Below are 62500 nucleotides of genomic sequence, written 5' to 3'. Positions count from 1 at the left end.
GTGTGTGTGTCAGTGGGTGTGTGTGGGTGGCGTAGGCGTGGCGCGTGTCAGTGGCGTGGGTCGATTCTATCAGGATCAGGAATGACGTGTGGAGGGATGGGGAGGCAGAAGGTGAGCTTAGAGAAAAGTGAAAGAAACAGGAATAAACGAGGATAAACAGTAACAATTCATGCTACAACAAGAACAGGAGTAATAATGACAATAATTACTACCACTGATACTGGTACTATTGCTGCTACTGCCATTACTATTACTACTGCTACTACTACTACTATTACTACTACTACTGCTGCTGCTGTTGTTGCTGCTGCTGCTGCTGTTGCTGGTGGTACTACTGCTAATACTGGGAAGGAACACTATTGATGTATATATAAAACTAGCAAGAGTGTTATAATCATCATCATCATCATCATTAGCATCAATAATAATAACAAGAGCAATAATAATGACAACAAAACATCAATAATAACAATACTAATAGTGGCAAAAACATCATCAACAGCAACAACAACAACAACAACAACAACAACAACAACAACAACAACAACAACAACAACAACAACAACAACAACAACAACAACAACATCATCATCATCAACAACAACAACAACAACAACAACAACAACAACAACAACAACAACAACAACAACAATACAATAAAAATTACAGATAAAAAATTTCCTTTCTCATTTTTCCTTCAATGATAATTATTTGTGTATTTCAACCTTTATTTCTTTTTTTTTTCCTTCGCTGGAAGAGTTCGTAAGAGTATTTCGTGGAAGTGTGAAGGAGGAGGAGGAGGAGGAGGAGGAGGAGGAGAAGAAGGAGGAGGGCAAGTGTTTTTTCATCCTCCCTCCTTATTTTTCAGTCTATCCCAGTAAACGCAAGACTAGGGAAAGAAAAACGAGATATGCAGGAGTAGAAGGTGGTGGTGGTGGTGGTGTTGTTGTTGGTGGTGGTGGTGGAGGTAGTGGTAGATAGGGAGGGGAAGACAGACTGGCGGCGGCTGGTGCATGAACGGAAACGTGTGGGTGGAGGGAGAGAGGGAGGGAAGGAGGGAGGGATAAAGAGGGAGAAAGACGGAAAGAAAGGGATGGAGAGAGTGGGCGGCATGGTAGGGTGGTGAAAGGATGGAGTAATATGGGGAACTGTAGAGTGCGTGTGCGTGGGCGTGGGCGTGAACTGAGGAGGACGAGAAGAGCGTGGTGAGATAGGTAAGAGGGAAGACTAAGGAGAGGTGGAACGTTGAGTTATTTAGGATAACGAGGAAGAGGAGGAGGAAGAAGATGAAGGATAGGGCGGAGAGGTGGCACTCGAAAATATGAGGCGTGGGTGGCGCGTGAGGTGGCACTGAGCGGGGCGGCGGGGCGGAGTGGGGCGTCGGGGTGAGGCGGGGCAGGACCGGGCGGGACGTGGCGGGAGCTGGGCGCGAGCTAGATAGGGTGGGAGGCTGTGGGGTGGAGCAGCTCTTGTTACACGGAGGCTCATGTCAGTTCCGCCCACACACACACACACACACACACACACACACACACACACACACACACACACACACACACACACACACACACAGACAGACACCTGCTCCACTTACATTCAAAGGAAGCAGCAAAGAGCAGCTATGTGTCACTTTAGCCTTGCTCTGTCCGTCACTCCAGCACAAACACTCTGAAAGCAATAACAATGGTCAACAAACGACAATTCAGCATTGTACGTATATAACTACCAGCCTGAGAGAGAGAGAGAGAGAGAGAGAGAGAGAGAGAGAGAGAGAGAGAGAATGTGAATTACTGATAACCGTGGCTAGATCAGAGTACCGGCTAAGTAACCCACCCACTCACCACACACACACACACACACACACACACACACACACACACACACACACACTCACTCACGCACGCACGCACACACTCGCTATCCCGGACAAACTGAGGACGACTGGAACGAAATGAACGAATCCCTCAAGTCTTGCATAGGAACATTTTTAAAGATCCCGAGGAATTATCATAAATTTCGTGCTTTATTGCCTTACAGGACCCCAAAAGGCCGTTAAAGATGAGACAATAGACAGAATAAGAGAAGGAGGAGAAGGAAGAGGAGGAGGAGGAATTGATATAGCCAGAATTGAATAAGGGAAAATACAGAAGTTGGAATTTGCTTTATAATCTTTCTCGTCCATGTGTGTGTGTGTGTGTGTGTGTGTGTGTGTGTGTGTGTGTGTGTGTGTGCTCGCGCGACGGAAGGGGATGAGTAGGGTCGGAGAGGTAGCTACAATGTCCACCTCAGTACTAGGAAGGGTTCAGGAGGGAGGAAGAGAGAGAGAGGGGGCTGGAGATGAGTGAGGGGAAGGGCAGTAGCAATGGTCGAGGTGGAGAGTGGCAAGGGGTGTAAAGGAAGGAAGGTAAGGGTGGCCAAGGATCAGAGGGGAGGTGGGGGAGGGAGGGTGGACTTGGTGAATGTGGGAAGGGGTGGATGGTTTTAGGGGGGAGGGGGAAGGGTGACCACAGCACCCAACCCTCAGAGATGCCTCTCATCGATCCATGGACCATAGCACGCGGTCGAACCTTCACCTGAACCACACTTGCCCTCTCTCTCTCTCTCTCTCTCTCTCTCTCTCTCTCTCTCTCTCTCTCTCTCTCTCTCTCCCCACACGCTGACACTCACAGCAAGTTCACTCAGTCCAGTTTTACTACAATGAACACGCGCGCGCAGACACATACATACGTAAGCAAACACACACACACACACACACACACACACACACACACACACACAGCGCCTCTGCCTCGGGTATTACGCACTACTGTTAGAGAAGGCTGGGAATCTGTGCGTACGTGAACCTTACGGGATAAATATGAAGCGTGTCACCTCGTCATAACCTTTACTCTTGATGGAGGGGAGGTGCAGCCCGCAGTGTGTTGCCTCCCCCTCCGCCTCCTGTCCTATCACCGCCACCACCACCATCACCACGACCACCACCAGCACCATCATCACACCACCCCTTTCATCCATCTAGGCGGCAGGTGTGTGTGTGTGTGTGTGTGTGTGTGTGTGTGATGGAGGGAACTTTGTGGAGGGGTCTCTCTCTCTCTCTCTCTCTCTCTCTCTCTCTCTCTCTCTCTCTCTCTCTCTCTCTCTCTCTCTCTCTCTCTCTCTCTCTCTCTCTCTCTCTCTCTCTCTTTCCACCTGTGACACCAAGCGATACTTATTCATATCTTATTATGTAGCCACTTCTTTTTTCTTTTATTTTCGTATTTTTCTAGTAATGAGGAGAGCAACTCAACCTACGGGCGGCCGAGGCACCGTCCTGCACCAGAGCGGGAGGTAGCGCTGCTGTTTTATGACCACGACTGTTTTGCTTGAGTTGTTATTCTTGTTGGCGTTTTGTTAATGTTTTTGGATGTGACTTTACCGCTACTATTGTTGTTACTGTTTTTGTTGCCAAGAAGGTTGCGTAAAGACAGATGAGGATGAGATGCAATGTGTTGGTGGGTCGCAATCACTAACAAGGAGTGTCATGAACAAGCTGTGAGTTCAAGATGATGCAATGGAAAGAAACAGATGGAGAAGGATAACTCGAGCGGCTGACCCTGCAATACAATGGGACTAACACCTTCAGTACTGAGACACAATTTTACCTTGAGTTTTGGGTATAATTAGACGATTTTATTGACATTACGAAGGGTCTATGGAGGTCAGAAGATTAATATCCACAGTCTTCACTATAGTTTAATCCCCCAAAATAAGTTTCTGAAGCTGTATGAAATCGCCAAATAGTAAGCAAAATGAATATGAAAACGCGTCCTGCTACTGTAGGGGTTAAGGTCGCATGAAGAAGATTCAGTTTGCTTCTGTCTTATCTTGTCTGTGTTAAGCTCGGTAATGTTTAGTCTGCTGTCCTTCTCTCTGATTCACCTCCCGTGTGTGTATATGTGTGTATGTGTGTGTGTGTGTGTGTGTGTGTGTGTGTGTGTGTGTGTGTGTGTGTGTGTGTGTGTGTGTGTGCGTGTGTTTGGAGTATCCTTGATAACCCAACGTTTCAACCGTCAGAATAAACACGTCGCCAGCTTTTCCTCCTCCTCCTCCTCCTCATCTTCTTCCTCTTCCTCCTCCTCCTCCTCTCTCTCATCTCGTCAGAACCATCACCCCTCCCATCCCTCCCACCCCACATCCACTCACCGACATTTATACCTATTCTGACATCCACCCAAGTGTCCCTCCCCTTTCCTCCTTTCCTCCCCCCACCACACCCACCCGCCCACATTCTTCCCCTCTCCCTGCCGCCCCTCACGCCCTCTCCGCCTCTTCTTCCTTAGACCCTCAACGCAGAGCCCTCTACTTCACAAACATGTTACTCTCCTCCTCATTATAGTTATTCATATGACCTCCAAGAAGACCCGGCTCTCCTACTCTTCTACTCTCCATCTCTCCCACTCTGGCCGGCCTCGTGCACGCTCCACCTTCACGCAGAGAGACGACTCCCCTCTCTCGCCACGCCCTCTCCTTTCTTTAGCATGGAGCAACCCACTCCTCCTCATCATCATTTTACTCCTCCTTCACCTCCTGAGTGTTCCAGCCTCTCTCCATTACATTTCTCTCACATTTCCTTCCTCCTCCTCCTCCTCCTCCTCCTCCTCCTCCTCCTCCTCCTCCACAATTTCTTTTCCTTCACTACTGCTGAATTTTATTTCAGTGAGTGAACTAATCTAATTTTCGCTTTTTAAAGTGTGTGTGTGTGTGTGTGTGTGTGTGTGTGTGTGTGTGTGTGTGTGTGTGTGTGTGTGTGTGTGTGTAATGTTAATTCGACTTAATCCACAAAGCTAAAATCCACCGTCACAAGTCATCTTTTTTTTTTTTCTCTCTCTCTTTTTTTTTTGGCACAGACACAACCAAAACGTTTTCCAGTCCATTAAAAGCGCAAAGCCAGTCACACTATAATAGCGTCACCCTTCCTCGTGGGGGCCGCTGCTGTCCGCGTGGTGGCACTGAGAGACAGGAGGGCGAGGGTGTCAGGGCGGGTGAGGGGCGGCAGGTGTAGTGTGGTTATAAACGAAAGAACAATGACGTAACAGGGAGCATATTACTGTGTGGAATAGATGAGTGTGAAAGGACGCACAGTGATACAGTTGCCAGGTAGCGAGGCTGGCGTATCTGTGGTGGGTGTGCTATCATGCGGTGCTTAACGTGGTGGCGGGGATGGCAGGGGAGGGGACAGCAAGGTACAGGGCTGATGCACGAGGACCCATGATGACGTGCAGTACAGCAGGACACAATACGAATATACATAGGTAAGGTAAACCCAGACCCACTACACGAAAGTTGCTGTGAATAGAGATACAAGCTTTTCTCAAATACCTTTCCTTTTTTTTCTAACCCTACTCGTCTTCCTCTCGCGTTATGTAGGGAGAAGAGGGCCGGTGTGAGGGAAGGCTCAAGTGTTCCTCTATACACACCTGCCTGGTGGTGGCCGCTGAGGGCCGCGTGAGGGGCTCCTCGTGGCTGGAGGGATCCTCGTCCACCAAGACTCTGGTTCTCATTCAGACCAGACATACAAACGCTCCGGAATGTCAAGTGTGCTCGGAAGTGGAATAAATTAAAATAGCGTGTCATTTGATCTATTTTTCCTTGCTTTCACCTGCTCCACGTGTCGCATCGCCCACTCCCTCCTCTCTCGCTCCTATCACCCCTTCATCTCGACCGCTCAGCTTCAGCAGCCCCACAGCGCCACACACTCCGCCCCCGACACTACCCCCGTCCTCCCAGACCCCCAGACAAAGGTGTAGTCGGCACTCAGAGTTCGTGGAGTGGAATGATTAGCTACGCCAGTCGGCACCACTTCCGACGACATCCAGCGCCAACAATACCGACCTCATCTCATCCTAAGGGACGCAACAAACACTTCAAGATGACTGCAACACACACACACAGACACACACACACACACACACACACACACACACACACACACACACACACAATACAAATATAAACATGTCATTCGTCTGTGTCGAGAGAGAGAGAGAGAGAGAGAGAGAGAGAGAGAGAGAGAGAGAGAGAGAGAGAGAGAGAGAGAGCACCCCTTCACCCACGCAACTAAGTGGTGCGGGTGGGAGGGCGGATGGGCGGGCGGGCAGCCAGGCACCAGCACACTGTGGCGGTAGTGGTGGCGGTGCGACCTACCACCTCCACCAGTCCCCAACACCTTGCCGCGGAGGGTGGACGGAGGCCCCGCTCCCTCGCTCCCGACCGCTGGGTGCTGCTGCTGCAACCACTACTCGCTCGCTCAACCGCGCCTCTCATTCAGTGAAGACTCAACCGTTGCTCACAGTGTTACTTCCGAGACGTGACTGATTGGCTGCCACACGTGCGAATGGCGAGCGTGGCTTGAAGTGTCAGCTATGGAGCGCAGGGATAAACGTTCCTAAAATGAACTCACGGATTGATGAGCTTTACTAGTGTGTAACTTTAAGAGTTGTGGAGCAACGTGGTGGTGTGTCACTTATTCGCTGCTCCGAGGACGCCACTTGAGACTTTGTACACAGTCAGCAATAGCGAGAACTGCTGCTGGCCATCTCTACCTCCCTTCTTTGCACAGAGTGGTAAGTACAGTGAGACAAGTTTTGACCGTCCCTTCCCTTCCCGCCTCCCTTTCACTCTCTTCCTCGTACACAACAAGATCGCTCTTGTTCCGACTCACGCCTAGACTGATGCAAACATAGGATTATCTGGTGCTGTGACTCGAACTTATCCTTGAGGTGAAATGGGTAAAATTTACATACTTTTGATAAAAACATTCTTTACCCTTCACTTACATCCACGTCCCTTCGTGTGTCTGTTAGTTTACGTCACCTGATGCCACAATTAAAGGTCATTAAGTTTAGTAGAGCAAAAGGTGAGATATTAATGAATTGAGGCCTGACTAACACAGCATGCAGGGCCCAGCCACCTGTCGAGTCGCGCACTGATCTCCCTCCCACCTGTCTCGCTACAATCTCTCTTCAAGACACATCACCAACACTTTAAACTCTCTCTCTCTCTCTCTCTCTCTCTCTCTCTCTCTCTCTCTCTCTCTCTCTCTCTCTCTCTTGAACTCACTGTAACATCGCAATCACGTAAGGGTCAACATATCTGATGCTGTTTGTGCTTCCATTTCCATCATGTCCTCTATTCCTTCAAATCAGTAACAGTATTTTGCCTGGAGTGCCTATTGCAATTTCTTCGCACGCAGCTTGCATTTCTTCTGTATCATTCATGTGTAAGAAGTGTAAATCAATCACACACGCACAGTAAAGGAGGTGCAAACGTTCCTAGCCACGACACAGACGCGCCTGCCACCCGAACACCTCGCAAGCCCTCCCATGCATGCACTGGTAGGGGGAAGTAGAGTAGCGTGCCAAGAGAGAGAGAGAGAACCAAGATCTTTGAAACATTTTGTAATGCTACGTAGACAGTGAAGCGTTGCCACACACACACACACACACACACACACACACACACACGATGGCACAGAAGCTTCAAAGACAATTAACATCCTCGGTTTAGCGCTAGGAAATAGTAATTGGTGTTATTGTTGGTAGTAGCGTAAAAAATAGTGGTAATAGCGTTGGTTTTCGTGCTTGTTTGTTATGGTGATGGTGATGGTGGAGATAGTAGTAGTAGTAGTAGTAGTAGTAGTAGTAGTAGTAGTAATATGAAACATAACTTTGGCCATGATACGAGAAAGAAAAGAACAACCCATGCACAAACACACACACACACACACACACACACACACACACACACACACACACACACTACTTTTTTTTAGTAGGAAAACTATCATGAAAAGAAGAAAAACACAATCAAGAAACACGATAAGATAAACTTTTAGGAAAAAATCGGATTAAGAGAGAGAGAGAGAGAGAGAGAGAGAGAGAGAGAGAGAGAGAGCTGGCTATAGTTGACATAACGCCTGTATAAACCAAACTCGCATCTACCTTCCTTATCCCACCCTCCCACACACTCTTACACTCTCCCACTCCCTCCCACCACTATACCGCTCCTACGCAGATCGAGAGTATAGTGGGAGGAGTCTCAAGCAAGGAGGAGAGGAGCAAGAGGCGCAGGAGGTGGAGAAAGAGGAGGAGGAGGAGTAAAGAGGGATAAGTTGAGGGGAATGCCAGGCTGTGTTACTGCAGACACCCTCTCCTCCTTGCTCCTTTCCTGCGGCGCCAGCAAAGATGATGCGTGAGAGGAGCAGGTGAAGTGGTTGGGTCTTTGTATGTGTGTGTGTGTGTGTGTGTGTGTGTGTGTGTGTGTGTGTGTGCATGCGTGCGTGCGTGTGTGTGTGTGTGTGTGTATGGTAATGTTCTCTAGCTCTCCGTCAGCTGTCAATCTTAATACTAGAAAGATTGGGAAGAAATTACATGTTTGAGAGAGAGAGAGAGAGAGAGAGAGAGAGAGAGAGAGAGAGAGAGAGAGAGAGAGAATAAATCATGAGCTTCACAGACCATTTCGTTCAGCCATCAAAACTAGGAGACCATAAAAGATTAATAAAGAACACTAAGTAATATTGCACGCCCTCACAGAGCCTTGAGTGCGTGGAAACGAGGCTACGGGGAGGGAGGAGGGAGAAGGTGACGACGTAGGAAGGTGAGAGCTGCGCGGGGAGGAGAGGAGAGAGGGAGAGGAGAGAAGGGCGGCGGGGGGAAATGCAAGGTCTGACAAGGACGAGAAAGCTGGCCGCGAGGGGTGACGGGAAACACTTCTTCCAGGAGGGTAGGAACGGTGGCCCTGGGCTGAGGCTGCGCGGGTGTCGGCGAGGACGGTGACAGGAGCAGCACGCGCTTTAAAGGACTAGGCCAGCGCGCTGTTTAAGATTTCGTGGTTTAGGAAACGTCATGAGTGTGTTGCTCCTCTACTCTCCTCCTTTTTCAACCCATTCAGTACTGGAATGCATTTTTATCATGATTTAGACGACTTTATTTACGTATAGAAGGGTCTATGGAGGTCAGAAGATTTATGGCCAGAATCTTCACTATTTTAATCCTCACGTAAGTTGCTGAAGTTGTATAAAATCACCAAATAGTAAGCAAAATTAATATGAATGCTCCTCTCACTGCCGTCTAATGATCATAAAGGACTTAACATTTAGATACCGATTATTAACACTCGTCTCGTGGTGTGAAGGCGTACAATTAGCGTGGTGACAAATGCGACGTGGCCAGCGCCGCCTCGTGTGGCTGAGGCACGACCCGCGGCTGTAACTGGTCCCGCATGACAGAAACGCAGGCAAAAACATTCAGTACAGCCCACAAAGGGACCAAAGGGCGGGAAAGAGACGGCAAACATCAATTTTCCGCTGCCCACACTTTTATCTAAGCTCCTCCTCCTCCTTTTTTTCCTCGAGTCCTCCCACACCCCAAGCCTAGATTTCCCCGCACCACCACCACTCTATCAGACCTCTCAGGCACTCGCTCATAAACACCTGAACTGTCCACCCTCTCCTCCTCCTCCTCCTCCTCCTCCTCCTCCTCCTCCTCCTCCTCCTCCTGCCTTCCCCCCCAATACCTTCATCCCCTCTATCCGCCCGCTCCTCTTTTACCTCCCTACCTCCCTCCGCCCCTCCTTACCTCCCTTATCCCCTCTCCCTGTCTCTCTCCTTTCCTCCGTCCCTCCCTGCCACCTTCCCTCATTCCCCACCAGCGTGGTCTATCACTGGGGGTTTCCAGCGGATGTGAGGTGCCCTACCCAACCCCGCCTGCCTCATCTGCTTCCACCGCCACCTGTTCTCACACACACCCTCACGCTTGCTCAACACCACCCACACCTACACGCCCTCACCAAGCCGTGGACACCAACCTGCGCAACTTCGCTACACCTATGACTAAACACGCGCCTATACACCTACGCTTCCACCCACACCACGCGCCACACAGCCATTCACACCCACGTCACTCACTAAGGCACAATAACGCCCACACCACTCGCGACGTCATCCCAGCTAAGTAGGGTGGTGTATATGGAGCTGAGGACTTTATTAACCCTGCGAACTTTCCCTCCACGCATGTTTGACGACAACTATGGTTATGAATGACGGCAAGTGTAGGAGGCTCCGACGCTCCCGCCCCAGCGCCCCCTCCCGCCCCCTCAAACACAACGTGATGAATGAAGATGGATGGGGAGCCGCGGCGTAGGGAGCGAGAGGGGTGGAGCGGAGTGGCGAGGCTAGGCTAGGGATGCGACACCCACCTGCCGCAGCGACTCTAGGAAACACCAGCACGCCCTAACCTTCCCTGACGCCACCCCAACAAATATAAATTCCTCCTGAGCCTTTCCCCTTCCCTCCTTCCAGGACGTGATTGTGGGGTCCCGGAGAGGAAGGGAAAGATAATGAAAGCGGGGAAGGATGGATTAGGGTTGGCTGGTCAAAAGAGGAGGAAGAGGAGGAGCTGGTGGTGGTGTAAGAGGTGAAGGAAGAGGAGGGGGAGGAGTGAGCAGTCGTAGAAGAGAAAGCAATGCGGAGATGACGTAAGAATTCAGAATGTGTTAATTGTAATGGTAAAAAGTAGCTGCAAGTTTATGAGTGGTAGATTAATAGTGTACTGCACTAAATGGGTGCAATAGCTTTTCTCTTTTCCTTCGTTGTAGATCACTCACTGGACACATGAACGCAAGTCGCTATTCCTTCAAATCATCGCCTTCCACTTATGATCGGAGTATTAACCCCTTCAGTACCATAACGCATTTCCATATTCACTCTGCTTACTATCTGGTGATTTTAAACAGCCTCAGAAGCTCATGTGGGCGGTTAAAATAGTGAAGACTCTGGCCATTAATCTTGTGACCTCCATAGACCCTTCCTAATGTCAATGAAATGATCTAATCGTAAGCAAATCTGAACGTAAAAATGTGTCGCAGTATTGAAGGGGTTTACGATGAAAGTAAACAAATACAATAAACACAAATATACAAGAAAAAACACAATAGAAATAAAAAATAAAGCTAAAAATGAAAGAGTTATTAATTTGTGTGTGTGTTTAAATGTTGATAAATGGCGAGACGTAAATTTCTTAACGAAAGAAAAGGAGAGAGAATGAAAACGTCAAGTAGAGGAAAATTATGGGAGTTTTAATATGATTTTAAATGATAATGAATTCGTATTAAGAAAAAAAATGTGTCTGGGAGGCTACGTAGTATTTACCCATGAATATAGATTTGTCATAGCCAAAAGTCAAGTAATCCCATGCAGTCATCTTCACAGTAAGTTGCATTTTTTCCTCATCCTTTTCTTTGCTCCGCTAAGCTTCATATTTTTAAACATTTCGTTGTGAACTTATTCCTTACACTCAAACTGTCACCATGAAAGTTGTTTAAAGTCTTCAAGTGTGTTTTCATAATTCTAGTGATATAGTTAAACAAGAATTCTGTATAATAAATCAGAAAAAGTACTCGTAAAAAGACAACCAACCATCTTTGTGGCCTTTTAACACAGTCGTGATGGGAGAGCGAAGTATTTAAGTACAAGGCGCCGAAACTTGACAACTAAGGAAGCGGGAGTGAGTGCAGCATGAAGACTATCTGTACGTAACATTCTCTAAGCAGAACTAGGTAAAGCGAGACTCCCTCAATAAGAACAATACTGAGACGCATCTTTACCTTGATTTTTAGGTATGATTAGACAATTTTATTTACACTAGAAAGGCTGTATGGAGGTCAAAAAATTAATGGCCAGTCTTTACTATTCGAATCCCAGCATATTTCTGAAGCTGTGTAAAATCACCAAATAGTAAAACAGAATGAATATGAAAACGCGTCCTGCAACTGAAGAGAATAATTATCGAGTCCGAAGTAGCTTACACAACACGACGAGGCTGCAGGAGATAGACCAGAGAGAGACAATGGGTAGTGCCGTATCAGTGGGTTCAGTAGGTGGGTGGCGGGGACACGCTATCGCTGGTGGGAGGCAAGTGTCGAGGGGTGGAAGGGAGAGACGGTGGGAGGGAGTGAGGAAGGGCGGAAATACGTTGATAACAACCCACTTGATTGGTGACACATTGTTGGAGTGTCGTTTTCGTCATCACTCCACCCTCCTACACCTGATACAAGCTCCCTTCTCCTCCAGTCCTCCCTTCCTCCCTCTTCTTTCCTTCCTCCTCGTCCTCCTCCTCATCCACGTTGCTCACTCCTCTCCTACAATCACTTATTGGGTCTCTCTCTCTCTCTCTCTCTCTCTCTCTCTCTCTCTCTCTCTCTCTCTCTCTCTCTCTCTCTCTCGCCTGTTATATTATGCAAGGCTATAACATCACCACCACTAACACCAAAACCACCAATAACAACAATAATAACAATAAGTAAAACATCGCATTTCATCATCAGCTTTCACACACACACACACACACACACACACACACACACACACACACACACACACACACACACATACACACACCGCGTAGTGTAGCGGTTAGCACGCTCGACTCACAATCGAGAGGGCCGGGTTCGAGTCCCGGTAAGCGGCGAGGCAAATGGGCAAGCCTCTTAATGTGTGGCCCCTGTTCACCTAGCAGTAAATAGGTACGGGATGTAACTCGAGGGGTTGTGGCCTCGCTTTCCCGGTGTGTGTTGTGTGTGATGTGGTCTCAGTCCTACCCGAAGATTGGTCTATGAGTTCTGAGCTCGCTCCGTAATAGGGAAGACTGGCTGGATGACCAGCAGGCGACCGAGGAGGAGGTGAATTACACACACACACACACACACACACACACACACACACACACACACACACACACACACGTGCTGCTCTGTGTGCCTTCACGTGGCGGGCAGCTCACTATCCTCACTTAGCTACGGAAAAGTCTCGGGCGTCGCCACACCGCTGTTGGCAACTTTGTATTAGCAGTGAAAGGAATACGACTCATTACACACACACATGCACACACACACACACACACACACACACACACACACACACATTTCCCAGTTTTGTAATACATGGTTTTACATCATTACTCTTTTCGTTATGTGCACTGGAGAGAGAGAATATGACGGCATCTGGTCACAAGAATGGGGAAGGAAACGAGGCAAAAGAGAAAGATTGTGTTGCTCCTTTTTATTTCCTGAGTGAGTGGCAAGGAGCGCGGGACACTGCCCACTAACATAGAGCAGTCCCAGTCATCGAACTGGAGGGAATAGAACGAGATGTATTGGTGATAATCATTGCGTCGTTTTCACACGTGTGAAAGTGTGAAGGTTAGGCGCCCCTGATACAGCTCGCTAGAATACTGAATGAACAAGACGGTCCAGCACGTTTACGGGAGTAAGTGTACAATACGGATGCTACTTCCAAACCTGCGTGTGTGTGTGTGTGTGTGTGTGTGTGTGTGTGCAGAGCAGGAACGACTTGACTGCAGGTGTGCTAATGGTGGTCTGCGGCGGCTGGTGATTGTGTCGTAGAAACGGTCTCGCTCTTGTCTCCGGATGTCATATATTGCACTTTAGACTTGTTTATTGATTGCATTACTTGTTCATAATCAGTTTAAAAAAATTTCCTGGCTTAAAACAACGTCCCTTTTTTTCAGATACAGTGACGTAGTGAAGATGAGGACCAGCGACGTAATCAACGAGGCGGCGGCGACAGCCGGGGTGGGCACGGGTCTTCTGTCTCTCAGTGGCGCCGTGACAGCCAACTCCGGCAAAGGCTCAACTTTACCTGAAGTTTCACCAGGTCTTACTTTTGACCTGTCAACTTACACGAGGATCGTGCAACAAATGGCTTCCAAAATATATCCCTATGATCCGGCCGCCGTGGTGGCGTCTCTGGCCGCTCTAGGCCCTACCTCTCATCTGCCTCTGGCTCTCACAGCCCCGCACGCACTCTCCCTTACCACAAAGAACTTGGATAGTGAAAAGGCCAGCAAGATAACTGAGTGCCTGCTACCCGGTAGTGGGCTCAAGATGGGATGGCAGCCTGAAAAATCTGATAAAAAAGTGAAAGAAGAGGATGGAGAATCTGCTCTTGACTTGAGAACTCAAGGTTTAAAATCCTTGTATTCCTCCTACAGACGAGCCTCCCTGGATGATATCAAACCCAAAGTCGTGGAAGACATCTGGGTCGAGAATGACATTCAACTAAGTTGGACAGACTCACGCGTGGCTGCTTACAACCCAGCTCAAAAACTGTTCATGTGTGTGGACTGTGAGTGCGTAGGATTCCTGTCCCGTGTAGCAGAGCACTGGCTGGGCGCCCACGCTAACCTGCGCGTGTTTTCCTGCCCCCGATGTCCGTACACATCTGCGTGGTCTCGCTGCGTGAAGATGCATCTCACGCGGCAGCACAACGAACAGTTTGCTGACACCAACATGTGGAAAGAAAATTCAACACTTATGGAGGTCACTCGGCTGATGCAAGAACTGCGAAACAAGGTGGAGAACAGAATCGATTCCAGCAACACTTTGGCAGATAAACGATTTTATTGTCCACATTGTCCCTACGCCACTGACAGACGTGACCTATACACACGTCACGAGAATATCCACAAGGATGACAAGCCTTTCCACTGTTACCTTTGTTTCAAACAGTTTAACAGAGCAGACCACGTGAAAAAACACTTCGTCCGCATGCACCCAGAGTCTGAGTACGATATTTCCAAGATTCGTAAGCAGCCAGGCAGTGGGCGGAGTGCTGCTCGCTCACCACCTTCTCCATTAGTGACACTGTCCCAAGAAGCCTCTGCACCACCACCACTGCCACCGCCACGGGTCGTCACACCAGTTCCTTCTCCTCCCACTGCTCCTTCTCCAGCGCCTTCCCCACAACCCATGACTCCTGAAGCACCTGTAGCAGATATGGGGCCAATAAGTGCTCCCTCAACCCCCGAAGACTGCAGTCCAGCCTCTCCAGGGGCTATGATAAACCTGGGTGTGGGACTGAGCATGATATCCGGCATGGATAGCCCAGAACCTGGCCGTGGAAGGAGGCGTGGAGACCGGGCGTACACGTGTCCTTACTGCCATTGGGCCGGTAGTGACAACTGGTGTCTCAAGCGACACATGAATACTCACATCAAACCTTTTGCATGTGTGATGTGTGACTACAAGGCGGCAAGGGCAGAGCGGCTCTCTACACACGTCTGGAAGGTGCACAACAAGAGAATCTGCAACAAGTGCAACTTCCTGGCCGAGACACAAGAGCGTCTGTTGGAACACACCAGAGAGGAACAGTAAGTCGATGAATTTTCATTTCAATTATATATATATATATATATATATATATATATATATATATATATATATATATATATATATATATATATATATATATATATATATATATATATATATATATATAATGTACAGTACAAGGTAATTTAGCTGTGTAAAATATGTATCCTGTTTTCTCTGACAAACATTAATCTGCTTTTTTGTTCCATCTTCAGCCACAACAACCCGTATTCACGCCGCTACATTTGCTCCTCCTGTGTGCTGACCTTCGACACCCGGCCCGCCCTGGAGACTCACCAGCACCTCTGCCACCCCTGCCTTACTACCTCAGACACGTCCGCTGGTTCTCCCATCCCACCAGTGCAGGATGTTGCTCATGACTTATCCATTCGCAGTGAAAATCGTTCACCACGACAGGCCTCGTCCCCTCTGGTATGTCCCGTGGATGGTTGTGGCCACATGGTGGGCTGCAGCAGCTCACTGGCAGATCACATAAGGGAGGATCACGGAGGTGCTGGTGGCTCCAGCTGTCCCCACTGTGGGTATCAGCTCACCCACGATGAGTTATCTAGGGACCATTGGCTTACTCATCACAATGAAGTGTGTGCTGCTTGTGTCCACGTCTTCACTGCCGTGTACGGACCACAATTGTGGAAAAAAGTCCACGTCCGCCCCAGCTCAGTCGAGAGTCCTCTAGATGCAATTGTCACGGGACTCAATCGCAAGCGTACTGCCAACGACGGCTCACCCATTGATTCATCACTGGAAGGCCCGCTCTCCATCGTGACGTCACTCTCCACTCTCCACAGAGACTCACCATCTCCAGGGTCTGACACACAGGACACAGATAGTGAAAGATTCTGTAAACGCTCAAGAAAACAACGGTGCCCCAAGAAAGTCATCACAGTGGCAGAAGACTCAAGCAATGGTTCTCTCAACACGACGCGTAAGCAAAACTCCATGAGGTTGCGACGCAGGGCAGTGCTCAACAGACCAGGCTTTGTGAGCCGTCAGTGTCATAAATGCCCTCGCCGGCCAGTCTTTGCCTCCCGTGCTCGCCTTCAGCTGCACGTGAAGTGGAGTCACGGCAGACGCAGTGCTGGGCGACGGAATCCTCCGACAGAAAGCACTTCATCCGCCACAGTCTCGGTCCACTAGGGGGAAGATTGCCGTCTTAACATAACGGGTAACCAACGATGTGTGTGCTCTTCACTTATTACATTTTCTACACATTAGGCTCTCGGAACCCATTGCTCATGAAAAAATTGTGCCCAGGACCAGCGGGTTGTGCAGCCGTGATGCCAGGCTGGTTGTTGGACACAATGGCCGTAAAAAGGGATCTCATTTCCCATACTCTTCAAAATGAGATAATCTCAACATTATGTATCAGTGTATGATAAATTATTGAATTTCCCCTACTTATGTATATTCTTGTACAGCAACAAACTTAGATGTGCACCGACCTTCGGCTATTTAGAGTTCTCGAGTACAATATTACCTCACAGGAAACTGATATCTTAATAGCCTCAAGTCAGTAATGCAGAGATTGTCAGGGACGTGAGTATTGATTATTCTCAATATGCAAAAGAAAAATCCAAAAGTTAGTCTGATGTGAGAGCAAAAGACTGATGGTGTCAAAAGTTGCAGATTTAGTTGTACAATTATTATTGCATTTGATCGATATAAATTCTTTGGTTGTGACATACACAAGTGACTCCTCTGGTTGTGTCAGTTAACACAACCATTTCTTGTAATGTGGTAAGTAATACCAATCCTTCACCTTGGCCTCAACACCTCCCACCAACTTCCCAAACTTTATAATATCAGTCTAAGCTAAGCACATAATACAAGGTGTTAAGACACAGCTCTTATAACTGTAACTTGATGCCTCCTGCCAAATGAGGAGTTAAGACTAAGACTATTTGCCTTCCACCTGTGCGGCACACTGCTGCTGCTGCCGGGGAGTCCAGGCTCCAGAGCCCAAAGCCTTGCCATGAGGCAGTTGGATGGGACTCTGGGTGCAACCATTTAGTATACACAAGCATCCCTCTCTGTAGAGCTGGGAGAGATATTTTAGCATTTAGGTACACTATAATAGAAGCTCAAAATCCCTTTTTTTGTCTATTTCATCTTTAGGCATTTGAAAACAAATAAACCATAAATGCATAAGGTATCTGTTAACAAATGGATTAAGATAAAACTTCTTGCCTTTCACCTTTCCTCTCTCTAATGCTGTGCTTATAGCCCATTCAAAGCCAAAGATTTTATTGATTTATTCTAGCATTGTGATTTCTCCCTTATTATGCTACAACTTATGGAATAGTTTCTGTGATTACTGTTGTGAATGGAATGTCTGTTACTTTGCATCACTAAGTCATGTTTGATTAGGATCTTTGTCTAATCTGTTCAGCCTCAGTGACACTAGGCCAATGATCCACTGCATTTCATTACTGTTGTTGTTGTTATTACCATTATTATTATTATTATTATTATTATTATTATTATTATTATTATTATTATTATTATTATTATTATTATCATTATTACTACTACTACTACTACTACTACTACTACTACTACTACTACTACTACTACTACAATATGTTTTGTTACGCCTTGGCCTTCTAGTCAGATTGTTGCCAAAGTTTACCCATTTACAGTTTCAATGAGATGTTCATAACCCAGCCATACTATAATAAAATACTGACCAAACATCTCTGGTGCTAACATTAAACTTTTTTAGAAGTCCTTTACCTAATAAAGTCTATATGCAATTTTCAAAGAGTAAGGAAAACCCTCATCTCAGAGAACATTTTATATGTTGTTCAGTTTTTTTCCTTTTAAGATATGAGGAATAAACAATTTGATTACAAAGGACCAGATGCCCTCGTGTTGTTTCTGATCTTGTGATTCCTTTGCTAAAAAATTTGCTCAATCTCCTTCCACACTATACAAGTAAACAGTTACTGTTGTAGAGATATTGTAGTGCAGGCTGTAGGCACATCACACATTGTTACTTGTTTGTGCCACAGTAATGGCATACTTGTGGCTACTGGCAAGACTTATAATAGCAAGCAACAATGGGCAGAGATGGAGGGTTTACCTTGACTTTTCTTAAGCTTTATGGGTAAAGAGGGAAAGCATGGAGGCTCTGGGATAGCTTTCAAGGCATAGAGCAAGATACTTGTCTGCATCGAGAGTATCACATTGTTTCATTCTAAGTACATAACATGTTGGGTCTCTGGTAACTCAGTGGAGGAAAAATGTGCTCAACAGGTATTGTGCCTAAAGCCATTTTGTTATAAAACCTTGTACATACATTCTTGTGATCTTGCAAGCAATAGTATTTAAACACAGCTCAGGACTGTAGTTGTGAATGAATTACCTAAGGGATGTTAAATGAGGATGATGCTTAAACATACTTGCTTGTACTTAAATTATATTCTTGTACTACTAAGCATAGCTTTGGTATCAGCCTGAGCTGACACAAACATGTATGAAGCCTCATCCTCAGTCAAACTGGGGATATTAAGCACACTGTAGCTTTTTAAACTTTTGAAAACTTCAGTGGTGCAAAAATAGTACCTGGTAATATATTATAGGAAATAGAAATATGGCAGAATTCAGAGGGAAACGTGAATATTTTTCATTACCTTAGACATACGTATATACACCACAATTCAGGTGTAAACTAAAGATGTGCATCTTTCATTTAAATAGAAAACATTATTTAAGAAAAGGAGCTGCAGCTCATCTCCCACAGTACTACATACTGGTATATTCATCCTTTCCCTTAACATGAAGGACGGCCAAAGATGAGTTATTCCATTTACACTTAATTATGCAGGTTTTTGATATCAAAATGCTTGAAAAAGAATGTGACCACTGATGTTAATTCCACCTTTGAAATAAAATCTACTGCTGCCTTTCATCTAAAAATTATTTGCAGAATCATAAAAGTAATAATGACAGTGTGAATATTTTTGTCTTTGAATGCACATCTTGACATGTTGACTGCATGGAGAAAGGGAAGAATCAAATATAAATAGTGTATGTATATAAGGGATTATATGTCTTGGTTGATGATCCATGCAGCAAAACAGTCAAAGAATAAGCATAATGTAGGCCACTGTAGGTACAATGCAACTTTTTTTTCTTTAACTCTGGAGTAACCAGTAACTCAATGGCAAATTATTTCAAGATCACCATGATCTTTGAGATATATTCCTGTTATACAAAGCTTTATTCAGTAATATGGAAAGTCAATTACCATTGAAGCTTTCTAGTTGAAATGCCACCTACAGAATTAAGTGTAGACTGAGCATGAGCTTGGTACCACACCATGGCTGGATAAAGCTTACAAGTACACCTTACATAATTCTGTTTCTGTGTTAACATGTTTACACCAACCATTCCCTTAATGCCTTCAATTACCTCTTACTATTATGTACTTTTCATACCAATAAAATGAATTACAAAAAGTTATTCCTTCACTGGCCCATATACTCACACACACACACACACAGTGGGGAGGAGAATCTACCTCTGTACTGTGCACACCCAGCTGACATCAATGAATGAATAGGGAACAAGGTATCTGGAGGTTTGTGTAGGATGCAGATGACCATACGGATGATTTTTCACCTCTTGTGTGAGACATGATGGGAAAAAAAATTAATCATTGCAAAGCCTTTAGCAAAATTAAGACAAGCTGCAGTTGGACAGTTCCCCAAAAGAAAAGAAAGACATATAATGAATGCAATGAATAACAAGAAAATTCAACTTATGAAGCAATGAGTCCCATCAATTATCATTTGTATTCTTGCAGAACAAAAGAATTTGGTAAAATGTGCACTGTTGAAATCAGTCAGGAAAAAAAATGTGGTTGACTCCCGAAGTTTTAAAAGAAAATATATCAAACAGAGGTTTGTGAGGTAATTAACTTTATTGGTGTTACATCACACATTGATAACACCAAACAATCCATTGAAGTATTACCATCCCCCTTAAAATATAAATCAGAAATTACTCAGAATACATTTACACCTGCACACACACACAAGCACTCAAGTAACACACACACTCAACCACATACTGCTTGCATGTCACTCACACACACACACACACACACACACACACAAAAAAAAAAAAAAGAAGGAAAACATCTGCTCAGAAAAGTCTTTAGGCATTGGCAAAACCATTTCAATCAGCAATAATTGAACAGATTTCTTGAATATGTAGCAGTAATGAGCCTGAGAGTCCAAACAGCAGTGAGCTTCAAACAACACACTGGCAATGAGTGGGAGTGAGCAGAGTGGTGATGAATGCCAATACACATCCAGGTACTGGGTGACTGAAGCACACTTGAATATGTTATGTTAATAAAGTTAATATCATTTCATCTGAGCACAATTACTGGCAGTTCTACTTCATCTAAATCAAAAAATCTTTATCAAGACCTTATGATATTTCTTTTTTTAATTACTGAAAATTATTTTACATTACTATTACATTTCTACCTTTGTATTATCCCTTACCCATCTTATGCTAATAATATAATACTTCCTGCAGAGTTACACTTGCACCATTTGAAGGATTCTGAAGTTGTGACATCTTCCTTCAATCTACATTCACAAATTTTTACTTCATGACTTGGCTAACTTTCAATTCAAGTGCTTACATACCTGTACACACTTGGAATTTACATACATACAGTTTACTTAACACTGAAGCTCATTACGTACAAGCTTTAGCACACATTACTTTTTGAGACCACGCATTTTACTGAAAATATTTTATATGATGAAATCTTACAAGAAATTTGATAAAATTCTCTCTCTCTCTCTCTCTCTCTCTCTCTCTCTCACCCTGAATATCCATGTTCATTATACATTTTTTACTTATGACATGTACAAAAGTTTACTTTTTTTTCACTTTCAATTTTAAGATTTATATGTATGCAATCAAAAACCACAAAATTATTGCTGTGTCAATCTCGTAGCATAACTCAGGTGCAGAAATGAATATAAGCTAAACTATCATAATAATAATTCAAATTGTGCAAGTTATTCTACACAAGATATTATAGCTATCTCTAATAATAATGTGCTCTTCCCATAATAGTATACCTTAATATACAAAAAGACATGGAGGAAAAAGAAAAATGTACTTGAATAGAAAACAAGCAAAAGACATCCCAACTAACCCCTCAAACTGTGGAACTCTGATAAATGAGGTAGGATGTGATAAAGAGTCAGATCTCCTAAGGTGAATGAAATCACTGAGTAAATATTGTAAAGTAAAATAAAACTAAAATTACACATTCGCATGAATACACACACACACACACACACACACACACACACACACACACACACACACACACACACACACACACACACACACACACACACTCTCACACACACACACAAACTTGAAAAAAAAGAAAGCAAATGCCAATGTTGTCACTCTTAGTCTCATCTCTTCTAATGTGACATGAGATCAGATGGACGTTGACTGTCAGCAGCAAAGAGGAAAGAGGGAAGGACAAGATAGATATGAAAAAGTTCTAAGAGGACCAAAGAATGTGGACAGTCACACAGAGGACCTTTTCATTATGGATAATACAAGAACAAGTAATTATAAGTACAAACTGAAAAGAAATAATGTATAACCTTCCAAACAGAATCAACACACACACACACACACACACACACACACACACACACACACACACACACACACACACACACACACACCTAAAAATTTCTGATAACTTTGGTACTATGTATCACAGTAATGATTAGTGTCATACTACACACAATTATCTATTGCAAATGCATATGAAATATCTCACTCTGTTTTCAATGTTCATGCAATTATGGGAACTTCATTAACAGAATATGTTTGTCGCACCCAAGTATGACAAATGTTAAGGGAAGGTTGTATATTAAATAGACCTCAATTACATTATAGCATTCATGCCTATCCAGCCTTGCAAAGACACAGCAGTCTTGATTCGCCAAACTGAAAGGCTTCATCCCCAATGAACAGCTGCTCCTTTAGAGAACTGGTCTATGAGTGAGGCAAGCCCAGAGTGGAAACCATCTTCACCAATAAAACAGACCAGAACTACCACAGTGACTATTCCCAGTAACCATCCTTCTCATGCTATATAAAACCAGCGGTCTGGTCAGAATTAACAGAAGTGAGTGGTATAAGATAGTGACCCATTACTGAAAGAATGCAACTCCTTAAGTACCAATATTACTATATTGCCAAACATGAAGCTTGTTAACATGAAATTCATCTAACATTATAAATATACTGTAGTCATTACACTGGACAGTTATTCATCAGCTACTTGCCTGCATTCTGTAAGTTCAAATGACAACGAAGAGAGAGAGAGAGAGAGAGAGAGAGAGAGAGAGAGAGAGAGAGAGAGAGAGAGAGAGAGAGAGAGAGAGAGAGAGAGAGAGAGAGAGAGAGAGAGAGAGAGAGAGAGAGAGAGAGAGAGAGAGAGAGAGAGAGAGAGAGAGAGAGAATCTGTTGAGTGTTGTTCCAAAACTCCATTTATACATCTTGGTTACATTTACATATGCTGTTGTAATAGTAATAAACTTTGCCACATTTCATCTGTAATTTTGGGGGACACGATCTTCCACACTTTAACAGTGTTAAAATGCCCAATGTCAAAGAGCTTCACCCAATAAGTTTGCATTACACATGAAATACTATAATCTTAAAACATACTAAACCTAAAACTGTCTTACTTTCTTGTTATAAAACAGTGTAGATTATAAAAAAATAAGACTTTTAGAAGGACAGGTGTGCATGCCCTAACTCAGAAAGTAGGGCAGGTGTTCTGACAGGGTGTACATTACTGAGTTGGACACATAAGCGAGTAATCTGCTACCAATCTCAAGAGGACCATATTTTTAAATGTATGTTTATATCAATCTTGCATTTTCTGCACTTAGATCTGGCCACCTCACCAGTCTTACACCCTTACTCAGAAACACTTTGCTCTATCATGACAACTATTCACCAAAGCTCTAGATGAAGATACACATGTTTTTAAGGGTATTTTTATGGTTCTGGAGATGGATTAGCAAGATTTCTACTTTATCATAGGAAGAAACTGTCTTGAAAACTTTGCTAGTTATCTATGGGGACTTGAAATATTGTCATGGTGAGAGAGCAAGACGTTTCTGAATATGGCCATTACTCTTACCAGATGAAGACATATGTATTGTGGTAACATGGTGAATTGATAAGGATGTAATTCAGAAACAAAACATTTCACTTCTCTAATTGCATAGGCTTTGCACCGCTCTCTTACTTATCGCTGCTTCAGTCGTGTTCATCAGATTGTTACATAATTTGTTTTCCTGATAAACAGAAACATGAATCTTTTTTATATATGAAAATATGCTTTAAGCTTAGTATTTTTCAGTGATCATTTAGAAGGACTCTATCTTAAGGGAAGTCCTATGCCCAGTGGACAGTCACAGGGTACAAACACCAATCCTTAACCGGTTAACTGATGGTAAATTTCAACTATAATTAATGTATAAGAAATATATGGGTACAAACTTGGTATTTACATTGAATTTACAATGGTAATCTAATTTTTCAAGTTTCTATGACTAAGGACCTTAGAAGTATGATATCATTCAACATATGTATGGAATCGTCAAGACACATTAATTAAATATGTATATACATCAATAATTCAATTTAGAACTAAAAACCAATATTAACCACTACATTTAGTAAAGCAATATTTGTACATTGCCTCAAAACCAGATGATATAAAACTTCCACTTTTTGTATTTAATCCTTAAAGTAAAAAAAAGATTGACAAAACAGACTGGCACTACTTACTGGAAGATTGATGCATGACTCTTTGGTAAAGGAATGAATATTTAGTAAAGATGATAAATAAATGCAAAAAATAAATATTTGGGAGATAATACCTACAGATAATCTAAGGAATATATTAATCTACATGATCAGTAAAACCAAAAGGTATTCCCTAGTTACCAGTGAGATATCAAAACAGTCCAGTGCTGAAATAAGTTAAGGGTCGACTCCAAGCCCCAGTCCCGTCCATCTGTCAGGGGAGAGCAGGAAGTAGCGATCCATTGCATGACAGAAGCGGGTACGGTAAACCTCCGGGGAGACAACAGTGGGCAGCTTGCCAGCCCCCCCTCCCAGCATGCTGCCCTTGATGATGGTCTCCAGCTTCTTGTCCCAGGTAAATGTGCGGATGTAATCTGAAAATACAAGAAATAAAGCCCTTCGAACAACCTGAATAACCATAACACAACTAATAGATAAATAATTCCTTACATATATATATATATATATATATATATATATATATATATATATATATATATATATATATATATATATATATATATATATATATATATATTTTTTTTTTTTTTTTTATGGAAGAGGGAAACTAGCCAAGTGCAAAAAAAATAAAAATAAAAAAAGGTCCACTTGAACTGTATGTTTTCTAAAAGATTGGTAAAGAGTTATCCAGAAATGAGGAAGATGGAAATACAGAAGCAGGAAGGGAGTTCCAGAGTTTACTTATAGCATTCTTATTCCACGCTGAGCATCAGTGAAGTTTAACTTCACTGATGAGCTAAGCCTTACCAATGATTCCAACAATAAGTTCATTGGCAGTGTCGTCAATGCCAACAAGAAGGGAGTAGTCCATGATGAGCTGCTGCGACAGGAACACAGTGTCTGCCTTGATGGCTCGGTTTATCACTGTCTTGCTATGAGGCCTCACATACAGGGGAGAGGAACATGCCATCCTCACCAAGTTTTCATCCAGCAGCACCAGTTCTGATTCCTGAATTGTACAAAATGACTCAAGTAATATAATGCCAACCAAAACTTTTCAGTAGCAACATCACACGATTCTAAATGTTGACAGGTACAAATAATTTCAGTAATGCATCATTTGCATCATTAACATACCTCTTTGCCAGACGTGTTTACAAGCCTGTTTCTGATTGATCCCTTCAAGTCAAACTTATGAGTGATATTGCGTTGATAGAACAAATTTTCCATGACCAGGACATCCATTCGCTGGGCCTTGTTTGTAGTGGTATTTTTGTATCCAATACGGTAAACACCTATATGTAAAATAAGACTTACATTAGACTAATTACCAACTAACATCAGGTGAATTCTTTTAAATCAATGACAAATTTTGATGATTCAAAACCTAATGTTCACCTATTGCTCATTTAACCTCTTCAGTACCAGGAGACATTTTTACCTTGAGCTTTGTGCACGATTTGACTATTTTATTGACAATTAGAAGGGTTAGAAGATTAATGGCCAGATTCTTCACTATTCTAATCCATCACATAAGTTTCTGAAGCTGTATAAAATCACCAAATAGTAAGCAGAATCAATATGGAAATGTGTCATAGTACTGAAGAGGTTAAATGCATTTGGATTCATCTAAACATCTAAGGCTAACTGAGACAAAGCACATTCACAATTTTCCCTTACACTTGCACAATATTCCCTGCTGGTATGTAATAAATGGGAGAAGGAATCCAGTATGAAGTGTGGGAAAAATGATAAAGAAACATAATAAATAGACTGGTAATTTCATCTTCTTAGACTTACCTACTATTCTGGTGAGCACTGTTGGTTGTTGTTCCTTTTCACAGTTCACAATGTACTGAACATATGCTTGTCCAAAGTCAAGAAAAGAATTCATCTCAAATCGCGACATCTCCTTCAGAATGAACCGATCATCTGGAAAGCACCAAGTCTTTCCTAAACAACAAGAAATATCCTCACAAAATAACATGAACCTTGCTAAAAATACAAATATTGCCAAATAAATACATGAAGTGCTAATTTACAGAACTACAGAATAAAAATATGAAAACATCAAAACTTGCCTTTCGATTTACAGAAGACTGAGCCAGACTTGCCCCCACGAGCCTCCCATAGAATGCAGCGTGAGAGAGAGCGGATGAAATGCTCCTCACCATAAGGAAATACCATTTTTCTCAGTTGTCGGAAGTGTTCAGCAAAGAAAATCTGAAAAATAATTAATCATAATCATAATCATCACATAATTGTTTATTTTGTAGAAAAAGTTGCACAGCTGCATACAATACCCCTGCAGTCATGATAACTCCTGCACAGATACTATTCATGTTAGATTTTATTTTCACATAATTTGCAGAATTTCTTCATATATCAAATATATGACGAAATAAAACTTTACCTTGCAATAGAATTTGGCATGTTGGTCATTCCACTGAAGTTCTATGTGCAGATCCTTGGCTAACTTATTTTTTTCTGGATCAGCAGCTGCTGACAAACAAAAGTCAGTATCTTCATGGGTGGTGCTCTCTGATCCTCCCTCACTTGACTGCTGGAGGTCCACACTCCTGAAATATGAATAAAAAAACATATAAAAAAACTAATTTTAGAAACAATATTGGTGTGAGAAGATCAACATCTAACAAATAAACAATGCTACAAATAAGGTAACAATGAATTTGCCAAACAATGTCTATTCCTCACATTTAGAATAAATACTATCATTGTTAAAAACAAAGTTGAATATTACAATTAATGTACATGCAGCATGTTTAACCTGGGCTTGGTGGCACATATGGTGGTACCAAATCTTAACATTGATTTATACATTACCTTTGACTTGTTCCCTCTTTCTGCATGTCTTTCAGTCTTTTCTTGAGAATATTAAGTTGCTTCTCATACTCCTGTGATGTCAAAGCATGTGCAATTATAGAAGATGGCTCCTCACCATACACAACTACTGGAATCTTCACTTCTGGTAGTAGCAAGTAATGTTCACTTGCTGGGAAAGGTGACTGAAACAAGAACAAGACAAAAGATCATCATCATCATATCAACTAAAGGGATATCAGTGAAAATAAATAACTTTATCATAGCAAGAATTAACCATCCACGTTGCAGCCCACTGTCAGTTATTGTGATATTTAGATATTTCATCATCCCACTCAGCTCTAATGAAGAGAATATGCCCTGACCTCAACTAATAAAGTAGCAGATGTTGACCAGAAGGTGGAGATGATGCTTTTTACAGCAGTGGTGGGCAGACGTCTCTCTCCTGAACGTTCAACACTGTCTCTCACCACAGTGGCCTGGCCCCCATCAGACAAGGACCTCTCATGGCCTCTCCCAGGGGACCCCGAAGTGGGTGAGCAACCACTCACCAATCCTTCACAAGAATCTGAAGCTGCAAAGAAATTCATAACCTATTTCACCAAGAAAATTAATCTTCTTATATGATTATATCCAATACCATTATAAATATCTTTACCACTGTCATCATTTTTAAGAAGCAGCCTCCATGTCATAAAGGATTAACACATGTTACCTTTTTTTTTTTTTTTTTTTTTTTTACATTACAAGGGCACTGGCCAAGGGCAAACAAAGTGTTGGAAAAAAAAAAATCCCGCTGGTTGCCAGGCCCTGTTAAGAGGAAAGTAGAAAGAGAAAAAACAAAAAAATCTAAAAGGAGGGTCCAGTTAACGTAAGAGGTGTCTTGACACTCCTCTTTTGAAAGAGTTCAAGTCATAGGCAGGTGGAAATACAGACACAGGTAGAGAGTTCCAGAGTTTACCAGTGTAGGGAATGAAGGAGTGAAGATACTGGTTAACTCTTGCATTAGGAAGATGGACAGAATAGGGATGAGAAGAAGTAGAGAGTCTTGTGCAGCGAGGCCGCAGGAGGGGGAAGGCATGCAGTTAGCAAGTTCAGAAGAGCAGACAGCATGAAAACAGCGGTAGAAGACAGATAAAGATGCAACATTGCGGCGGTGACTTAAAGAATCAAGACAGTCAGTTAGAGGAGAAGAGTTGATAAGACGAAAAGCTTTAGATTCCACCTTGTTTAGTAAAGCTGTGTGTGGATCCCCCAGACATGAGAGCCATACTCCATACACGGGCGGATAAGGCCCTTGTACAGAGCAAGCAGCTGGGAGGGAGAGAAAATGGACGAAGACGCCATAGGACACCTAACTTCTTGGAAGCTGATTTAGCAAGAGTAGAGATGTGAAATTTCCAGTTTAGATTTTTAGTGAAGGATAGACCGAGTGTGTTTAATGTAGAGGAGAGGGAAGTTGAGTGTTATTGAAGAAGAGAGGATAGTTGTCTGGAAGGTTATGTCGAGTAGATAGTTGTAGAAATTGAGTTTTTGAGGCATTGAACAAAACCAGGTTTTCTCTGCCCCAATCAGAAACAAGTGAAAGATCAGAAGTTAGGCGTCCTATAGCATCTCGCCTTGAGTCATTTAATTGTTGTTGGGTTGGGCGTCTGTTGAACGCTGTTGAATAATGCAGGGTGGTATCATCAGCATAGGAGTGGATAGGGCATTGAGTCAGATTTAGGAGATCATTGATGAATAATAGAAAGAGAGTGGGTGATAGGACAGAACCCTGTGGAACACCACTGTTGATAGTTTTAGGGAAGAACAGTGACCGTCTACTACAGCAGCAATAGAACGATCGGAAAGGAAACTGGAGATGAAGGTACAGAGAGAAGGATAGAATCCGTAGGAGGGTAGTTTAGAAATTAAAGATTTGTGCCAGACTCTATCGAAGGCTTTCGATATGTCAAGGCCGACAGCAAAGGTTTCACCGAAGTCCCTAAAGAGGATGACCAAGATTCAGTTAGGAAAGTAAGAAGATCACCAGTAGATCTGCCTTTACGGAAACCATACTGGCAATCAGAGAGAAGGTTGTGAGCTGATAGATGCCTCATTATCTTCCTATTAAGGATAGACTCAAAGGCTTTAGAAAGGCAGGAAATCAAAGCTATAGGGCGGTAGTTAGAAGGATTGGAGTGGTCACCTTTTTAGGGACAGGTTGAATGTGAGCAAACTTCCAGCAAGAAGGATAAATAGAAGTAGAGAGACACAGATGAAAGAGTTTGACCAGGCAGTGAGCGAGTTCGGAAGCACAGTTTTGAGAACAACAGGAGGGACTCCATCCGGACCGTAAGCCTTCCGAGAATCAAGGCCAGAGAGGGCCAGGAAAACGTCTTTATAAAGAATTTTAATTTTAGGGATGAAGTAGTCAGAGGGTGGAGGAGTAGGAGGAATATGCCCAGAATCATCCAAAGTTGAGTTGGTAGCAAAGGTTTGAGCGAAGAGTTCAGCTTTAGAAAAGAAGAGACAGCTGTAGAGCCATCTGGATGAAGTAAAGGAGGGAAAGACGAAGAAGTAAAGTTGTTAGAGATATTATTGGCTAGATGCCAGAAATCTCGAGAGGAGTTAGAATTGGAAAGACTTTGACATTTTCTATTGATGAAAGAGTTTTTAGTAAGTTGGAGAATAGATTTGGCATGATTACGGGCAGAAATATATAGGGCATGAGTTTCAGCAGTTGGATGGCTACGGAACCGTTTGTGAGCCGCCTCTCTATCATTGACAGCACGAGAACAAGCAGAGTTAAACCAAGGCTTTTTAGCTTTAGGGTTAGAGAAAGTATGAGGAATGTATAGCTCCATGCCAGAGATAATCACCTCTGTTATGCGCTCGGCACAAAGAGAAGGATCTCTGACATGAAAACAATAATCATCCCAAGGGAAATCAGAATAGTACTGCCTTAGTTCCTCCCACTTAGCAGAGTTAAAATGCCAGAAGCACCTCCGCTTAGGCGGGTCCTGAGGCTGCACTGGAGTGATAGAACTGGTAACGGAAATTAGATTGTGGTCGGAGGAGCCCAACGGAGAGGAAAGTTTAACAGAGTAAGCAGAAGGGTTGGAGGTTAGGAAAAGATCAAGAATGTTGGGCGTGTCTCCAAGGCGGTCAGGAATACGGGTAGGGAACTTCACTAGCTGCTCTAGGTCATGAAGGATAGCAAAGTTGAAGGTTTGTTCACCAGGTTGGTCAGTGAAAGAAGATGAAAGCCAAAGCTGGTGGTGAACATTGAAATCCCTAAAATGGAGATCTCAGCAAAAGGAAAGTGAGATAAGATGTGCTCCACCTTGGAAGTCAAATAGTCAAAGAATTTTACATAGTCAGAGGAATTAGGTGAGAGGTATACAGCACAGATGAATTTAGTTAGAGAGTGACATTGAAGTCTTAGCCAGATGGTAGAAAATTCTGAAGATTCAAGATTGTGGGCACGAGAGCAAGTGGTGTCGTTACGCACGTATGCGCAACATCCAGCTTTGGATTGAAAATGAGGATAGAGCAAGTAGGAGGGAACAGAAAAGGGCTGCTGTCAGTAGTCACAGACAACTGTGTTTCGGTTAGGAAGAGAAGATGAGGTTTAGTAGAGGAGAGGTGGTGTTCCACAGATTGAAAATTAGAACGAAGGCCACGAATGTTGCAGAAATTGATAGTGAAAGTATTAGATGAAGTGTCAAGACACCCAAGGTCGACAGCAGAGGGCAGTCCGACCTGGGGACATTTATGGTCCCCTCCCCAGAGGGGGACTCCGAGGCAGGGCGTGGTGAAGCCATTATTAAATTTTGATTTGAAGAGAGTGTAAAAGTGTAAGGTGTTGTAGTGTAGTGTAGGAAGTAGTAGAAGTTGTCTTTAGAGGGCAGGCTGCAGCTGCTCAATTGTATAAATGAGACCACAAAGGGAACCGGGAAGAGAGGACACGGGGAATCACTCAGTCTGCAGCACTGCCTACATCCCCGTAAGTACCTCTCCTGGAGTATTCCACTGGGCGGCAGGTGACTACTGCCTACTCCTAATAGTATCTCATCAGGCTACAGTCTTTCTCTTCCCATATGCAAAAATCAATACAATCTCCTTACTTCAATGATGCAAATATTACTAGTATATAGTCATAATATAAATATCATTAGTGTTTTACCCTTATACTGAATAATACTAAACTAAGGACAGCAGCAACCCACCCTGGCGGCGGTGGACCACAGAGAACGCATCTGAGAGCTGGTGGGGAATGATTGCCTGGAGGCCCCCACCCACATCACCCTCTGTCTCAATGCTCTGGAGGACATCACTGGACACTGACGACAGCGATTGAACACTCTGACCTGCAGGACAAGATGAATAGAATTACCTTTGCACCACAGACAAAACACACTATTCTATGTAGCTTTGTGTATGTACGATGATCACACAAAATTGCATCAACAATTACATCAATGATGATGATGATGATGATAATAATAATAATAATAATAATAATAATAATAATAATAATAATAATAATAATAATAATAATAAATGATAATAATAATAATGATAATAGTAATAAATCTCATCCACAGCAAGTATGAACACACACACACACACACACACACACACACACACACACACACACACACACACACACAGATTTCTTGATAAAATTCAAAAGTAAGCCAAGTAACTATACATATACATAATCAGTCTTTCCAGTGCTGTATTAACTATGTATTATAATCACTATTATTATCAACAAGCAGCACAGTTGAGTAGGGGTTTATATGATCAGCTTAGTTGAAATCTGCTGGCTTTGAATCACAAGCTTAATAAAAGTGAAAGATGAAATTGAACTGCATAAATATACTGGTTTACCAATATCTTGTGTGATAAGGTTTTAATCCATAAAGAAATATTATATGAAAATTGTTAATAATAAACTAATACTAATACTGTATTCAAAGTAAAAACAATCATAGTTTTATGGTAACGAGGGGTCATGTCATGCTTCACTTCACATGCCACATTCTCCAAGTCTGATGCTCTTCATAAGTTTTCTTTATTCACACAATGACTGACATCTATTGTGAGCTGTTTAGAGAATGTACTGGATTGTTATTCATTGTGTGAGTAACAACATGTGGGAGAATAGGGAAGATACAAGTTACTTCATCTTCAGAGTTCTGTAAGAGGGAAGCCCGATATCCATTTACATGTTAAAAATCTATATGGATGATGGTTTCAGTCTCATGAACATCAGTGACATTCATGAGTCTGAATATTCTTTCATGAGTTATTGAACGGAGTGAAGGAATGTTAAATGAATCTGGATACATGGAAAGAAGAGAGAAAACGATCAATAGGACTTGTGGACAAGAAAAAAATGGTTAAATGACAGAGTTATGAATGAGTGAATAGATTTATGGCTTTACAGAGGATAGGAGATTCATTCCTCTGCATGTGGTTCAATCAGGTCTTTAGGAAGATAGTGGGGAGGGGGATGGGTTTATTATGGTGCAGCAATGGTGAACTACTTCTGCTGGCTGTGTACCTGCTGATCCTTATGTAGTGCTGTCAATGGGGACTGGTTCTCTCTCCTCTCGATGAATTCAACTATTCGCTAACATCAGTGACGAACTAATACTGCATAGTTGTATACTGCATTGCCAGATCTAGTAATATTTCCCTATATATTTGACTTACCCTCTCATCATAAGCCAATCCAGCTCCTACAATCATGTATCATACCTAAACTGGCTTTGCTTTCATTTTACATTTTCAAAGGAAGCTTGACAATGCAGTAAATAAAATACAAAATCACCTTATATTTCTATAACAATGGTTGTAGTGTTTAGAAATGACAACTAAAATACTTAATGTCAAAATTATTACAACATCCTAATTCAAAGCTCAAATAAAGAGATAAATGAAATAAATATGCCCTTCTGCTATTCAATCTATTCTTGCAAACAAAATTAACAAAATAATGTGCATGCATTGGTGCAGAAGAAAAAGTATCCATGTTATTCATTATTCACAAGGTCTTCATGCAAACTGAAGGGAGAACATAACATTCACAGACCACTGTACTACAACATCGAAATGCATATTACACACTATTGGTTTATGCATATTGAGAGAGACACAGCCCACAAGAATAATCATATCTACAAGTAAACTTATCCTGAAAAAAAGTTTAGTTTGGGTTATATCAAATTGATTAAAGATATTATCCACAAGCCCCAGAAGTGTCCTAACTAGTGACAAGGGTTATTGGGCTGTCAATCCATTAGTCATTGCAATTAAATTCAACATTAGTGTCTGTTCACAAACTAATACCCAAACATATATCAATAAGGTGATTTCTCATTATCTACAATGGCTTCCTCTTGGCTATTATCAACCACTACTACTTCACTTGTACATGTTTTGAACATTATCTATATCCAGTGCATGACAAACCAATTCAGTGTTAAGAAGAGATGTACAGATGGATGCCACATCTTGATGCCTAATAGTGTTACTTTCTTTTTATCACCACTTTAAAAATCATGCAAGATAAAGAGAAACTAGAAATATAATTATGTTAAAATTAGTAGCTACTCTTTCACCAAATTAGTAAAAGTGGTACTGTATCCTATGGCTACTGGTGTACTAGTCGATGATACCTGTCTTGGCTGTTGCTTTGGTGCAGGCAGTGAGAGCAGCCAAGGCCTGAAGGATGTGGTCCCTCTCCTCCATCAGGCACTCAGCAGAAGGCGTCACATATACTATTCCTAGAGGTTTTTGTGCATCTAGGAAAAAATCCAGAGGTTGAAAGACTTTTCTCTGTATTCAGTGCACTGCTGTGAAATGTGAACCTTAAAATAGCAGTAACCAAAATATGAATACGTATATAACCAATTTGTTGTAAATACAATTAACTACATAACGTAATAATTAGATAATAAAAAAAAAAGCAGAGATACTGTTTGCCAGCAAGGCCTCTTCATGCACATGCAATGAAAAAGAAGCTGAATCATAATCAAGCAAGCTGAAAGTGTGAAAGAAAAACAAGACATGGTTGTAAGTTCAGCTAAGACTATTTTTGGTTAAAAAAAAATAATACTGACAGCAAATGATTCAACGGTATGTATAACAAAAAAAAAAAAAAAAAAAAAAAAAAAAAAATTCCTTGTGTTACCACTACTACCATTGTTCAAATAAGAATATCAATTATTTCACAATGAATAAATACTGAAACATTCATGCTTTTGTAAATACAAAGTTGTTTATGGCAACCTGCACAAAGCTGACAAAGACAAAAGCTTTGCCTTTTCTATTTTAACTATTTCTTCAAGGTATTGGGATGCCAGGTACTATCATTAATAGTAGCTCAAAAACCTGCAAGTCAAATAATATCATCATTATATGAACGCAATCTTAAAATAGAAAGTACTTCTGTATTTTTTTTCTCTTTCACTCTCACTGTGTGGGCTCGTCAAAATAGTGACAATAAGAAGTGTGTTCATGTGATTCAAGGTTTAGTGGCACTGGACCTAACTCTATGTGTGTGTGTGTGTGTGTGTGTGTGTGTGTGTGTGTGTGTGTGTGTGTGTGTGTGTGTGTGTGTGTGTGTGTGTGTGTGTGTGTGTGTGTGTGTATTTACCTAGTTGTATTTACCTAGTTGTAGTTTTACAGGGCCTGGGCTTTATGCTCGTGTGGCCCCGTCTCCATATCTCCACATCTACACCTATTCAATCTTACTTTAAAAGTATGCACATTCGTTGCAGACACTACTTCTTCATTTAAACTGTTCCACGTCTCAATACATCTTTGCGGGAAGCTATATTTTTTAACATCTCTCAGACATCTTCCTTTTCTCAGCTTTTTACTATGCGATCTTGTGCTTCGAATGTCATATTCTTCTCTCAGGATCAGTTTCTCATTATCCACTTGGTCCATTCCGTTGATCAATTTAAAAACTTGTATCAGGTCTCCTCTCTCCCTTCTTTGTTCCAGGGTTGGTAGATCCATAGCCTTTAGTCTCTCCTCATATGTCATCCCTTCAAATTCTGGAACCATTCTTGTAGCATATCTTTAATACAGATGTGTGTGTGTGTGTGTGTGTGTGTGTGTGTGTGTGTGTGTGTGTGTGTGTGTGTGTGTGTGTGTGTGTGTGTGTGTGTGTGTGTGTGTGTGTGTGTGTGTGTGTGTGTGTGAAATAAACAATTACTAAGGGAAAAGTCTTGAGAGCTGTCTCTCTAGAAGTTTGAGGCAGGAGGAAATAAACACAATTCTAAAAGAAACCTGTATCTAGTTACCATTAGACTGTGGGCTGGAAGAAGCTTCCAACACTTCTGCATCATCAGCTACATCTTCACCAATATCAACAGAGCCACTGAAAAATACAATCGTCATGCTCAAGAAAAGACCGACCAGTGATAGGGATATGCAAAGTCATAATTTCTCTTATTACAAGAAGAGGTGGTGAGAGAAGAGCAAACTATGGCTACATAAGTTTTCTTTAATATAGATGAGGAGATAACAAAAAGTGACACACCTTTTTGGAGGATTTTGATCTGGAACCTCACCAAGAGATGCTGAAATACTTAGAGATTCAGTTGACAGTCCAGTCAAGGCTGCTGAAGATGCCACAGAGGCTGAATCACCGCTCTGCTTGTGAGACACAGCACTATGCATTTCTGAAAATAAATAAGATAATTTCCTAAGTGCTTTGCCTCCAAACAAGTTTATCTTCTTTCACTGTAATGCTCTAGGCATGTTACAGTTAAGAATGAACTTATTCCTCCAAAACACCTTACTAATCCATTCAATTTGGGTGTCTTTAGTTAGCCTAGTACTATTGACAATGCTGGAAATCTTGAGCAAAGCCAAGCTCTGAGATATCTGCATGCTTTTTTATTCTTTTTGTATAAAAATAAAACCAACCTCCACTTGAAGTAGTTGTATGTGCAGACAAAGCAGATGAAGTAGACATTGAAGTACTCGTGGACTGACGAGGCAGCATCCCTCCTGCACCAACAGAGGCGAGAGTCTTGGCCTTCTCTAGTTTTTCTTCCTTTTTACGAAGCTGCACCAAGTCTTGGACCTGTACAATAACAGCTCGATAGTAATCCTGGAGTGATGCATGTTTACACTCCCTAAACTATTTAGTGATCATAATAAAACACTACTACCTCCTTCCAAGCTTCTACAGGAGATGAGCAATTTACAGCACTGGTTGTAGCATAAACCATTTATGATACAATGTAACCCACCTTCATATTCCATTCATTGACAACCTGAGCAATGAGTTTCTTCAGCAGGGTAACTTGATCAGTGATAGCCAGCATTGTTGTGCTCAGTTCTGCAGTAGAGCTGGGTGTTGGGGGATGGAGACGGCGAGCCTCCAGGGTTGGGGAGGTGAGCTGCAACTACAACAAAAAGCCACTGTCAACAAAGCACCACAGAATGAATGAAGTTTAGAATTTTTCATCTCAACACTAAAAACCAAGCACAATCTTCCATTCATATACAAGTTTTACTATAAGTTTAAACGTTCATGGTCCCAATCTAACAATGCAACATGAAAACTGTTGCTCCTCAGATTCTCAATGTGCTTCTCAAGTCTGTAAGTTTGATCAACTCTGCACTACACAGTTACAGAAAACAATCATCCTACAACTGAGCATTTCCCTGAATGTTGGCATAATTACCTGGATGCTTTCAATGTTTTCTCTGAATTTGCTGCGTTGGCTGTTCTGGTGTTCACTGATTTCTATTATGAGAGGCTGCCAACGAATGCCACATTCTGATAGCAGAGTTGTCACTTTCTCAAGAATTGTAGAAAAGACAGAGTACCCCTGGGAAAGGAAATACTTCATTTATACCATTCTTTTCAATAATAAAATCAAATATGACATTTCATATAGCTCATAATATCAATTTGATTCAAAGAAAATGTCTACTCCAAATAGAAGTGCAAAATTAATGTTATTCATACTTTATATCTAAAGCATCTACTTGGTCTATAAATCAGAACTGAACACCAACTCACCTGCACCGCCACTCCCTTGATGAGTTCCACAATGGACGTTTGACTAATGGGTGCATTGCAAAGCCTTATCTTGGAGGGAGGGAGAGCAATTTCTCGCAGGTTTATAGCATTATACCTGAAATCATTTTAAATGTTAAGAGATGATCCAAATCAGGCAATACAAGGCAAGATTAGCAATAACATTAAATCAATTACCACAGTGTAGCATAAAAAATAAAATACTATACAGATATGGTCAAAATCCTATTAGGAGTAATTTAGTACAGAAAAGCAGAGACTGATTACTTGAATACAGCAACATGGTTCTTGTAGCCAAAGTATTGATAGTGGTCGTGGTGTAAGGAGTGGCCACAACTAGGATTTCCTCGCCTTGTGAAGCTGCCACCATAGAAACGGAGCTCCAGGTATTTGGCAAAGGACAAGGACCAGGTTTCCAGTGACATTGGTTGAACAGGAGTCACCTGGTAGAAGGGTTATCTGAGTTATCCACTTCATTGTAATGTGTCTCAGCAAAAATCATAAGGATTCAATGAATATTTTCATACTAAAACAACAAAAGAGACCTCGCCTCTGAGAACTTTCATATTCCCACAACACATGAAGGAAGCAAGAGTGATGTTGGTTCTCCTGACTAACATTCTTCTACATGTTTTGACTTTATTTTCAACAAAGGGAGACAGGCAAGCAAACATTACCAGTATGTAACATTTTTGTTTTAGTATAAAGAATTACCCCTTAGTGCTAATCCCTACCTGTCTACAGACTTTACACCAGCTCCACACCAGGATTGAGCCGGTATTAGCCACATCCAGGTCAGTGTCAAGGTTCCGCAGCACCACATCCACACAGCCAGTGTCATGCACAAACTTGCGGATGTGATCTAGCACCGGCACTGAGCACTGGCCAGAGGGGCACGTGTACGTTGGGCTGAAACAGTACCGCTCCAGGAAGGCACCAAGAGGTATGTCATTCCTTCCATAGAAATCCATTGTCAGCACCCTGAGGAAAAAAAGTTTAGGAAAATCATCAAAAGGCATAAATAAATAAATAAAAGTAAGAAAATCTCCCTTGAAATACTCAGTCACTATTTGATTCCCTATACTAAGCCTGAGAGCTGCTATATTAAAGGAGATTACTTTATTGACTCTTCAACAAAGGAAAGAGTAAGAAGACTTAATTTCAGTGTCCAGAGTAATGAACTAGCTTGAGATGCAAGAGAGCAAAGACCTTATTGTGAAAGATACAAGAGACACACAGGCCATGGAAACAAAATATAAATTCATCTCAGCCTCACGGTCTTATTATTAAAGATTATTGTAAGCCTGTTCCCATGATAACATAGAAAACAACACTCACCAAGGATTAACACAAAAGGCTGGAGGTGAGCCTGACTCGGGCATCTGGGAGTAGCTGCTGAAGAGAAGTGAGAGCCGCTGGTGGTTGAAAGGATGGAGGGCATCCACACGACCATTTGCAGTAAGCATCAGAGCACTCTGTCCACTCCACAAGCTGTTGCTGTTTGCCTTGCTGATGCTGCTGTTTCCTCCTTCAGCATTCTGACCTGCACAGCAAGAAAACTACAACATGAAAACAGCATCCACATCACTTTCATCCATGGAAGTAGCAAGTCCCTGCACACAATGACAACAGTTCATCATAGACATTAAAACAATATATACAGTGTTAACTTACCCGAAGTCACAGAAGGAAGACTCTCTACAATTACAAGACCATTGCTAGGTCTCTCTACACAGATGTTCAGGTACTCATTATATACGACATCACTTGCAGAGTCTTCACACTTGCAAATGTTTCTCATCTGGCCACCACGAGCTCTGAAATCTGCCAGCACAGCCTGAAAATTTTTATCTTGCACTCCATTTGTTAATTTAAGTTTAATGAAATTGTGCAAGTCTTGAATTTCTATGTTACTACTATTTCCTGCATGTTTTGGTTCCATTTCTGAGAACTTTGGCCGCCTCATGAGATTATCCTTTTCAAACTGCACAGAAAAATACAAATCCTTCTGGAAATACTTGCGAAGAAAACAGTTCTGTCCAACCTCAGACTCCAAATACGGAACACTGTACCGCAAGTATGGCGAGCAAGACAATATGGTCTCATCAACAGCCTTCCTGAAACTGTTAGCCAGGGGCTGTTCTGTTAGAGAGAATGTTCCCTGAGGTGGCTCAAGGGGACTTTCTTGAGGAGATGCTCCCGAGTTAAGGTAGGAGTGTAAAGGATCACTGAAATCACTGACTGTTTGAGATACCTTGGCCCTTTCCACAGCACCAGCTGCTGGCACTGGTACTCCACAAGAGTTATTTTCTGAATCTTTTTCCACACTCTCATCCTTTGAAACATCCATCATGAGAGGGAATGAAGAGGACTCCTTGTTATTGGCAGCATTGTCTTCCAAGTTAGGATTCACTTCACTATTATTGCTTGGGGCTGGAGAATCCTCCCCTAAATTTTGTGTTTTTCCTGGTGCACTATCACAGTCCTCAAAGACCTGATCCTCTAAATCAAAGCTCTCTGAAGGAAGAGGAGCAATAAAGGTAAATTCATCTCTCAAAAAGGCACGTTCAAGTTTCCAATTGTAAGCTGCATATATCATGAAGTTCATTATCTTCTTGACGCGTTTCAATTCGGCATTTGAAGCACCGCGAAGGATGACCGTGCACCCAAGATGAGTGGCGCACCCATCAAAGAACATCATCGTCTTTGATCTACTTGGTCCACCGAGCGGATACGATCGCAGGTAAAAGTTGTGACACATTCCTAAAGTTGGTCTTGTCAACTGAGCATCAATGGAGGAAACCACTTCAGCCTGTGTGCATCTGGCCACCCTCTCCATCACTGAGGGCTTTACATTCATGACCAGAGTGATTCCATGGGCCTGTGGAATAAAGATCAACACTTCTCAAGTTAACAGAAATCTTTGAGCAAAAAATCAACAGAAGACAAATTTGAGGTAATAACTTTTTTTATTGTTCCAGTAACTTTTTATAGCAGATTATATCAACTAAACTTATTTTCAGGCTGCAAGTGCTTCAAGATTCTGCAATTTTTTTCCCTTTCATTAAAGAACTGATCTAATGATACCAAATTTATCAGAAAAAGTTAATAAAGCTGGTGATCATAAATAAAAACATACATCACAGCAAAAAGCAAGACTCTTACCTGTAAGTACTTTCTTGCTAGAAATGCAATGCTCTTCTCAACCAGAATGATATCCGGTTTGTAAGAGAGAATTTTTGCCACAACATTCTGGAGATAATTTGCTTCCTGAAATAAAAATGTTTAAAAATGTAATATGAATCAAGACACATTACATTAATTACATTAATTGATCTACAATTTTGAAAGTGTTTAGTTAGCACTACAGCAATTACCTGAAGGAGAAGGTTGTCAAAGGAGAGCAGCTTGTTGTCATTGCCCCTCTGATAGTCTATGGTAGAGGCAACCAGCAGGATCTGTGGGTCAGTCAGTCTCACAGCCATGGACTTGTCTGCCACATTCTTGGTACACACTGCTCCATTCAGTATTTGACAGTCACTTCTGTTGCCTCCAGGAACTTTCTTAAACTGCACATACCTAGTAAAAGCCATGTCACAGTTACTTAACATTATATGAGTAAGTAACCATAAATCTGATCAAGCATTTGAAACAGGACATTAATTTTTCACCACTAATTCATACCACTATAAAATGTTCCTCACAACACAGCACTACCACACGTCACTCACTGTCTGATGTCCATGTCATCACTGTCATTCCTCACATCTGGACGGATAATATCAGTGACTGTGTGGACAATGGGAAGGATCACGTCGGCCCAAGAGGGAGACAGGCCTCCAGAATCCAGCAGTTGGCACAATAGTGCTCTCTCATGAGATTCCCATAAAGAACTGAAAATAAACATATCAACGGATGCACAAATTTTGCATGAAATAATGTTTATGAATGTGATGCATGGTGCCTAATGTCAAAATTATCATGCATTTGAAGCTGAACCAAGAATCACACTATAATAAGACCATAGTAATTTGGAACTGACACACTTGCTGATGCATATACAAGTATTTTTATATAGATTTTGTTGTTTTAATTATAAAAATACATGGGGATCAGAATATTATTGCAATCAGTGAGGTGATCATAACTGTGGTAACAACAATAGTGCAAATGTCAAAAATAGGAGCAAGTATACACTGACCTGAGCCTCTGCTTGATCAAGGCATCTTCTGTATCCTGTGAGACATTATTCCTCTCCTGGCTTCCTAACCCTGTTTGAAGTTGAGCTCCATCATTATCTCGCAATGCCTGGAAATTCACAAAACATGACAAAATGAAGCATCAATTTTCATTTCATACAAGATACTCTATACACTGTCACATTTGATTTATAACCAGTACTATTTGTGATACTATCAGATGAAAAATAAAGCCATATCTGAAATCAATAGACTGCAATTTGGTAAACTGTTGAGTTAATAGACCTACTCACCTAGTTCCAATCAACCACTCAACTGAGACCAACAATTCTAGTAATACCTATCAAACATCATAACAACAGGTAAGTAGCTGGACAGAGGTGGGAAGGCACATCAAGGTGTATGTAATATAGCTAGCAAAAAAAAATCTTACTGGTTAATACATTCTAAAAGGTATCCCAGATCCTAAAATTACATCCAACAGCTATAACAAATCAGACGAGGCTTGGTTACCTAAACAGGGAAACATGTAATTTTATGTTACCTTATATAAAGCGTTCAAAGTGGAACTTCTCGTTCTCATGATCCAATCACTAATTACCAAATACTTGCAAATCATTCACCTGTAACACTTCAGCCATGACAGCAGCAGGTGTTCCCAGGACATCTCCAGGCTGAGTGAGCTGAGCACTGGCACTGAGGGCCGCTGACACAGTGGTGGAGTAAGGTGCCGAGTCAGCCTCCTGTGGTGCCTTGCTATCTAGCTTGTCACTGTCCATGCTACTGTGTCTGCTAAAAACAAAGGTGAGAGAAAAAAAAAAAATTATCAAACAGTTAACTTGTCATCAAAGCGTCATTAATTTTGAATGAGTTCCAAACCAAAATGTTTGGCAGACAAAAGATTTAGCAGAGCTATACCTTTCTGAAAGAAAAAATTATGATTATAGGCTTGAATGTCATAGTCACACTTGTTCAAATACAATTATTGCAGTATGGCTAAAATCACAATAAAACATGAATATAAGAAAGTGATGCAATTCACCTGGTTGTGTTCTGTGGCTTTCTTATGGATACAACATGATCTTGAAGGTTGAAGTCCAGACAGTAATTGGATGTGGATGATGTGATGGAGGTTGGAGTCTCTACAGCGTGTCCTGGCTCCTGGTACACAGGCTGTCCACCCACAGACTCACCAGGGCATTCTGGAGAAAGTTTGTATTAGGTTAGACCTGCCTCTGACATATATCATAAGCCTGTCTTCCTCTCCACCCCCTCATCACCAGATACATTACCTGACTCAAAGTTCTTACCTGGATCTTCAGTGACACAAGGGATCTGCTTCACCCACAGGGGCTCTTGTCCCACTTCTTGTGAAGAAACCAGGTCTTCTTGGACAACCCGTTCCTGGTCTCCGCTGCCCTGACGCAAGGGACGGTACAAGACATAATCATCAACAAACACTTGCTCCAGCTGGGAGATGCACAAGATGTATCCTGCTTCTAAAAGGGCTTGTCCTATTGCTACTGCTGAAGCTCTGAAAGTGAGAATAATTTGTATTAAAAACTCCTCCAGTTACCAAGGTACAATCATGAATACAGACACAGATACAGATACAGTTCCACTGTATGTCACAAAAAACATGTATAAAATCATACCATGTACTTAAAATCCTGACCTTCAGTTCATCACCACTGAGCTATAATTCAGTACATCAGAAAAAGACAAATTTACATTTAAAAAGACAAGATCAACTTACTGACTTGAAGCTTTGTCATTTACAAGTAGCCAGCGCACCAGGTCCCTTCCAACAAAACAATTATTGAAGGACTTGAGTCTGTGTCTGTGTGAGCCCAGTAGTAAACCCCCTGTTGCTGCTGTCATCTGTGACCACAGAGAGTGCAGCTGATGAGAGTCTTGGAGCAGCAGTTGCCTCTCAGCAGTCATCTGACCACTGTCACGGTGAACACCAAAAGCTTGCAATTCCCCACTAGCATACCTGAAAATAAGTTTTCACTGCTATAACAAAGTCATACAGAAGAGCTAAAATGCTGCTACCACTGTTACAACACATGCCAAAATAGTGTTACCACTGTAATAACATAATCAAACAAATAAGATATAATTATACTAGCAATAACAAAAAAAAAAAAAAAAAACATTCATACAAATAAAATTGGATTTTAATAGGCCCCTCACAACCCATTGATACATTTATTCTATGAACACAAACAACATTGCATTTGACCATAAGTAAGTTTATTGGATGGACCAAGTGAGGCCAGCTACCAATACACAGCAAAATGAGGAGGTGCAGTGACTGGCATCTGCCAGTTCATAAACAAAATAAATAAATAAATAAACAAAATAAAAAATACCAACCATGTGAAGTTATTTACATCACCACCATAGCTGCTTATCACTGACAGGAATATAGACCAACAGAGCTTTCTAGGCAAAAAACGTCTACAATTTCTGTAACCGCTAGAGAATGCAGCCACTTCATACACTTGTTGACCCCCACCAAAGATAAAGGTGGGGAATGTAACAAGTTTCAATTCAAGGAGAATTGAGATAACAGTATAGATAAAGATATAAGAGGGGGCAAATGCAAGAGGTACAGAGTTGAAGGGCAAGGAGTGGAGTGTTGCACTAAGCCTCTGACACAATTTCACACAACTCCATCACATCATGGAGCACTTGTATTTCTTTAAAGTGCATCTCTTTCATAGTGTGCTAAAGTATGATTCCACATCATTACACTGATTTACAAAGTTTACAATTAGTCAATATCACAAGGCAGCCACAGCACCATTACAAAAATTACTTCCTACCACTACAACATCATACAGTAGAACCACATTCATAAGGGTCTGGCCAAATTTTACCGATAACACTAAGTGGTTTGGTGTTAGTAAAGCTTTTCCATCCTACTTCAGTTTGTCTTGCCTATATTTGTAAACATAAACTCTGCTGTTGCTTAGTAAAGGGGTTATTGCACAAACAAAATCTTTCATATTGTAGACACATAATCAAGTATGTACTTAATAATATCAATGTTTATGTATCAAGATAATTTCTCTACCTGAGTAAATGCTGCAATTACACCACCACACCAAATATATTTCTTACATTCATTATTTGCTAAGAGATTTAACTTAATGCAACATCACTTTGAGTTTCTTTTCTTTTAATTTTTTTTTTAAACTGGTATTTAACTTTTCTCTGTTAATGCTCTCTCAAAATATTCACTACACTTGCATTTCAATGAATTTTCAGTCTTGCTCCTACTTGTGCACAAATGAAGAATTCAATTGTTACAAATTAATAACATAACTTACTGTACTGACATACCTGGTTCTTGCAACATATTTTTCTTCCTGGAATCCCAGTGAGTGCCTCCTGCGATGAGCTCCTCTTGGTGTGGCTAAAGGTGTGCTCAAGGCAGAGGTGTACAATGCTGACTCATGAATACCTACACCTGAAAACTGGCTAAGCAGAGGAGGCAAGAGCTCCTCCTGAAGAGAGCGGAGATCTGCCAGCACATCAGCAGCCAAATTACTGGACTGCAGGTAGGACAATACTACCTTACAGCAGTAGGTGCACACTCGCAATTCACCTGTGGGGATAAAATTTCCATCTAAAACAAAACCTAATATTTTGTGGTGTAAACAGGACAGAAGCCAATTTTCAAAACAAAACAAAGTAAGATAAAGGTAACACGGTACTGCACCCTTTAAATGAAGAAATCACTTTGCACAAAGTTTGCATTAAGGAGGAGGGGGACTTGTGCTTCATCTAACATGAAAGCCATCACTAGAAAAAAAATATCATAAATGGAGAAGTCAGGGATTGATAGTGTACACATTGTGTGTTATGGTGAAATGGAGAGTTGATAATAAACATTGTACATTATGGAGGGATTGATAGTGTACATTGTAAGTTAATGGCAAAAAATATACAGCCACACTAAATCACAGCTTCTGAACATAATCAAATATACTGTAATGTTTCTGTAATAAGCTTATGAATCACTTACCAGTATATCCAATGATTTTCCCTGGTATCATGCTATTGCAACATCTTGAACAGAATATCTGGCCACACACTCTACAGTGGTGTCTTCGACGGAATGTTGTGAACTTTTCTTCACATTCGTAGCATTCCCGACTCACACTGTCTGGCAGCCAGTACTGCTTGAAGTCTGAATCCTTATACTGTTGTGGAGTCTGAAACATTTTTTTAAATATGTCTACTCCAATCAAGAAAAGAAGCACAGACCTTGTTCAATTTACAATCAGATTATTACTGCTTTCTTATATCAAGAGCAAGTACCATACTGGAAGCATCAACTCAGTCATTTCTATGGCCCATATACTATAAACAACACACCTAAGGCCTTACAAGATATGACAAAATGCTGTCAGGGTACTCGTCAGGCATTAAGTCACTTCCATTCCTAACGCTACAAAGAATGAACTGTAGTCGGTACTTACTCATCTCTGGATTCCACAAACTCAAAATGACACAAGTCACAGAGCTACTCACAGATCCACGGTTGTCCAGAATGTTTCTTATCCTGGTGAGTACATTAGGGAGTGTTCGGTCATGGTGTGAGGAGGCTGCTGCACCAGACTTGCTACCGAGAGACGACTCTTGGGAGGAGACAGATGCATCTCTCATATGACTTGCCTCACTCACATCCTGGAAATGACATGCAAATATTTTCAATGCATGTGAAATTTAAAAAAACAATCAAGTAAATTATTGACAACAGAATTTACAACCAAATTCTGAACTAGAAATTTAAAGCAAAATATTACTCCTGAACCATAAAAAGCTCACACAACTCCAGCAGTTAATGCAAGTTGTTCTTGATTTTTTTTCACGGATAGGGAATAAAACCTATTTTGGCAACTTGAAATGGGTAACTAAGCTGGTATAGAAGACAAAACACACAAGGTTCATAATCACAGGAACAGTTACTGAAGGGAACAATGCCAATTAATGATGACTCAATACCTTTTCCAGCCAACTTGGCCCTCCATCACTGTGATTATCTGAACATTGCAGAGACAGCTGGTCAGATCCACTCCTGTTCCTGGACTGATCATGGTGAGTCTGCTTCTGCTGTTCTGAGGGACTGCTAGATTTGGATGGTGTCCCTGATCCTCCTGCATTTTGCATGTAACACTTCTCAGATACATTGCACAAAACAAAGGAGTTAAGTCACAGCATAGCACACCAATTTTCCTCCAAGGCTGACTCTGAACAACACATCCATATTGGCTTACATTGTTAATGGCAACACAAGCAAAACTGCTTTGATAGACTACAATTTTTTTAAGTATAGTACAGGAAAACATTAAACAACTATAACAAAGGCACGTAGAAGCTCAAAGCATGAGTGAAAATCTCAGAGTTAATGCATTAGTGCAGTACAATTCCCACACATCCAAGTCAGCAACAGTAACAACTTATTCTCCTGAAGGCAGATCCTACTTTTTGTGATGGTAAGGCAGACAAAAGTGAAGCTTTTATGGAATCTCTCCTCCCTACACGCTGCTCTCAGCTTTCCTTTCTCACCAGATAATCATATTACGAAAATCCTTCCTTTAGAACAGCACCATACTTAAAAGGCTTCTTATACAAGAAAAGCCAAAACTACAAAGGCAGCTGTAACAAGACTAAGGAAGGATGAAGAGAATACATGTACATATATTTCTTTTTAACAAAGTAAACTTGAAAAGCATAGATAGAGAGGAGGATACTAGTTGTGTGAAGAAAAAGAAACAAGAGAGAAGAGAACAAAGGAGAGATGGTACACGTCTGCTTCCCGCTAACGTACACACATGCAACAGCACCCCTCTCACGACAATCAGTGCTAGACAACTAAATGCAAGCAAGTTCTCTTCTTGACAGAGATGTAGGAAGACAAGGAAAGGTACATAATAATGAACCCCGCAAAATATGGTTTCATTAAAAAGCTGTATACTTTGCTAAAATCTTATATTACAATATGAAATAAAATTGGCCTCTAATTTACTTTAACTTTAACAGAATTGCATATGAGCAAGCAGGCACTACTCCTCCCTACTGTAATTTGTACTTTATTTTAATCATCCTCATTTTATTTTTTTTTAACTCAATGCAACCTTACCTTCAGTATAACACCTCCCTGCATATGCAAACTAATCTAGTACTCAACAATTTTAGTGCAGTTCACATACTCAGTTGAACACACTATACATAACCATGAGTGAATACTATTCAAAGGAGCCTCAACACAAACTACATGCACAGTCAAAGACAAAAGGTGTGTCAGGAATTAAAACATCTGGTTGTCCCAATGCTTCATGAGTTACAGTTTATATTCAGATAAAACCTCAACACAACTTTTGCTTTTAACTGCACACCACACTGAGAAAATTATAATTTTAGCTGCAAAGATCAAAATAATGAGATAACTTCTAAGATAAGATATATAGTGTTAATGTTTTAGTATGGACTCTATTTACAGGCAAACAAGAATGAGAAACATTTTTTACCTCTAACAGCTCTTTGGAACAACTTAGATAGAGAGAATCCATAGCCTTGCGGTTTTTCATCTGGCGTCAGTGGACCAAATTCAGTCAGGCCAGTTGGAGAATCAATCGGACGACTCATTTCTCATAACATTCTCATCTGAGTCTTAGCGATCCCCCATCCCAACACAAATACTGAATTCTGGTGAAGAAAAAATGGACACACTTAGCATGATGGATACTATGAAAGAACAAATTATGTCAGTATGAGAAAGGAAAGTTATCATAACTACAGCATTTAGGAGAGAATATTGATCTTATATCAGACGAGTTCTGTTGTTGTGTAAAGATGAATATCAAAGAGAGAAAGGTTACAGGATGTAAGCTTATCTTGCAGTCTCTAACCCTTTCAGTACTGAAACACATTTCTACCTTGAAATTTGTGTACAATTTCATCCTTTTATTGACATTATGGAAGTTAGAAGATTAATGACCACAGTCTTCACTATTATAATCCTCCATATAAGTTTCTGAAGCTGTATAAAATCACCAAACAGTAAGTAGAATAAATATGGAAACGCGTCATGGTATGAAGAGGTTAACTTAACGTCATGGAAACCAGTTATAATGTAAACAAGACCCACAGTAAAAACAAGTAACTTAGCAAACCTTTCCTTTGCCTGTCTGAGTGGCTTGTGTGTTAGAGGCGAGTACTTTAGCGTGTGGAGACAGACTCTACTGAACCTTCTGTGGCGGTCACCTGGCCAGGACCCAAACAATGCAATGGTCACCACTAACCACTGCTTGTCACACCACAGCTCACCGGCACACGCCTCTACCAACACTGCCTTGGACTGGAGAGCATTTCGGTCATTAACTCACCATCAACAATAGGTAGGAAGTGATGGTGCAGCAGCAACTGACACCTGAGCTGGTAATTAGGGATGGGAGGGGGCGGACCGGGAGCAGCCTTCACTCTCGCTGTCACTGTCTCAGCTGCCGCAACGGAGCAATACAGAATCATTTATTTCATTTTTAACCTCTTGAGTACCATGACCCGTTTCAATATTCATTCTACTCACTATTTGGTAATTTTATACGGCTTGTGAAACTTATGCAGGTATAAAAATTGAAGACTGTGACCATTAATCTTCTGACCTCCATAGGCATCTTCCTAATATCAATAAAAAAAAGTCTAATCCGAACCGTACACAAATCTCAAGGTAAAAGTGTGTCCTAGTATTGAAGAGGTTAATGCAACAATAAATGTATCAATAAATCTATAAGGAGTGAGGAGAAAGAAGGGGAGAAGCACAGCAGGATGGACATATTACGGTGGGCTAAGAATATCGTACACTGTTGGAAATTATTGAAGGTATTATATTAATTATCTTTTTTATTCTTTTTTTTATTATATACTTATTTGTTTTAATGAAGAAGGAAGAAATTTAGGTAACGGTGACATCTCTTTGCTGTTACTGGTTTCCAGAAGACATCCAACACACCCGAACCACTTATAGCACTTAAATGTACCCCAAAAGACATTTGTCATAAAACATCTCAAAATGTCCTCAAATATTCTCAAAATTACAAAATACACCTAAATACTTAAACACACCACCACAACACGCTGATATGTAAAATATACCTAAAACCATCTAACACACACTGAAAACATCCAAAATGTACCCAAAAATACACTGATAACACACTCAAAACACCATATAACACTTAAAATGTCCCAAGTATAACCTCAAAACAACAGAATGCATTATAAAGAACGAGGAGATTACAAGGGGAATTTATTTAAATATTGTGGCTTGTCTCCTCTTCCTCCTCTCTTTCTCCTTCTTCTTTGTTCTTCTCTTTTCTTTCCCCTTTCTTCTTCCTTTTATTGTTTCCATCTATCCACCAGAGCTTAGAAGTACATAAAACACTTAAAAACACTAGATATTACGCAAAATATCAACGAATTAGGGTGTTGGAAGAGACGCCAGCCCAGGTCTATGATGAGTCACCACCTTGTCTGCGACATCATCAGGTAGAGCGGAACTCGTCTAAACTACGTAAATAATTTTAAAAGTGACCCGTAGAAAAAACGAAGCCACGACTGAATGCTTACTATTTTATGACTTAATAAATACTTTAACTAATATCCCCAACATCAAAACATCTCCTGCCTAACTAGCTTTAAAAAATTGGATGAATTAATTATGTTGAAAGTATAAAACATTTTCACTTATAAACTCCTAAAACGTCTTGTCATTTCGACTTTATATATTTCTTTGAAAAAATATACACACTATAAACGCTCTTCTCTGGCATTCAACACTTACCTTAAACCAGAAGTGAATGAATGAAGAAATATTTATGCAAAACAAAAGTATTGAAATCTAAACTCATTAAAACTCTTGTCAAGTCCAGCCATTTTCACTTGGTGAGTATTTTTAACACATCTTACAGAGACTGAGCTATCTTTTAAGACATTCTAGAACTAGCTAGATTGTGAACTGAAAACGTAAACAAATGAAATAAAAAAAATTAATTTCCGTTTAACAGGACTAAACACCATTTGAAAGTCCATATATTTCAATCAGTAGATTGATTTCACACTTAAAAGAGAATAAAGGATTCTCTGATACTATAAAGGCCCAGTAAGAACTTGAAATAATAAAAAAAAAAATCTGTATATGGGAAGATAAAACTTTTTACGGTTGAAAAGTCTCAAACGAACACCATAAAACACCACTAAACACCATATGTATACCGAACAAGGGCGCTGAACACATTTCAAAGGCAACAAAATATTTGTAGAAACCATAAAAATATACCATGGAAGCGTAATATTATCTTTAAGGAATACACACACACAAAAAAAAAAAAAGTATGGGTAGGTAGGCGGGTGAGCGGATAGAAGACTTGATAACTAATTAAAGACAAACATCATGTACTGTATATATTTTATTAGTCCAAATATCACTAATTTGTTTTTTAGTCGATAAAATGTTATGCTTTTTAATTTTCATTTCATCCATTTCTATTTGTATGGATAAGTGGAATATCTACACACGCACGCACACACACACACACACACACACACACACACACACACACACACACACACACACACACACACACACACACACACACACACACACACAGACTATGTATATAATAATTGATAACATTCAGTACATAATCAACAGAACAAAAAAATAACAGCAACAGAAGGTTTTAGGAATTTACATCGCTGGACACACGGAAAATCATCATAATTTCAATAATACTTACTAATTCAGGTTTTATAATATATTCATAAATAACATTGCAAAGATTCAGGAAGCTGTAAGATTATCTACTACTACTACTACTACTACTACTACTACGTACTGGTAATAATAACATTTAGTAATGAAAATGTTAAAATATATGGACGTAACTTAAAATATTTGTGAATATATATGAAAATTGAAGTACTATTCGCAAAGGTATACTGGAGACTGACACAAGTAAATAAACAGGTTGATAAATAGATAAGATAGATTAATAAATAGGTATTCAGGGAAACAATGAAGGACAAGCGACATAACATCGTAAACAAACATACATAAAACCATAAAAAACAAAAGCATACATCTTCATCATCATCATCATCATTAACGTTTTGGGAAATATTAAAACCAAAAGGTAACAGAAATATATATGCAGATTCACAATAGAATCATTATACCGAAATAATAACCCAAGAGAGAGGTTTAGTATAAGGAAGCAATTAGATGACAATGACGGAGCTGAAGCATACGTAGGAAATGACTAAAGAGTATTAGAAATCTCTATAAATACAGTTACAAGTAGAACACCACCAAGGATATGTTAGTATTTAAAAGCACGTTCATTATTGCATACTAAGAGAAGGCAAGTTAAGGCGAGGCAATGCACAGGGGGTTTTTAAGAATAATACATTGAATAACACGTGTAGGTTTTAAGATTTCCTTATAGTTTTGTAACAAAAGACTCATCTACTGAAAGGACGAAGAACGCTTTTTCCTCCATTTTTCGTTCTCTCACGAAGGACAGAAAAAAATGGAGGAGGAAAGAGGGAAGAGGGAATAAGAAAAGAAAAAGGTAATGAAAGAAAGGAAAATGAAGAAATTAGGAATGAAAGACAAAATAAAGAGAGAAAAAATAAAAGAGTAAAGCAGGAATGAAGGCAGGAAAGAAGAAAAGAAAGAAAAACAAAAAACAAACGACGAGAGAGAGAAGAGAGAGAGAGAGAGAGAGAGAGAGAGAGAGAGAGAGAGAGAGAGAGAGAGAGAGAGAGAGAGAGAGAAGCAGACAAAAGAAAAAAAAAAAAAAAAAAAAAGGAAAACGAATAAGAATTGAGGATTAGCACAAAGCATAACACCACAAGGAAATCATTGCATTGTCAGGAAACACGCTTATATATCCGTAAAGCACCACTGGACTGGGGGAGGTGGGGATATACACACTATAATATGGAGATCAGCGAGAGCCCCCTTCTACCACTGGGCTCGCGAGGACGGATGAGGACAAAATACAAGCTCAACATCAAAACGGAATGGGACGGAAGGAGATCAGGTGGCAGTCTGATCCTTATTGCTATCCCTTGAAGAATAAATAGGTGGAATATGATCTTCTTAGACGATTTGTTCTCTATTGATGGTCTTTTCTTGTGCGTACCTTCAACAGGCTGTACTAGTGGAAGTTATTGAGGTTATCAAGGGAGTGCTAGTTAGTTTAATAATAGTTTGGCTAGTTTCCACAACACTGCGAGGAGAAGAAAATAACCATGAGAACCTGACGAATCATCTCAGTGGTCTTTGGAAATAATCATGAGAACAAAGACTTGAATAAGAATATGTGGCAAAAATGATTTTTCAAAGGCCATGGAGGTGATGACTGTGGTTCTCAGGGATGTTCGTTCTCCTAACTGATGATACAGATTGCTTGTTAACTGGTAGCATGAAAACGCTCTTGGGAAACCAGTAATAACCTGCATCGGAACCTGTTAAAAGTAGTCGAGATGAGACGATGAAATATGAAATGGTTTGGAGTCATCTTGTAAATACTGAACATTCGACAAGTAAAATAATGATTCGGTGCTTGGATAAAATTTGACTAAAAACTGTTATAAGCCAGATCTGTAGAGGAAATGTTTCCTTTTACATAGCTTTAGATTATGGAGGTCCGAATTTTATGACTGTTGTGATGTATACTTTGCCCAGAGCATCAGAACACACATGCTCAAGATAACTGAGTGCAGTAATTTGTAATATAGATTTCTTTAGCAGTTTATGTTTAGGTTTACATGATAATCCAGCAGCAAAGGCTTCTTTAAGTCAATACGGAAGAAATATGCATTTGAATACGGCCATAATGGAGATGGAAACATACCCTACAGAACGCTAGCTTTAAAGATAAAAATAATAATAACATATACGTACTTCTTGACATACACGTATTCAATCACCAAAAATACATAGAAATGATTATAAAACCAAAAAAGGTGTCACAAAACTAACTGATCACCTATATGATACAGCTTCTGTGATTGCACCAACGCATAGAAAATACCTGAGCATTTTACTAGTAGACTTCAGTTCACAAAGACACACATACGTCAAGCTTGTCACGTATTCTTAAACACTTCATTCTCTCATCAAGTTTTCAAAAGCCACGGAGATGAATTCAAGTTATTGGGAATATTTTTTATGTGTTGATGTAAAATCCTTGCTTAACTGCCACTACTATAATGGAGGCACTCTTGAACACTCCAGTAACTTTTACCAGAGCAAGAGTGACTAGAAGAGATGAATGACGCACGGAGATGTTTGAGAATACGTTTCAAGCTGGTTCTCCTAACGCAGCTGGAGTGTGGCAAGATTTGTCCTGTTCCTTCAAAGACAGACACATCGATGAATCCGTCTTCACATTCTAATTTGATTTTCTTTTACCTGTTTTAGTTCCATCTCATAAAAGAGAAGCTTTCATACAGTAAAAAAATTATGATTTTTGTGAATATTGATTTTGTATATATTTTAGCTTTTGTCGTATAAAAAATAATGGCATATAAAAACTAAAAACTATAAAAGACAGAAGTTTTGACCTATTACGAACATAGGTGTTATGTAAAATACTATTTCTACGCGCTACACAACCTAGTTCATCTCTACACTGGTGCAAGGGACGTGTGCACCATTCACGCACCAGCTCTAGTTTGTGTCTGTCCATACTCTCACACAAAGACAACCACGTATATTGCAATGCAGTAAAGAGCCTCCTCATTGGCAAGGAAGGTGTGAGCGAGTGAGCTCATCAGACTTTATCTCTTTACAATCTGGCGGTCTCCTTCTCATTGGGGGAGTAGCTGTTCTTCGACCGCTTCTTTTCCCCGAGATCTGTTTCAAAGCCGGGGTTGACAGTGCCGCCGTTGGACACTGGCGCCACCTTGATGTCATTCAGTGTCTCACTCTCGTTCTGGATAAACAAAGGTAGGTTGAAGGATTGATTGGTGCAAGTTTAGAGTATAATCTCAAGAATAATGAAGGAGTACAAATATTTTAATGTCTGTAGTTGCATTTATACCCAATAAGATCATCAAGAGTATCACATTTTATTAATTTATCTATTTATTTTCATGTAAGAGAAGCTCTGATAAAGAAAAGACGAGTTACTCAAATAACACTCGAGATTGAGGCGGTACAGCAGAACCAAAACACAAGAAGGTACACTTACGCAGTTCTCTCCAAGACCATCCAGGCCAGGGATCCACCGCTGCACCCACAGGAGGCCGGGGGACAGCAGCACTGGGTCGAGGGTCTTCACGTCCTGCAGCCCCGTGATTGCTGACACGATCATGCCCACCACGATCACGGTGAAGCAGCCAGTCGCCGAATACCACATGTAGGATAGGCGGAAGATGCCCAGTGGTTCACCTGGCTCTCTGATATGTGGAGGGAGGAGAGTGGTGGGTCAGTAGTAGTAGTAGTAGTAGTAGTAGTAGTAGGAGGAGGAGGAGGAGGAGGAGGAGGAGGAGGAGGAGGAGGAGGAGGAGGAGGAGGAGGAGGAGGAGGAGGAGGAGGAGGAGGAGGAGGAGGAGGAGGAGGAGGAGGAGGAGGAGGAGGAGGAGGAGGAGGAGGAGGAGGAGGAGGAGGAGGAGGAGGAGGAGGAGGAGGAGGAGGAGGAGGAGGAAGAAGAAGAGGAAGAGGAAGAAGAATGGGATAATATACAGCTCTACAACTTGCCTCAACCCTGCAAATTCAATCAAATCAGTGACACTCTTGAAATAAATAACAACCAGTCACTATAAACTCACTCTACAATGGTATCTGTGACGATGGTGGTGGCGACAGTGGTGGTAGCTTTTATGGTGATGTTGAGGAGATCGCAGCCATCAGTGCTGATGGGCAGGGCTGTACTGGGGATCTGACCGTTAGCCTTTGCCACCTGGAACCCGATACCGATCCAGAAGAGGAAGATGAGACTCACGATGCCACCGACGAGGGCTCCCTGAAATTACCAGGAGGAATTTGAGGTTATGAAGGACATGAAGGAAACAGCGACCCAGCAGGCTTACACGTGCTAGTCGCTCTATGAAGCTTGTTAGTGATTCGATATTTTCAACTTGAATATTGAGTCTTTTCCAGGCATCTCTCTCTGTCTCTGTCTCTGTCTCTCGCTCTCGCTCTCGCTCTCGCTCTCTCTCTCTCTCTCTCTCTCTCTCTCTCTCTCTCTCTCTCTCTTGTTCTGTCCCTTTCCCGCCATTACTCACCCGTTTGTTAGCCCAGGGGAAGAACATGCCCAGGGTGAACAAGCCCAGCAGAGGACCGCCCACCATGCCGAAGATACTCAGAGCAGCCTGCAAAAAAAAAAAAAAAAATAAAATAAATAAATAAATAAATAAATAAATAAAATAACATGAAAATAGATAAAACAGATAGATAAATTAATAGGTGAGTTGAGTAATCTGCTTTCCTCACTCATTTCCCTGACTAATTATTTGATTCATTCCTTCTCTTTCCCACCAATGTAAAGAGTTTCAGTCTTCTCTAGTAATGAATGCTTATCATCCCTTGTATCTTGTAGTAAACCGCATAGAAAAAACCCAATAACTTCTATGAGAACCTGTTAAGAGTAGGCGGGTTAAGACTGACGATATCAAATCAGGACCCAGAGATTCATATGTGGGACTATTTACGAGCTTACCGATAGGATGTCCCCGAGTTGCTCCGCCACGAAGACAAGAGCAAAGGTGAGCAGACCGAAGAAGAGGGAAAGACCACGAGACCACCAGGTTGAGGCTTCGTCAGAGATGTTAGGCATGCAAGTGCCCTTGATGTAGTCCTCGAGAACGATAGCAGCGAGGGAGTTCATTCCTGAAGACACGGTGCTGCGGGGACAGAAGCGAGTGAGTGGGCGAGTGACTGACTGACTGACTGACTGACTGAAGGGTTGTGTAGTTGACGAATTTATGAACAGATAGACAACGTGATTATTATTACTACTACTATTACTGCTGTTGCTGTTACTCCTACCACTCTTTAAACAATATTACTGTTGGTGCCATTATTGTTATCACTTGTTATTACGAGAAGAAAAATATATAAGAGGCGAACAAGGAGGAGAAGAACGAGAACAAAAAAACTGTCAGTACCACTACCACCACCACCATTACTACCATTACTCCTACTCCTACTCCTACTCCTACTCCTCCTCCTCCTCCTCCTCCTCCTCCTCCTCCTCCTCCTACTACTACTACTACTACTACTACTACTACTACTATTACTACTACATACCTCAGAGCCCCGGAGAAGATGCCAGCAACGAAGAGACCGGGAAGACCTCTGAACTCCCACAATGTATCCATGACAAAGAGAGGGAAGAGTTGGTCGCCCTTTTTAACGATGCCAGAAGTGATGGGGTCGCAGTCAGCATACTTCGCGTAGACCACCATCCCACCGAAGGCACACGTGATCATCAGGATAAACAGGCCCACAAGGTTAATGAACAGAGCCTGAGTCACCATCTGCCTCGTCTGCACACTCAGGTATCGTTGCACCTGGCCAAGGAGAAATGCAGGTGTTGTTATGGTTGATGCTGTTTTCGTTGTTGCTAATTATTATTGTTACTATTATTACTGCTACTACTACTACTTCTACTACTAGAATTAAAACAACAACCACTAAGACTGCAACTAGCAACTGATAATAATAATAGTAATAATAATAATGATATTACTACTACTGCTGCTTCCACCACTACTACCACCACCACCACCAATACCACAACACCCAAACGCTATTAAATCACCACCTCGGGACAAGATCCTTATTCACGTCCTGTTAAAGTCACTAGTCATACACAGACACAAAAGAAAACACACGCGAGAGCCAAAAACTCAGCACCACGTAAGCCCTGCACTGAGAGAGGCAACGCAGCTCTTACCTGGGCCTGATTGACGCCGTAAATGGTGATCCAGGTGAAGTAGCCGCCAACAATCAGGGTCCAGAACGTGTGGCGTGTGGTTGGGTCTGGGTCGAAGTCAATCAGGGTAGCACGGCCGCCCTCCATGTTCCTCTGCCATACGTATTGTAAGCCACCCACGTCAATCGCTCCCTTGATGATCACGAACATCATGCTGGCGTACATGATGACGGTCTGCAACAACAGTCAGCGGAATGAGATGACGTGGATATGACTGAGGCTCGACTACTGATAAGAATACAAGAGATCCCACAAAAACTCGTATCTATCACACTTATTATATTCTCTATAGTGCCTAAACCCTTTGAAAGCCTCCATCAGATCCCCTCTTAACTGATGCATCTGAAGAGAAAGTCACAAATAACGACTAAAACAAGTACGTATTCCTTTTATGAGTACTTGAAGGCAGTCCACACTTTCGGGGACAATTGGTGGAAGCTTTACCTGCAATGCATCAGTCCACAGCACGGCCTTCATGCCTCCGAGAGTAGTGTAGAAGATGCAGACAAAGCAGATGAGGGAGACGGAGATATAAACGTTGAATCCAGTGACTTGGGCCAAGGCGAGAGCTGGAGCGTACACGACGATGGCCATGTACAGACACATCTAGGAGAGAAAGGCCTGCATTCAGAAACACTTTACTCTCTCACAGCGGCTATTATCAAAGGCGACAGAGATGATTAAGGTTTTCAATAGTGTTTCTCCTGTTTAGTAATGTAGGAATCTCGAGCTTACGAATAGAGAGAAATTATTTAGTATGAAGACGAAAGTTTAGATAGAATAGTGTAAGAGAAGGGACAAAAGTGCTAGATCTGTATGCATCAAGAGATAATCTATATGTTATTTATGCTCCTTATATACTTAAAGACTTAGTTCTACGTGTCCACACAAACGCTACGATTATTAACCCCTTCAGTACCAGGATATTTCTTCATATCTATTTTGCTTGCGATATAGAGATTTTAAACAGCTTCATAAATTTACGTGGGAATTGAAATAGTGAGGACTCTGGTCATTAATCTTCAATAAAATCGTCTAGTAACACCAAAAATTCATAATAAAATACGTTCCAGTACTGAAAGGGTTAACATTTTTACACTGTCCACGAATAACAAAGAGATGACTGATATTACCAACACCGGAATTCAAACAGGTCCCAATACCGACGTGACTAATAACAATCTCAGCCTCCTGCACCTGTATATACCTGCATCTGGGTCTGTACTCACCTGTACGATGAAGACACTGGACCCAAGCAACCTGACTGATTTGTCGAACCTCATCTCCAGATATTCATAAGCCGAGGTCACCTGAGGAAGAGAAAGGCCAGTGTTGTTGTTGTTGTTGTTACCATTATCTTTATAATTTTCATTGTTGTTTTTGTGCTTAGTAGTAGTAGTAGTAGTAGTAGTAGTAGTAGTAGTAGTAGTAGTAGTAGTAGTAGTAGTAGTAGTAGTAGTAGTAGTAGTAGTAGTAGTAGTAGTAGTGAGGAGAGAGAGAGAGAGAGAGAGAGAGAGAGAGTTACCTTTCCTGAAGAAGCAGTAGCAGCGTGGAAAAGAAAAATAATTAACATATAAACAACTTCTCTAAATGAAGAAGACACGAATTACACACACACACACACACACACACACACACACACACACACACACACACACACACACACACACACACACACACAAAGGAAATAGCCCAAATTTTCTCAAGCATGAATGAAAAAAATAAACAAAGGATTACTATTTTCTATGGAAGTGAATAGCATTTCCTGTATGTGTGTACGTCTCTCTCTCTCTCTCTCTCTCTCTCTCTCTCTCTCTCTCTCTCTCTCTCACCTGTAGCTTGTAGAATACTGGGAAATACAGGTAGGCTGCAGCGGGCATCACCAGAATGTAGGAGAATCCGATAAGCCAGTAAATAAATCCATTCTGGTAAACTTCAGATGGTGTTCCCAGTAAAGTGATGGCGGACATGAAACTGTAGAGGAAAGAGTGGACTGGTAAGCTGGTCAGACATGTGCTGGTGTGTCTCGGTGTACTGGCTAGTGGGTGTGCTAAAGCGTGTGTTTGTAATGTCTATACGTAGGTTAGTATTTGTGTTCATTTCTTGGTGTTTATGTGTAAAGTATGATCCTAATTAGGTAGTGTATTGTGATGTAATGTTACTATTACTGCTGCTGCTACTGCTACTGCTGCTGCTACTACTATTACAGTATTGCTGCTGCTACTGCTGTTAGGATGAGTAATGGCTGTCAATATTACTCAAACACTATTCTAATAACATTGCTACTGCTTCTACTACTATTTCTATTACTATTACTACTACTACTACTACTACTACTACTACTACTACTACTAGAACTACTATTGCTGCATCATTATCTTTACTACTACGTATGCCACACACACACACACACACACACACACACACACGTACCTGGCAATGAGAGACATAGCCACTGGAAAGGTTGTCATTGATTTTCCAGCCATCAGAAACTCGCTTGTATTTTGCTTCTTGCCAAAACACCCATAGATTATTCCAATCACCGCCGACACCACCAGCATCAACGCAAACACGAGGTAATCTGGCCATTGGAACCGGTCCGAAAGGTGCGTAAGGTCCGTCATAGTGGTGGTGGTGGTGGTAGTTGCTGTAGAGGAAGTAGTGGTGGTGGAGGTGGTTGTAGTGGTGGTGGGTGCTTTTCTTTTCTGTAATAAGAGATGGGAAAGTTTGTCATTATCATTTACTCTTGGCTTACTTGTTTACTTGCTTACTTATATTGATCACACAGGATACATATTACATTACCTATTGCTTATAAATGGAGTATGTTACTTCATATACATATATGTACGATATTTGGTCATGCCAGGCTACCCGAGAAGCATAATTACATGTCTTGATCCTTCCCTCACTATCACTATCTCTCTCTCTCTCTCTCTCTCTCTCTCTCTCAAAATGCACATCCAACTTATGATTTTTCAAGAGAAACTTCCTCTTTCTCTTCCTCAACATCCTCCTCCTCTTACTCCACTTCATATTACTACCTCAAAAAAAACCTTTCCATGTTTTCAAAGTCTTCGGCTGAGCGTCATTCAGTACCTCAAAAAACTGTCTAAATCTGGCTCACACCACTTGATAGGCTAAAACCTCAGACATGCGCCGCAAAATGTACCCACACATGCGCCGTTCCTTGCCTGCTAGCGGTATTTTCAGGTATTCGAAGTGAATTGTTCCAGAAATCACTACTCAGGCTCCATTATTTTTTTCGTACTCTTTCTTTTTTTTACAATGATGCTGTGCCTGTGCCTGTATTTCTTGCCCTGCTGCTGCTCTCACTACTTGTTTCTCTTGCAGCTAACTACTTGTAGCCTAACATTACGCGATGATTGTAGTAGTAGTAGTAGTAGTAGTAGTAGTAGTAGTAGTAGTAGTAGTAGTAGTAGTAGTAGTAGTAATAGTATCGAACGCCACCTAGCATCTGTAGCAGGCACAACGATAAAGGTTCTGGTGGTGGTGGTGGTGGCAAGAATAGTGCGTAGGTAGGTACAGCAGTTCATTCACCTCGGTTTTCCCTACTTAGGTCTGCCTTCAGCCTTCACCTATGATATTCTCTTCTCTCCCCACCCCGCAAGGTTTCTCCTACTACTACTACTACTACTACTACTACTACTGATGATGATGATGATGATGCTAGTGCTGGTTAGGAGGATGGAAACGAGTAGGGGAAAGATAATGAAAAGGAAGAAGAGAAGAAAAAGACGAAAAGTAACAGAAATTGGGTATGACAAGGAAGAGAGAAGGAAAAGGAGAATGAAGAGGATGAGGAAAAGAATGAGGAGCAGGAAACAAAAATAAGGAAAATAAACACAAGGCAAAATAACAGTATTAATTACAGGATATGAGAGAGAGAGAGAGAGAGAGAGAGAGAGAGAGAGAGAGAGAGAGATTCTCTGAGCTATAACTTGCTGTATCTAACTAAATATGCAAGAATTAACTTCATTACCAAAGATGAAAATATGTAATGGTTTTCTTTATTAGTAGTAATTACACAATCCAATTAATTCACCAGGTAAGCCAGGTAAGACTGCAAATACTAAAATGGAAGGTTTCTGAACAACTTCATTATGAAACACATATGCATCTTCATTGATTATTAACCCCTTCAATACTGGGGCACATTTTTATCTTGAGATTTGTGTACGATTAGGATTTTTATTGACATTAGGAAGGGTCTATGGAGGTCAAAAGATAAATGGCCAGAGTTTTCACTATTTCAATCGTCACATAAATTTCAGAAGCTGTATAAAATCACTAAATCGTAAGCAGAATGAATATGGAAAAGTGTCATGGTACTGAAGTGGTTAACCTCTTCAATACAATGACACATTTTTATATTCATTGTGCTTGCTATTTGATGATAGCATAGCTTCAGAAACTTATAAAAGGATCAAAATAGTGAAGACTGTGCCCATTAATCATCTGACTTCCATAGACCCTTTCTAATGTAAATAAAATCGTCAAATCATACACTAAATTCATGGTAAAAATGCCTTCCAGTACTAAAGAGGTTAATGAATGCGTATAGATGAGCTCCATTAGTTCTATGATAACAGGAAGCTCGACTCTCTTATGACTCAGTGTGTTGTCTCCCATGAAACACAACAAGTATCTGATTTACTACTGTTTTGTCATTGTTTATCATGAAACCCTGTCTTATGTTTCCACTATATGGGCTAATTGTATTCCATTCATTCTATACTTGTCTGTCGTCCATAGGGTATATTACAGTGAACAAATTAGTATTATTTTATCAAGATCATCACTAAAACTTATCATAACTTATTTCCACGCAATCTTGATGTAAAACACACTAGAAAAAAAATGTCATGACGAAGGAAAAGTATGACATTTCGTGTATTTTATCCACATTGCAAGTAAAACATATCCATTTAATATTAATACCAAAAACACATGACAAAAATAGAAAAGAACTATCGCTTATAAAGATAAAGCCATATAATGCAATACTGACTAAAACATCTTTTGTCAACTGCTCGAGTCTTGTTATGGCGGAGTGTGAGGGCCGAGGTTAGGCTTCGTGTACTGCATTGTCAATACAGGCAGGAAAGGAGGTGCGGCGTTATTGTTTACGTCACACCAAGGGTCAAGGATAGAGCCAAGAACCCACACACAAGAGCTGTCATCATCGCCGCCCACAGTTACTACGAGACCAACCATCTCTCTCTCTCTCTCTCTCTCTCTCTCTCTCTCTCTCTCTCTTGCATGTTACATTTCAATGACTCTTT

At 41.2% G+C, this 62500-nt stretch overlaps 3 protein-coding genes across 8 annotated transcripts in view; 1 reads left to right on the top strand and 2 right to left on the bottom strand.

The window, feature by feature from the left end:
- Nucleotides 1–6175: 6175 nt before the first annotated feature.
- On the top strand, nt 6176–19685 carry LOC123503827 (zinc finger protein 64-like). The gene is made up of 3 exons (XM_045253888.1): nt 6176–6602; nt 13563–15203; nt 15420–19685. The coding sequence occupies exons 2-3, from the start codon at nt 13582–13584 to the stop codon at nt 16360–16362; spliced, it is 2565 nt and encodes an 854-aa protein (XP_045109823.1). The 5' UTR covers nt 6176–6602; nt 13563–13581; the 3' UTR covers nt 16363–19685.
- LOC123503825 (1-phosphatidylinositol 3-phosphate 5-kinase-like) lies at nt 18827–48686 on the bottom strand. Of its 5 annotated transcripts, none has more exons than XM_045253883.1 (34): nt 48573–48686; nt 47715–47892; nt 46189–46340; nt 45715–45870; nt 45206–45395; nt 44521–44785; nt 42926–43165; nt 42480–42703; nt 42212–42371; nt 41793–41961; nt 41172–41278; nt 40702–40863; nt 40348–40549; nt 40136–40240; nt 38645–39851; nt 38309–38513; nt 37705–37951; nt 37238–37413; nt 36953–37067; nt 36612–36758; nt 36174–36329; nt 35845–36004; nt 35456–35597; nt 35217–35293; nt 33582–33707; nt 31122–31262; nt 27276–27484; nt 26914–27095; nt 26483–26648; nt 26151–26292; nt 25870–26001; nt 25207–25364; nt 24877–25078; nt 18827–24482 (listed from the first exon to the last, which is right to left on the bottom strand). In XM_045253883.1, the coding sequence occupies exons 2-34, from the start codon at nt 47830–47832 to the stop codon at nt 24286–24288; spliced, it is 6537 nt and encodes a 2178-aa protein (XP_045109818.1). In that variant the 5' UTR covers nt 47833–47892; nt 48573–48686; the 3' UTR covers nt 18827–24285. The 5 variants fall into 5 exon arrangements, with proteins under 5 accessions (XP_045109818.1, XP_045109820.1, XP_045109819.1 ...); XM_045253885.1 differs by lacking the exon at nt 48573–48686 and adding an exon at nt 48360–48484 and having other exon boundaries at nt 41793–41958; XM_045253884.1 differs by lacking the exon at nt 48573–48686 and adding an exon at nt 48360–48483.
- Nucleotides 48687–51995: 3309 nt separating this feature from the next.
- The window catches only part of LOC123503631 (sodium-coupled monocarboxylate transporter 2-like), a 30198-nt gene continuing 19693 nt past the window's right edge, over nt 51996–62500 (bottom strand). For both annotated transcript variants that reach the window (XM_045253555.1, XM_045253554.1), the window contains 11 exons: nt 59628–59899; nt 59027–59168; nt 58424–58504; nt 57639–57800; nt 57156–57368; nt 56507–56769; nt 55917–56100; nt 55483–55569; nt 55027–55220; nt 54447–54654; nt 51996–54188 (listed from right to left, as the gene is read on the bottom strand). In XM_045253555.1, the coding sequence (XP_045109490.1) occupies nt 54042–54188; nt 54447–54654; nt 55027–55220; nt 55483–55569; nt 55917–56100; nt 56507–56769; nt 57156–57368; nt 57639–57800; nt 58424–58504; nt 59027–59168; nt 59628–59818 (1872 nt within the window). In that variant the 5' untranslated portion in view covers nt 59819–59899 and the 3' untranslated portion in view covers nt 51996–54041. The remainder of the gene's footprint in view (nt 54189–54446; nt 54655–55026; nt 55221–55482; nt 55570–55916; nt 56101–56506; nt 56770–57155; nt 57369–57638; nt 57801–58423; nt 58505–59026; nt 59169–59627; nt 59900–62500) is intronic.

This window comes from Portunus trituberculatus, chromosome 14, assembly GCF_017591435.1.
Source record: "Portunus trituberculatus isolate SZX2019 chromosome 14, ASM1759143v1, whole genome shotgun sequence".
In the NCBI taxonomy this organism is placed as follows: Eukaryota; Metazoa; Arthropoda; class Malacostraca; order Decapoda; family Portunidae; genus Portunus; species Portunus trituberculatus.
The sequence above is the reverse complement of the archived record's forward strand: the minus strand, read 5'-3'. Positions and strand labels throughout refer to the sequence as shown.

Coding starts and splice junctions, on each gene's coding strand:
- LOC123503827 (XM_045253888.1), top strand. CDS start 13,582: ATGAGGACCAGCGACGTAATCAACGAGGCGGCGGCGACAGCCGGGGTG. Junction 15,204..15,419: donor GAACACACCAGAGAGGAACA/GTAAGTCGATGA, acceptor TTCCATCTTCAG/CCACAACAACCCGTATTCAC.
- LOC123503825 (XM_045253883.1), bottom strand. CDS start 47,832: ATGAGTCGTCCGATTGATTCTCCAACTGGCCTGACTGAATTTGGTCCA. Junction 33,708..35,216: donor TTCCAGCCCACAGTCTAATG/GTAACTAGATAC, acceptor ATTTTTTCCTAG/ATGCACAAAAACCTCTAGGA. Junction 27,096..27,275: donor CTGCTACTTTATTAGTTGAG/GTCAGGGCATAT, acceptor TTCTTGTTTCAG/TCACCTTTCCCAGCAAGTGA.